Source organism: Pleurodeles waltl, chromosome 3_1 (assembly GCF_031143425.1).
Source record: "Pleurodeles waltl isolate 20211129_DDA chromosome 3_1, aPleWal1.hap1.20221129, whole genome shotgun sequence".
Classification (NCBI taxonomy): Eukaryota; Metazoa; Chordata; class Amphibia; order Caudata; family Salamandridae; genus Pleurodeles; species Pleurodeles waltl.
The window spans coordinates 1,345,211,247-1,345,283,335 of NC_090440.1; the positions used below are offsets into that span (position 1 = coordinate 1,345,211,247).

At 45.3% G+C, this 72,089-nt stretch overlaps 1 protein-coding gene across 1 annotated transcript; it reads left to right on the plus strand.

Annotated features, from left to right (window-relative positions):
- Window positions 1-17,327: 17,327 nt before the first annotated feature.
- On the plus strand, window positions 17,328-42,549 carry CXCR5 (C-X-C motif chemokine receptor 5). The gene is made up of 2 exons (XM_069224792.1): window positions 17,328-17,490; window positions 39,173-42,549. The coding sequence occupies exons 1-2, from the start codon at window positions 17,452-17,454 to the stop codon at window positions 40,301-40,303; spliced, it is 1,170 nt and encodes a 389-aa protein (XP_069080893.1). The 5' UTR covers window positions 17,328-17,451; the 3' UTR covers window positions 40,304-42,549.
- The last annotated feature ends 29,540 nt before the right edge of the window (window positions 42,550-72,089 follow it).

Below are 72,089 nucleotides of genomic sequence, written 5' to 3' on the forward strand. Positions count from 1 at the left end.
TCACACTCACCTGAATAATCTAGAAACTAAAGTTAAAAGTCTTGAATTTAAACCAAATCATATCTCAGGATCAACTACATTCATGGAACTAAAAAATCTCAGATATCAATACAACACAAATCTCAGTGAAAGAACGGAAAAATGGGTTTCAATTAGAAAAGCAGAGAAGACCATTCACAAAAATTAAGCTGGCTATTTTATTGCTACTTATCTAAAGTACAATAACAATAGAATAAGCATTTTCTCAACCGTAACTTCCTCAACAGCCTCAATTGTAACTTCCTCAAAAGAAATTCTGGAACTTTTCACGAATTCCATGAAAACGTACACAACCCTATAAAATCAACTTTACCACCTCTGAAGGTTACTTAAACTTTCCATGCTATCTTCGGAAACTAAAAATAAAGAAGAATTAAATAAGCCCATTTCAAAGTCAGCAATTCTTAATACGATTTTTAAACTAAAATTTATTAAGGCACCTGGCCCTGATGGCCTACATGCCAGACTATACAGACATTTTGCACAACCCCTCTTAAACACATTTCACAATGTTTTCCTTCATTTCGCAGAAATGGGTGCAATTCAGGGCTCGGCTGCTAAAGCTACTATAGTTGTAATCCCCCAAAAAGGTAAAGATTCCCTATACACAAGAATCAGTTTCCCAGTATCTCTCATCAAACTGGACTGCAAATGATATGCTAAGGTACTGGACAACATACTAGAAAAAATGAGCCCCACTTTATACACCCATTGTAGTCTGTTTTTCTCAAAGGTAGACTGGCCTATGATAATATTAGAACATTCTGTTGTGTTATAGAAAGATACAAATTACTAAAATACCGTGCAGCAGCAATAGTCTTAGACATAGTCTTTTGAGAGAGTTTCTTGGACATTTTGTAAAGCAGTTCTAAACAAGTTTGAATTGGAAGATAGTTTCATTAGAATGTCTCTTACCCTATACTGTGTGCAGTCCAGAAGCTACAAAAAGAATAAGTCTTCTATCGAAATTGTTTAATCTGAAACAGGAAACATAACAAGGGTGTCCCCCTTTTCTTTTTGTTTTAACCATTGAACCCATTTTTGTTTGGATAAGATCCAACAAGGACATAAAAGACACACCATTCCCATACGGTCAAATAAAGGTAGGTGCTTATGCGGACAATGTCCTTTTATTTACAGAGGAAGCCAATAGACCAGTGATATGCAGGAGATCAATGACTATTCGGAAGTCTCGTATTACTCACTAAACAAAGAAAAAACAGAGGTATTTCCACTAAATATACACTGTTCTCCCGAGTTAACATTCCACTCGGGGCTGAAGTGGCAACTGAAAACTCTAAAATACTTTTGTATCTGATTTGGGAGATATCTGATTGACAGAAATTCTATTAACGAGACCAAAACTATAAATAAGGTCAAGGAACTACTATCAGAATGACCCTCAAGGTTTATATCAGAATGGGGAATGTTAGAATCCCTGAAGATGATGATCGCTTCCATAATCAACTTCCCAACTAGTATGCTCCCATTAAGATTCTCTGAAACCCTCTTTAAAATAAGTGATAAACTGATATCTGCTTTGTTCTGGAGCAATAAAAGAACAACATTTTCCCTGAGAAAACCTAGATTAGATAGCAATTCTGGGGGTAGGTGGTGGTCAAATTACTTGGCTATAGACGATACCAGTCAGCCTTTCTGGCAAGACAAGGTGCTTGCTGGTTCATTTCAGCCATACAAAGGACTCAAGTCTAGCTCCCCATTGAATCAGAACTGCCTCGACCTTTATTTTTCTTTACAAACTCTTATCATCATAAAAGCTTCACACTCCTAAATGTAGAACACTCAAACACCATCATTAACTGCACTCTGGAAACTCTGTACTAACTAGATAAAACAATTCCTCCTGCAAATACTGAAACCTTCTCTAGCTTCCTTGCAGCATAACAAAAATGTCAAGGTTGAAGCGTCTAATGTCTCCTAGGAAAACGCTGCCTCCAAAGGCATCATCTAAATGTAAGGACTTAAAAACCATTGTAAACCCATTATCCTTTGCTACACTACAACATACTTAGAATCTCCATAACATGGACTTCTACAAGATTTTAAAACTCAAAGCTGCAGTAAGGAAGCTAGGTAAAACGTATACACCAGACCTTCCATCAAGTACTAGGCAGATTTACAAAATCAGCCCATGTGGTGTCAAAAATTTACTCCCTCCTATCTGTGAAACAATCTCTACATGGAATAGAGCACACAACTCTACTTCTGGCCACTGTATCACCACTGCTGCTTGTGGAAAAATATGTTTTCCCCTTTAATTCACAATGCAGGTATCGGATAATACATAATGCCATTTGGACACCAAGCAGACTTCACAAACTTGGTCTCATAAACTCACAACACTTGTGGTACTGCAAGATAGCACCTGGGGACCTGGCATACTTGCGAATTGACTGTTCACTGTTTGCACCCCTTTGGTCCCAAATACAAAACCTAATTAAAAAATTCTTAAAGATCCAGCTAACCATCCACGCTACTAAATCCCCACTGGGCATTTTACATCCACAGATATCCCTCCTCTCAAATTCGAAGACCTTCTACTTATTGATCTCATGCTTGATATACGCTCAAACCTATTTTTTCAGAATGGAAAAGTGCAAATAACATCTTCTACCACAAATGGTGGGCTTGTCTGTGTTTCATTTAGAATGCAGACAGCGAATGTTTTCAGTAATGTCATAACCTAACATCCTCAAGGTAACTCTGGGAATCCCTGGATATTTATCTACAAAAAACAACCCTCTGTGATAATATGTATCTACAGAAAAACAAATTCCCATGATAAAATATAGTTTTTCTCCTACGGCCTACATATGCATACCCATCTGGTCCATCAACCATCCTTGACTAACACTGCGTCGCATGGTGTGGTACAGATCCCTTCTTCCCATCTTACTTTCCCTTCTTGATTTTCTCTTTTTTCTCTCTTTTGTCTCCTCGCTCACATCTCTCACTAGTTCTTCTTTTCTTAGGTATAAAGGGGTTCCTGAGATTGTTAATTAGAATTCAGGTACACTTAAGATCTGGGTTTTAATGAATAGCTGTCTTTATTCACAGTTATACGACGTTCTTCCTCATCTGTAATTTTACCTAATGACTATCGAATTGTTATAACACGTTGTGGTTCCTTTTTTCTTCCTGGTACCTTTCTCACTATTGCTTGAGTCTGCTAATGAAATGTTTTGAAATTAAAAAAAGGCCCCTAGCTTCTTCGAATTCAGACAACAACCGGAAACGTCACGTGTCTACCAGATGATAGCAACACAATGTGCTGAATACTGACAACATTGTTGGTGTGGCATTTGGAGCTATTTCATAACTAAGAATGTCTCAACAAAAATATTTTTACAGAAAATCTCTACAACAAACTGTTTTCAATGAATATTCTAATTGTCATCTGCTACAACAGAATCTGGTGCACAGAAATGCTCTTTTACAACCCTTTTATCCAAAGTCACACTTAATCAAACCATAACTTTGCCCTTAATTAACCCTAACACTCACAACCCTAATGCTAAACTAAACTGGAACACAGCGATCTGACTGCTAAACTGTTTTACCATACCAGGAGAAGCCTTACCAACCGATTTTGGTATTCCCAGCTTTTTTGGTGGTGATCATCTGCTTCATTGACGTGCACGAGGAACTTTTGGCGAAAAATAAAAGATTGATGGTTAGCCTGAATGTCATGGGTTCCTGGTAGATGTGTCCACACTTCTCTCTAGAATGCCAAAGCGGAGGCAGAGCATTATTTTTGAGTTGGCAAAAGCAGCATCCCTGAGGTTTTTCTGCTCCGTGATGGGTAAAACAGCAAGCTTTGAAAAGGCTGACCTTGGGAAGGATGACGGGACATCAGAAGATTTTGGGAAAAGTCCCAATAACGCCATCCTCTAAATGTGGCCTTTTTACCATGAACAAAAACCTTACCGTCGCCATAAGCCTAACCATAAGTGTAACTGAATACCTTACTATGAGCAGCAAAAGCCATAGCCTATGTTAAATACTAATCCAAAACTTTACTCTAAATCTAACCATGAACCCTGGTAACAAATTTAGGCGGAATCCTAAACCTAACTCAGAACCTAACCCTTACTCTGACCCTGAACCCTAGTACTAAATTTAGGCCCAACCCTAACTCTAATCCTAACTTTTACACAAACCCTATTCCTTTCCTACCTGTATGAATTGATCATGCATTTACTGCTGCCCAAATGATAACTCAAACTCTGGTAGCAGCACTAAACTTATCCAACCATAATTATAACTCATTATATATGCAATGTTTGTACGTGTGTGGTGTTACGCATTTAAAAGCCTTGAAGGCTTACAATTTTTGGAAATAGAGTGGAGGGGGAATTGACATTTAGGAAGTGCAAACATTATAGCAGAACACTATAATTAGCAAGTGTAAGAACTGAATGCCCTCTTACCAGCTTACCAGTAAGTCCAAGCAAGTCATGTGCACATTGGCCTGCAGGGATTGGAAACCATTGAGATCCCTGTGTGACCAGGCACGGGTGGCAGGAGGCAGTGGGTGCTGGCTATTGCTAGGAAGTGGAGCACACAGCGCATAGAGATGCATAGTGCAAGAGCGACGCATGTGGTGAGGCTGTTGAGTGGTTTCTATCTAGAAGGCCGGGCATGGCAAAAGTGAAGAAGTACAGGCCACAAGACAGTGATTTATTGAGCGGAGAAATATTACAAAGAAAAGGTTTCAAAAGAGACAGGTTTGTGAAGAAAGCCAAACTAATGTCAGAACTAGAAGACCCTGGCAGTGAGGCTACGTAAGATGAGGTAATCAAACTGACAATTCATAGGATGGTAGTAGACTGCTTTCCAAGGGAGTGAGAGAGGTGAAGCTTCCAATAATGAATTTGGTTACTTTCTGCAGACGAGCAGCTAGCAAGTGTAGTAAGAAAACTAAGCATGTGAGGAAGAAAGTGACCTAGAAGCCATTAATAAGGTAGATGTCCTGAGAACCACAAAGGAGACCAAGACTTTCCGTAGGATGAAAGAAGAGGTGAAGGCTATCATCACCTTGTTTATCATATTGATGTATGTAGAAGAAAAGAAGATAAAACATACCGGAGAAGTGGAGAATAGACTAGGAAATCACTGGAAAGAAAGGCAAGAGTAATTGGGAGAGCTGAGTGCATGTGGCCAGTAACTGAATAAAAACTGTGCACAACACCAACGTTGGACCCTGAAATAATTAGCTTTCTTTTTTTAAGTTAGGATAACATCCAAGAAAAGGTTTGGTAACGTAGTTAAAGCAATATGACTAAAAGCTGTTAGATATGGTGGATTGACTAGCAAGAATACTTGATATGGCAAGGGAGCACAACAAAATGGAATAAAAGTTAATATATGTTTTACTCAAATATTGGAGCCAGAGGGTGATTTGTTTTTTAGGTCTGCCAACAGAGTCTTTTATCTGGAAGGCATAAAAGGCATGTGATGCACATCAAACATCTAAATGCTTTCTCTTGCGGGACGAAATTGTAAAATCATTAAATAAATAAATGCATATCAACGTTTACAACTTGGGTAAGGCTCAGAATGATACGCACAGTGTCCTTTTGAGGTGGCAGTGTTTTCGAAAGTCCACGGGATGGTGACATTTTCTGAGCTGAATCTTTCGAAGATCCCATTATCAATCACAAGGAACATATTTTTTTTTAGAATATCAACCACAACTGGTTTTCCTTCACATAGAGGGATATGATCCATGGAAGGGACGCCAGAAGAAGAACACAAGTGCAAAACAATGTCAACAAGCGCAAGACCTCCGGCGGCAGATCCTCCTCCTTCCTCGCCGCCAAAACCTGGAACTCTCTCCCCACCTCACTATGCCAGACCCAGGACCTCCTCACCTTCAGGAGACTCCTCAAGACCTGGCTTTTCGACCGCTAACAGCTCCCCCCCCCCCCAGCGCCTCGAAACCCTGACGGGTACATAGTGCGCTATATAAATGAAATGATTGATTGATTGATTGAACAATCAGTATGGTGATGTTTTCCCACTAATAATGGGAGTCAGATGGAAAGTTTTACTAGACTTGGCAAAGTATAATGCCAGACCCTTGGGTATTGGATACCCTTTTAGAATGACAGGAAGTGAATGTAGATGCTAGAAAAGTGGTAAGTCCCAAAGGAGTTACCTTGTTTGATGCACAGACCCATCTGGTGACTCTGTAAGGGCAGCTGATGCTGAGGAAAGGTGCAGTAAATAGGATATCAGAGTACGGGGAGTGTCTGGGAGTGTAATAATTGCAGTTGAAAAGGATGAAGAATGGAGACCCTTGATAATTTAAAGGAATTTAAGCAAGTATGGGATTTACATGCATTTCAAGATAGACGGAATCCATCTTTTGCAGGATATTTCATAGGAAGAGGAATGGTTGTTGAAATTGGATCTAATAGGGGGATATTTGTCTGTTCAGGTAGCAGCGGAGAGCAGTGCTAGCTCTAGGGAGGTGAGACCAGTGCCACTGCACTGGGTGCTGACTTTGTGAGGGAGGGCCGTGTTTGCAAGTATATTATAGTTTAAAAGCCCCCACTGCAGCATTCCTTGCCTCTAGCAATTTTCAGGCAACAATAAAAATGTCAAGATAACTCTTTGATTAATGTTCTCCCTGGAGAGAGTTCCAGTTTTCTCCAGTGGAAGTTTTAAGGTAGCACAGGGGGTTAATATGCCTGCCTCCTGCAAAGAACATGTACCATGCAGAATACAAATTGCATATAATGCACATAGGTCAGTGGGTTACTGCTTTTGTCAGAGAGGAGCTTTTACTACTGACAGTTTCTGAGTTACAATCCTAAAATAGAACAGTAAACTATTAACTGTTGTCAAAGAACTGCATACATTCCGCAATGTATAGATTAGAGCGTTATAATTATTTCCCCAGTTTTCATTATCCTATTGTTGCAAAAAGGGTTTAATTGGATATAAATCAATTATTATTATTAAAGAGAACCCCCATCCATGGTGTTACATTTTAAATTCTGAGTTTGTGCTCCTGCAGACCAAGCACTCTTAAACTATACAACCTACCAGTATGGATGACATGTGACTCCTACATCTTGTAGTGTTCTGTCTTATGTAACATTTCTTATACACAGATTTACACACCAATGATTTATTGTCTGCATGTAATGTGTGTGCAATATAAAGTGCTCCAACACCCTACACTGGAATGAGTGGCGCTACAAAATGAATTAAATGCATCTGAGAGAGAGGGGTTATGGAGAATTGAAGGGCACTGCTAAAGAGCTGTAGTGAGGGAATCTGTGGTGGAGATGGTCATGGTGGGGGCGCCTACAAACATTGTCCCACAGAACGCCGCAAGCGCTAAGGTTGGCCCTGGAGGAAAGTCATCACTAACTTCAGTTCATATATGGACAACCTACTTTATCCATTTGTGGGCGTACCATTTGGGCTGTCTGTGGTCCATGGCTGTGTCACAAAGAATTTGAGGCCAGTTATGGCTTATTTGAGATACAGAGAGAGTTTTGAGAATGATAGCTTATTAGGACAACATATTGATTCCAATTGAGCCTTTAAAATTCTTCTGTAGGACTTAGATTTTATTGTGAATTGTGAGAAATCAATTTTGATACTGAATAAGAATGTAGGATTTTTGTGTTTTCAAACAGATACAGTGGAAGCCATTTTGAAGTTAACGACAGAAGAGGTATGGATGATAAAGTCAGAGATTTGAAGCTAGCTGAACAAAGAAAATGAATATTGTGAATATTGGCTTAGGTCGTAGGCCTACTATCATCATCAAATCAATCAATTCATGCTATGTTTCCTAAGGTCATTACATTACAGAGCATTACTGGGCTTGAAGGGAAAAGGGATACATGTGGGATTATGGTATGGAAATAAAGCTGAAACTACACTAGAGGCAAAAGAGGAGCCCCAGCGGTGTTCAGGCAATTTAGAGGTATGGAATTGGTGATTCATTTTTAGAATGAACCCAGAATAGGTTGTGCACCCCGATTGGATATGGTTAGTGGGTCGATTAAGTCAAGAAGATTCAAGAGGCAGATCGAGTTTGGAGAAGCAGGACATTCATATTGATGGTTTGGAGAACAGAGCAGCTCTTGATGAGTTTTCAGTCTCAAATTGGGAATTACTCAATGTTTTTTAGGATGGGCAGTATTTCAGGTGTACAGTACATAAATTGATTAGAAGAATCCATATCTAGGCAGTTATCCGAATTGATGAAACAATGTGGTCGTTCTGACTACAGCACAAGATAGAGCAGAAAATGGAAAACTTGCCATGTTAAGAAAATCAAGACCAGATTGAAATTCAGGGTATCTGAGAAATTTAATTTTTTCACTTTTGGGACTGAAAAAGATGAAATTTGGATTTTTTCACTTTTTGGATGAAAAAAGTTGAAATTCTTTTAAGTGCCCTCTCTGAATGAGACTTTTTTCACTTTTTTTGAAAAAAAAATTGAAATTAGATTTTTTCACTTTTGGGACTAAAAAAGATGAAATTTGGATTTTTTGGATGAAAAAAGTTAAAATTTGTTCTAAGTGCCCACTCAGAATGGGACTTTGTCACTTTTTTGAAGAAAAGTATTGAAATTTGTTTTTTCACTTTTGGGACTAAAAAGATGAAATTTGGATTTTGAGAAGTAACAGTAATTGGAGATTGAATCCATAATATTCACAGAAGATTCAGGAAAATATGGGCCCATTGGAGGTAGATCTGTTTCCATTATGATAAACAGCACAACTTCAAAAGTATAATAGTTGGAGTCCCGATTCAATGTTGTTAGATGCATTTCAACAGAATTGGAAGGGGCTGAGGTGGTTGCTTTCCCACTGTTTATGCTGATAAAGAGGGCGCTGCTCTTGGATGGCAGACAGAAGTAGCAGATAGTATTAGTGACTTCCACCCTCTCATCACAATATTGCCTTTCAAGGGTATTATAACTAGCAATAGAGACATGTCTTTTAATTCCTTCAACAACAGACTTTTTTGTTTGGGTCTGAAGGAGAAGAACATCCTTCTGTAGAGAATGCATTTCTGACCCTTCTTATCTGGAGGATAACAAGTGATCTAGAGTGTTTGAAAACTTTTGCTGAAGGTGTCAGGCTTGCATAGAGAATGTTTGGCTCCAGGAGCAAGGAGAAGGTATAGAGGTAAATAAAAAGGATCATGATGCTGAGACCATGGAGGGCAAGATATAATTTCACAAGGGATACAGCGAAAATTGTTTAGTAGTTTAAGGCTTGGCTTGTACATACACTTTAAGCACGAAGCAGATAAGTTGGACATTGGCAGCAATGTGATCAATTTCATTCAAGAGACTTTCAGATGTACATGCTCTGGAGATAAGCGGTAGGTTTAATGTGCCTGAAATACATTTCTTTGAAGTGACAAGGAGGACAAGGACAATGAGCAAATCTGTATTTCACCCATGTTTTGAGAGCAACCAACTAGGCCTGTGGTGTGTACAGCATGTAACAGTATGACAGGCGGATGTAGGATTTTAGACAGGCTGGCAAAGAGCAGTTGTTGATTTTATATGAAGCCTTTGCAGGAGGTTTCACCAGCAACAATGGTGAGATGGGTGAAGAAAGTGAAGGAAGAGTCGAGAGAGGTTATATATTGGCACAATGAACATGATGTGCTATAGCAAGTAACGGGAATTTATCTGGCGAATGACTGGAGGAGATTTTGAGTGCATCAGGTGGTTGAATGGAGGTAAATTGGCAAAATGTACTTGGAAATAGGGCAGCACATTGCTAATGTAGCATTCAGCGGCTTTGGGCATGCATTAGGAAGTTAAGGAATTTGTTAATTATTTTATTTTTTTCCCACAGGAGATGGACAATAAAGATAAAGGAGAAACAAGTCTCTGAAGAGAATTCTAGGAAGACATGTGGACACAGAAAACAAATTAAAATATGGTGTTTTCAAGGTACATTCAAAATGGCATAGAATTGAAAGAGATGGGAGTTAGGGCAGAGAACTTTATAGTTCTAGAAGTCAATTTTGGTTTTTCATTGTTTATTGCACATGAACATTGCTGTGAGGTATGTCTTTAAAGGGATTAATGCATAATATTATCCTCTGTTCTTCAACTACTTTTAGATTCTTCTGCCAAACTTGGAAACTCATCATTCTCTGTAACGTTTTCTCTGTGATGGTTTTGCCACCATATCACAGTCCTGGACAGCCGAAGGAGCATCTACAGGAATTGTTTTTGCAAAAAATCTAAATACTATAGTGAGGTAGAATGGATTTACTTAACACATGAAAACAGTCCTTGCAGCTAGGGGAAGCTCTGCATGTTTCAGCAAGATTTTCTACATTTTAGACAGAATAACATAAGGTTATTGATGCTGTGCAGAGGTGTGAAAGCTCAGTGTGAAGGACTCAATGCTTCCAAAGTCTATACTTCCAAGAGACATTCAAATCTCTAAAAGGGCTGAAGGAATGCCTTGTAGACATGGCCATGCCAGATCCACAGTGGTCTGGTTTCACCCAGTTCATAACAGAAATATCGTATATATTTATTTTAACCGTTGTGAAAAAGAACTTAGGTTAAGGAAAAGCACCCAGAAAGACATACTGGAATTTCAGCAAAAGTTTGATAGTGTTTCTGAAAGCAGAGGCAGGATTGGAGTTTACGTCTCTGTCACATGGTCACAATATGTATGAGGAACTTACTAAGCCTACTTAAATTCCAAACATTAAGCATACATTATACATGAGGTGATTTTTAACAAGGTCCTCAGTTACGGCTGAACCGCCCCACACTGCATCCTAGGAAGAAATCTCTGATTAGTAAAAAAACACATAATCTGCCTGAGAAATTCACACAGCAAAGACATTAGAACAGGTCGCTGACAGTTTGCGAAGCTAGGCCGTAGGTCCCTCAGAACACAAGGAGCCATACTGCACTGAAGGAACACAGGGGGCGTGTGGCAGAATACTAGGACTACAGGGAGCCCCAGGTCGAGCAGAAGGAACACAGGGGGCCATTCTCAGGAATGTCCTACCACTCAGTGTTATCCACGTGTTTGTGAACATCATTCTCAAAAGAGGAGCTTTACCCCGGCATACTGCTTCCGTGTCAGAGGGTCAGGGTGACAGTGGGCTGCTGCTAACCTTTACTGGAATGAAGAATTAATTTTACTTTAGGGGCACTGCTAAAATGAATACTCCTACATTTTTCTTAAGGATACTTTCGGCGCCCACTCCCAGGAGCTACAGACCCTCCTCCAATGTCTCCAATGTAAAATAGAATTTTAAATACCTGAGGTTGTGGTTATAGCTGAGGAGGGAGATGAGAGAGGGACATTCATATACAAGTCCTAGAATCCACTGAGCTTCTAGTGTGTTGCAGTGATTGTATGTAATACATTTCCAATAAAAGATTTAGACCTATAGAAGTTGTGACAAACTGTTCCGATTTACATTTATTTCACTTAGAAATATTAAAATGTAAAGGTAAAAACAACATATAGTCCTAATATGCCCCTTGAACCAACTTTAACCTTTCCCTTAACCCTTAACCCATCACGTACTATTACCCTAACTCATTCTTCATACCGCTGACCTCAACCACATCCCTAAACCTTATCTAACCCTAATTCTAATCACCCTAACCCACACCCGGGGCCACTGGAATTATTTGAGAATGGAGGAACTAATTATGTGAGAGGGTTGGAAAAGTTAGGTAGAATGAAAAGAAAGACCAATTATGTAGCAAAAGGTAGTGCATTCTTGTTAGACCTGCCATCCTTCGGGTGGTCTTACCTCAGACTTTTTGCATTTACCTCCTGTTTTGTTGCTGTAACATTTTGTTGGCCTTAGTATTCTGAGAGTTTTTTCCAGTGCGAACCAGCGCTAAAGTGCATGTGCTTCTCCCCTAAAACATGGTAAGGGTGGTGTATCCACAATTGGCATATTTAATTTACATGTAAGTTTTTTGTAAAGTGGTATGTCATATACCCAGAGTCTGTAACCTAAATTCTACTAGTGGGCCTGCAGCACTGGTTGTGTCACCCACTAGGTAGCCCTGTAAACGTGTCAGGCCTGCCACTGCAAAGCCTTTGTGTGCAGTCTCACTGCTACTCCGGCAGGGCATGTACATTTAAGTCTTTCATGTCCTGGTAATGAAAAACTCCCAAAGTCGTTTTTCATTATTGTAAGGCCTGCCCCACCATAGGCCAGCATTGGAAATTCCTTAAAATACCTTTAGGCTGTAACTCTTGATATGAGAGGCATAGCTGTATCATGTTTAGTATCATTGGAATGATCATGATAAATCCTCTTTATTGGTAAAGCCAGATTTATCATTACTATATTTAAAATGCCACTTTTAGAAAGTGGACATTTCTCTGCTCTCACTGCCCTTTATGTCAACAGCTTATCTCCAATATATGTCTGGCCTGGGTTAGGTGACAGCTACAATTGTGCATTCCCTTCAGACACCCACAACACAGGATATTCGGCTGCATCTGCATTCACCTTCATAGTGATGGGTCTACCTGGGGAGGAGGTTGCAAAAGGTCTCCCACTCACATCTCAAAGGATAGTGGCCAGACCCCTCACAAAGGGGCTGATTACCCCCCACTGATAGTCTGGAGCTAGGGTTGAACTGGAAGGGAGACCTGTGCACTTCACAGTCATCCCAACATCAAAGGCACTTTTTAGTATAAATACTGGGCCTCTGACCCACTAAAGGCAGTACACTTCTGGACTCAAGGGAACTTTACTGGAGTAAAGACTGCTGTGCTGAAGGATCACTGTTTTGCTGTGTCTGACAGTTTCAAGGAACTGCTGCCCTTTCTTGCTGAGCTGTCTTGCTGCCTGCTGATCTCTGCCCTGCAACTCAAGCCTCAACCATCACCCAAGGGCATGTTGACTTGCCCCCGTTTCTACACCTATTCTGCAGGATATCAAAGACCTCCAGCAGGGCTTTGTCGCAGTTTGCCGCTCATCCACTCAAGATTTCAGCGCAGCTTCGCTGTAACTCGCCACTCCCTTTTGCTCAAGAGTTCCGCGTGGCCCCATTGCAGCATACTACTCACTCAACCAAGATTTCAGTGTGACTTCATTGCGACTTGCCCCATCCAGACATCAGAGTGGCCTCGCGGCGCCCCCCTGCCCATCACACCAGGACTTCGGAGAAGCTTCAGTGTGGGCCACCGCTGCTAAGTGATGAAGACTCATGCTGGCCTTCCCCAGCTGGTGAGTTGAATTTGTGTGCAACCCTGCTTCTTGCCCTCACGCCGGACCAACTCAGTTCACTTAGCCCCCACCTGTGGCAGCGAGGTGCCTTCCTGGACTCATAGGCCCAAACATTCTTCAAGCTTCTGCTGCGCTCTCTGTATACCAAGGACATAACACCTACTACTCTTCCCCCGGGCCGTGCCTGAATGGCAACGATCAACCCACTCTGCACTCCTCGCAGAGGGACACTGGTATTCTATCACAATATGGTAAAGACTCTAAATAAGCATCATACACAGTGCGCTTAATGTAGTATCTTTTGAAAGTGAATATTCATTGGAGTTTTGTCATTTTTGGTCTTGATCTAATCATATAAATAACTTCTATTTTTAATACACCTTTGTGGAGTCCTTTTTGTGGTGTGTTATTGTGATTACTGATCGTGTGTTGCACAAATACTTTACATAATACTTCTAAGTTAAGCTTGCCTGCTCTTTGCCAAGCTACCAGAGAGGTTTAGGTTGTGTACTTGTCTTGCCCTGACTAAGATTGTGGTCCCTACTTGGACAGGGTGTATACCTCTGCCAACTATAGACTCAATTTCTAACACTGATGGTCAGGGGTGAATATAGGACTTGTGTTTGTGCAATACCATACAGTGATTCAGTGTCCACCACAGCTCTATACTTAGACCAATTCAAATCTAGTCCTCCTGATTGGCGAAATTTTTGTCTGACCTGTGCCAATTGGCAATTTTGATTTTTCAATGTTCCCGAATTGCCCATTTTGAATTTTCCTGCTAACTTATCTCTCGCTCTGGAGAAGCTGCACCTCCAGTAATTGACTTTGAGCTGACCAGGTTAGGGTCTTACACTGTGAAACAGCTGAAGGATATCTGCAAGGACTTGCAAATGTCTACAAGGGGTTTCAGCAGGAAGGTGGAACTGCAGAAGGCTTTGAGGGCCTGGGCGGGGGCACAGGTTGCAGGGGAAGACATTCCAGAGGAGGAGCCAGAAATTCCACAGAAGATTACTTGATTCTAGATTCCAATGAGTAGGGGGAAACACATGTGGAAAGGGCCAACAGTTTACCAGGAGCAAGAGTGGTTTCCAGACCAAGGAGCAGTGTCTGTTCCAGGAACTTGTCACTGGAGGAGCTGACAGACAAGAGGGAGGAAAGAAAACTCAGGCTGGAGCTGGTATGATTAGAACAGGCTTGCAGAGAACGAAAACTGGTGCTTGAGGAGAAGTTGGCCCATGAGCTCAGTTTGAGAGAGCTGGACATAAGAGCCCTGAAAGTAGCACCCAGCAAGTAAATGGTGGCAGCATTCCTGCAGTGTCTTCAAGTGAGTCTAAAATCCACATCCCCAAAAATGTGGTACCCAGTTTCAGTGTGGGGATGACATGGGTAGGTAGTTTTCAGCTTATGAAATGGCTCCTGTTTTGTTGCTGTAACGTTTTGTTGTCCTTAGGACTCTGAGCACTTCACCACTGCTAACAGTGCTAATATACATGTGTATCTACCCTAAAACATGGTAACATTGATGTAGCCACAATTGGCTTATTTAATTTAATTTAATTTACATCTAAGCCCCTTGTATAGTGGTATAGCATATATCTAGGGCCTGTGAATTGAATGCTACCAGCATGTCTCAGGCCTGCCACTGCAGAGCCTGTCTGTGCAGTCTCACTGCTACCCTGACTTGACTTTCAAAATCTCTTGCCAAGCCTGAAACCCCTCTTTTCTTGCATACAAGTCACCCTAGGTAGCCCACAGGCCGGAGCACCATGTAAGTAAAAAGCAGGACCTGTACTTTTAAGTCTTTCATGTTCTGGTAATGAAAAACTCCCAAAGTTGTTTTTCATCACTGTGTGGCCTGCCCCTCTAATAGGCCAGCACTGGAAATTCCTTTCAATACCTTTAAGCTGTAATTCTTGAACCGAGAGAAGTAGCAGCATCATGGGTAGTATCATTTGAATGCTCTCCCTGCCCTGTATGTCTACAGCCTATCTCCAATATACATCTGGTCTGGATTAGGTGACAGCAACACTTGTGCAATCCCTTCAGACACCCACAACACAGGATACTCAGCTACATCCGCATTCATCTGCATACTGATGCGTCTTCCTGGGGAGGAGGTTGGGAAGGGCTCCCACTCACATCTCAAAGGGTAGTGGCCAGGGCCCTCACAAAGGGGCTAACTACCCCCCACTGATAGTCTGGAGATGGGGCTGAACTGAAAGGGTGACTTGTGCACTTCACAGAAACCTTTTGAAGTCATCCCATATCAAAGGTACTTTTTAGTATAAGAATTGGGCCTCTGACCCACTAAAGGCAGTGCACTTCTGGACTCAAGGAAACTCTACTTGTGTAAAGACTGTAGTGCTGAAGGATTGCAACTTTGCTGTGTTTGACAGCTTCAAGGAACTGCTGCCCTGCCTTGCTGAGCTGCCCCTATGCCTGCTAATCTCTGCCCTGCAAATCAAAGCTCACCCATCACCCCCAGAGGGACTCAAAGGGCTTGCCCACTTGCCCACGGTTCTACACCAGGTCTCAGGGACATCAAAGACCTTCAGCGTGCCTTAGTTGCAGTTTGCCGCCCATTTAAACAAGATTTCAGCATAGCTTCACTGTAACCCACCCCTCCCTTTTCCTCAAGAGTTCAGCATTGCTCCGTTGGAGTTTGCCGCTCACTCAACTAAGATTTAATTGAGACTTCATTGCGCCTGCCACTCGCCCCATCCGGACTTCCAAGTGGCCTTGCGGCAACCAGCTACCAGAGGGTGAGCAAAGTTAATTTAGGCTGTGTACTTGTCTTTCCCTGACTAGGATTGTGGTTCCTACTTGCAAAGGGTACAAACCTCTGTCAACTAGAGACCCAATTTCTAACAATTCTGTGTTAGCATTATTTCACTATTTTGTCTTTTAAACACTGTCTAAGAAAAGGTTTCACATCATCACTTACAGCTGAAATCCACCAACAGAATACAGACTCCAACAAAGAGGGGACTGATGCTTTCAGTGCCAATTCACGGCACCCGCATTTTGTGCTTTTTATTTAGGCAAATTTTGAGCAATTCGAGTTAGATTATATAGCAGAACGTAGAGTATGTGTCACATGTGGCAAAACCATAACTATGAGGAAAACACTGCAGCAGCAGAATTGTATAACTCCAGAAGCCTTGTCCAAACTGTTCAAAATTTTAACCCAGTTTTCCTAACTCTCAGCCCTAATTCCTAACCTCCCAGCCTAACATTTGCTGTAGTCCTTGCAATAAACAATAGTTTTAGGGCTATCCACACAATTCCGTTCCTTGCACTAACTCTACCCTCAACCTAACTCTTAACCTTAACTTTTCTTTAATACTAATCGTAACCATAATACTTAGTTCTCCTAACCCTAATTTAACTTGTAAAAATGTTCACATCCATTTTTCAATGTTTAGTAGATATTTATTAATACAGAAAGCTTTTTGGACGAACAGATATGTAAAATAACACATTCATACAGGTATTTAATTAGTATCAGAATAAAAATCACTAAAATCCTACAGTGCGTAGAGAACTTGGAAGGGACGTAACTATGAAAACTATCAATGTTCAGCAGAAGGCAGTATTGCCCTAGTATATAATAAAATACATGTCGTAAGCAAGTACATAGTTGTTATAATCTATTCACCACCATAGTCAGCCAAGGAATCAGGAACATTTACTACTGTGAACAATGCTGACATATTAATAAAGTGTGCATCAACAACTGTGCAAAAGCAAACTAATAGTGAACCACATTTATGTCTCAAGTTTTGTATTGCTACATTTCTACTACCCACTGTTCGAACAGTTAGAAACATGGGCAGACATTGTCCTGATGACCACCCAACCCCAAGAAATATGCGTGAGTACCCAAATATAACGTACAGGCGCAAAGAGCACAACACTATCCATTGTCTGGGGTCTACCATCAGCCTTCATTGTGAATCCCACTGGGACCACTTTCTATCACCAAGCATAGGCGTGGCTGAAGGTTGGCTTTCTGCACCAGCGAGCAGCACAGAGTTCAGTTCCTCATTTACCCTCTGTGAGTGGGGCTGGTAGGAAGAGTATCTCAGACCTGAGGACCAGACACCCTCAGAATCAGTGCCATCAGAGACAGAGCAACCCCTAAGGACACCTGCCGCCATCGTCATGGAGGTCCTCAACGAGAGCCAGGATTTCACTGACTTTGTGAGTATTATGCATGCGTCTGGGGGAGCGTGAGTACCAGATATCTCTGAAGAGTACCAAACATGCATCTCTGATTGTGAGTACTAGGCATCTCTGACTCTATATGCATGTCAGACCGATGACATACAGAACATCTCTATCTGTGTGAGTACCAATACATCCTTGACTGTGGGAATAACAAACATGCATCTCTGACTGAGAGTACAAAAATTTGCCTCAGAAATGTTGATGTACAAAACATATCTGACTTTAGGAGTAACAAACATGCATATTTGACTGTGAGTACTACACATCTCTGACTGTGAGTAACAAATATACGTCAGACTGTTGATGTACAAATCACCTCTGACTTTGTGAGTACCAAGAATGCTTCCGACTGAGGAGCAGACATCTCTGACTCTCGGAGTGTCAAGAATCTCTCACTATGTGAGTGCCAGGCATCTCTAACTAGGACCTGAACTGATTCCTTGACAACGCAATTATCAGATGTCTCTGAGCATGTGTGTCTGACTGTGCTAATACCAGGTATCTCTGACTGTCTGAGTGTGTGAGTACCAAGCATCTCTGACTACCTGCGTGTGTGAGTACCAAGCATCTGTGACTGAGTCTCTGATAGTTAGTCCTGGGCAGACATCTAACATTTTGTGAGGAAGATATACATGGTTGTGCCTTTGGAAGCACCAGACATGCATCTCAGTTATTACTAGACGAGCATTCGTGACTCTGCACGTCATAGGACAGGACGTCTCTGGCTCGGAGTAGGAGGCAGCGACCTCTCAGTGTGGGTTTTAGAGAGGCATCGCTGAATTCGTTAGTAGAGTAGCAGTCAGACACTTCTTATTATGAGTACCAGGCAGACATCCCTGACGTTCTACATACCAGGCAGACCTCTCTGATTTTATAACGACCAAACATAAATCTCTGACTTTAAGCAGCAGTTACACGTGCTTGACATACATCTTATTGTGTGAGAACCAAGCAGATATTTATGACTTTCCTGATATCAGGTCAATTTCTCTGACCATGTCACCATACAGACTGATGGGCATATTTACTAACATTTCAGGAAACACAGGGCAGCAAGCAAAGTTGCAACGCCGCGTTGCATGAAAGGAAGTCAGCAGAAATTCACCATCTCTACAAATATATGGCACATTTCTTCTGTCTCCTAGTACTGGCTCACTGTGTGCTGTCTAGCGCTAACGCAGGCACCTTGCATCATGAGGCAAGGGTGGTTCTGTTACAGGCAGGTTTGTTTTTCTGCATGAAGGGATACCTTCCTGCACTAAAACAATCCTGAGCAGCAATTTCCTATTTCTATGCGCTGCAGAATGTAGCGCTCACAGAAAGAGGAAGTAACAAGGGGGAAAGGTATTTCTCCTTGTTACGCTTGCTTCAGGAAGGTGTAGCTTTTTGATGCAATCCAAGGTTTTCTTGCCTTAGTAACTCCGGGATTCCATCGAAATCCATGGTGGATGCATGGTAACGCCCATGATCTACTGATGGAGCGCCTTCCCAACACAATGTACCATGAGGCAGCGCTATGTGCTGCCTTGTGTTACTTAGTTTTTACTAAACTATGGAAAACCATGCAAAGTGGCTTTGCGTGGGTTAGAAAATGCCAAATTATATTTTGTGTCGGTGCTGCACCCTAAAAGTGACAACAGAATACAGAATTCCATATTCTGCATCATAAAAGTGATACAACCCAACGATAAATCTTTGAAAATAGAGGTCTTAATAAGTACCTGACAGAGAAATGTGGCTTGAAGTACCTAATAGCCATTGCTGATGGTGAGCAATGGAAACAACTATTTTAAACTGTGGGTGCAAGGCATACAGTTCTGGGAGGACTGTGGAGTGGTGTACTGGTACTGCGGGAGACAGCATGGGAGAAGTGCAGATCCCCAGAAGGGCAGTGACCTCATGGAGGGTAAACTGGAAGGTATTGCTAAGAGAGTGGTGCAGATTGACAGAAAGTAAGATACAACGTCAAGATAGCTGCTATACTGGGGTCACTGGGGACACGTCCTCTGTGGTGTGAAAGGGACAGCGCCTTTGATGGACTCGAAGACTGGATAATTTGTTGTGAGAGACCCGCCTCAGAGTGCTGGGGTTACCTGCGTGGATCCCATCTGGGGATCTTCAGGAGGAACTGCGTGCCGTGTCAAGGGGACCCCTTGAGGGGATTTCGGAGCTAGTATACTCATCGGTGAGGGAAATCCGCAGGCTGCTGCGGAAAAATCAGGGAAACAATGCAGTCAAAGGAGCATTGTGATGGTCACCCTGGCAGAAGATAAGCTTAGAAAATAGCTCCAACGTGCTGCAAATAAAAGGGCACAGCCAGTGCCTGAACTGGACATATAGAAGTCAGGTGCTCCTTGTCACAGAGTACCTACTTGTTGCTGAGATAACTCTGGAGCAGTATTGAGAAGTCCGGCACTACCCCTTCCAAATGAACGAAGTACTGCTACTGAGTACCTGATAGTACCTGCCCATTTAAAGCACCGGGAATAGTTCTTGTGGGTCTGGACTGCTTTGCTTCCCACAACACAGACTGAGATGCTGACCTGTAGGAAAGCCCTCCTGGCAGTAAACAGAACAATGGCAGCGAGGTGTGTGGTGGCAGCAGTTAGATACCTAGAGCGACGAGTGTGGACTATGTTGGGGGCAGTACCCGGTGGTCTCTGTCAGACGTTTTGCAGACAATGTACTAGCAAACGAAGCTGGGTGAAGAGGCCCTGGCATACAATGTTTTCTTTAGTGTGCTGCTGTCCTTTGGTTCGGGCTGAGGCCGCAAAGCCAGCAATACTCCCAAGTATGAGAGACTCTGGGAAAGGGCACTATTGAGTAACTAGCAGTTTGGTTAACTATTGTATTTTCTCCTTTACGCTGTCCCCGTCCCACTTGAGAGCCAATTAGGCCTGATTAGACTAATCTCTTTAGTTAGCCGTTGCATCGTTTCAACTTGTTTTGGATGATGTATTGTTATTTTTTATATAACTGTGTGATTATTACTAGTAACCAGATTGAAACTAAAACTTAAAGCAAAGAAGTCGATTTTAAAGAAAGTAGCCGTAAAAAAGTTGTGGTTAACATCTAAACCTAGGAAAAACACTAAAATGTAACAGTAAAAAGTTGTATTTTTACCTCTGCGTTTGTGAAGGGTGTATGCATATGTAGTAAACCTTAACCCAACAACTGTTACTCCCTCCTTATCATTAACCTTTTTCCCTTACACATTGCTGTCACTGCCATGTTCAAGGGGCGGAGAAGTTAAGGGAGCACTCCGTCCCTCCACTCAAGATACTTTCTCCCACACCTTCTTCTTACCCAGTGCTTAATTTGTAAATAAAAAGGTGCCGGTGCCCAAAGCCCTCCTCTTAAACACGCGGCTGCTGCAACTAAATGTGTGAACATGGAATACTGAGGCTGAATAATCTTGAAGTCACCTCGGGCTTCTTCAATCCATTAACAGCCACTCACCGCCCCTTCAGCTCACTCTTGCAGCTTCCTGCTTTTCCTCTTTCTGACTCTTCTTCTTTTTTCTCTTCTTCTGACTTTCCCATGTGTCTTTTGCTCACAGTAAATGCTTGAGACACAAAACTAAGCGCCGGCCCTCAGAAATAAGTGCCGGTGCTCAGCACCGGAAACAACAAGAACAAATTAAGCACTGTTCTTACCCCATTACTGCTGCCAATAGTTACTCTTTTAATTACTATAGCGCTATCCCAGCCTCTAAACCGGACTTTCCTTTAACCCCTCCCTCACTTCAATCATAACTCTAGACCGGAGCCACTGGAAGTATGTGATTATGCTGTATTTTCCACACAATTAACGATATGCCGCTGTTGCCACATAATCCATCATAATCTGCAACTTTTAACAAAAAAATTGTTTCTAGCTCAAACTGATAAAAAAATACTAAAAACGGGATAACATGTTCCCGTGAAGTGGAAATCCCTTCCCGACAGTTGACTGGTTGTATTTCTGTTGCATAAAACTATTACAATACAATACAATATTGCTGCATTTGGTTGTTAAAGAAGAACTGATGAGGTAAATATTTTGGCCAGACAGTTTTACCATAAGTGAAAAAAGACAAAACAACTAAGCAATACTATCATAAAATGTGCTGCATTATTTCGCCTAATGTGTCTTTTCTTGCTGCATAATATGGCCAACCCTGCCGCATAATTCGGGCCTTCCCTGCCGGATAATTCCTGTGACCCTGCACTAACCCTTTCTCCAGCTGCAGCCACAGCACCTTGCCTCAACTGTTATCCAGTTTATATCGAGGGAGGAGAGAAAGTGCTGATAAGAGATAGGTTAGAAACACAGCTGAGGGAGGGGTGGGGAGAAAGATAGGACAGGTATGCTGAGTTGACATTGAGACAGTCAGGTAAGAAAGAGGCAGACTGGGGAGCAAGAGGGGTGGGGGACAGGTGAAAGAGACGAAAATAGGAACAGCACATTTGAAAAAGTTAGATGAGTGTGGGAAAGACGTGCAAGGTTTTATAAGGAGATCAATGACTATGACAGTTTAGATAGAGGGTAGGAGGATGCATAAGGGATGAGAATGTGACAGCAATAGGTGAGGAAAAGATGACAGAAAATAAAAAGACTGACAGTTAAGAAGCAGACAGATGAATAGAGTGTGACAACAGGCCAAAGGCAATTGGGGGTCAAATGACTTGGGATGTCACTTTGGCTACCCCTGGGATTTTGGTGCCTTGTCCTTGCTCAGACCTACATATTTTTAAATTCAATTTCTGCCTTTGCCGACTACAGCGTCTGGGTGTGGCTGTTCTATGCACTCATTATGTGTTCAATGTGAAAGGCAATAGGTCTTCCCTGAGCCACACGCTTGGGATGGATGGGACACAACACACACACACAAATATTGTCTAGTTTACAGCTCATGTATTAATAGAGGTGTCCCTTGGGCTCAGCACCAGTAAGCGATCAAACTTTATTAATTGTAGGTTTATTTTCCCTTATATGAAGGGGATTCGTGTACAAGAAAGGCATACATGGCACGATTTAAGCCTACATAGTTACATACAAACACAAAACGATGCTCAGTAACTTTTCTGAAGGGGAGGTTCATAATGGGAAAGGTTTGATAAGGTAATGTTATGTAATGTTTGGAAGAGGATTAACAAGTGACACGTTGAGGCAGCAGTATTAATTGAAGTCAGAGAGGATTCCTCTGGCTAATTGTGTATGACATCGTTTTTAATTGGCCTGTGCAATTACAGAATTTGGACCAACTATAAGCAAATCAGTCTTGGCCCTGTGCCAAAAGCAGCAGCAGTCGGATTCATAGTGCTGGGTCACTTCCCAAATGAATGGGATCACATGAAACTCCAGGTGACCTTGTTAGGTTTAAAAAATGGGGGCCATATTGAATCTTTATGGTGCAGGAAGCAAGGGGCCCAGGCCTGGAAAACAAACTTAGCAGGTAAAAAAGTGATTGCTGGAGATACATGAACTAATTTTGTTGTTTTAGCTCATTTCTGCCATTGTAGAGGGAAACAAATCAGAATCACATGTATTTTGACCCTGGCTCAAAAGACGCAGTTCAGGTGCTCAAAATGCTAGGCCAGCCCCCTCTGAATGGGAACGCAATTAATAATGTTCACTGTTCAGCCACGCTAGGAAAGGGACCAGCACAGTCTTTCTGTGCTGGGCACAAATAGAAAGCATGTCGCGGATGGTTCCCATGTGTACTGAAGTTAGCATCTGGGAAATATAGACACCTTCCAACGCAGGTAACCCTGTTACCTTGGAATTTGACAGCATAACTCCCTTTGTTTGTAGATGGTCAGAAGAAGGCACCTTCCATTGGCCATTTCCCACGTAATGTACATGACGTTTGGAAGGAAATGCCTCTTTTTGCATGATCACACCCAAAGTTTTGGATTCATGCTGCTGTTTTTTTCGACTCTGAGATTGCACCGAGGCCTTCTAACCAGACCTCAGTGACAGTGCTCCAACCCAAAAAGTCTATGTGTGATTGGTTTATACCCATTTGGTGTAGCTTTACTTACTTATAAGTCCCTAGTTTATGGTACTGGGGTACCCAGGGCCTGATCGTTAAAGTGTCCCACCAGGCCTGCAGCACTTATTTGGCCATCCTGGATGTGACAATGTGAAAACATGGCTCCCAGCTCCCACTACAGACTAGTAGAGCAGTTTTAAAGTGCTAACCCGTCTTTGCCATTTAAACTATGGAAAAAAGCCAAACCTCCTTTTTCAATATATATGTCTGCCCTTTAGCAGATCTATCGATTCCTAAGGCAGGGTGCTATATACTAAAAAGTAGGTTTGTATGTTTATATGTCCTAACAGTAAAACCCCCAAATTGTCGCTTTTAACGAGGAAAGGATACTAACCCTGTTGGTGAGTACAGGCTTACACACTGACAACACAGCTGTGCTAACTTCTGAATGGGACTATTAAAGTTGGTTCTTTAAGTTATCAAAATAATTTTACATGTATCCCAACTTGATGCCCAAAACACACGTAATGTAACTTTTAAAGAAAAGCAGCTTGAACAATCATACCCAAATGTTCCCAAGACCCTTGTGGAACGGGACAGGAAGCAAAGGAGCACTACAGATCTTTATGCTTTTATACGAATTGATGCATTCAACTCAAGGATTTACAAAACAACCATCTTATTCATATATGACCATCAGTTCACAGCTCTAACCAACAGTTTGGTGGCGTTCTCACATGAATGTCCTTTATGAGCATTTATAATTATTTGTATTCAGATACTCTCAGGAGAAGCAAGCTTATGGCCCCTCAAAATGACATCAGCTTCATAGGACAACTCATCCTTGACTTTCCAAAAAAAAACCTGAAGATCGGGAAAAAATACCATTCTGTAGGGCACTTATCCACGACACGTTTTCCAACTGTGTTCAATGCTTTCACTTTCTTTATGGCTAATTTCCAATCATTCTTACTCAGTCCTAAAACCTAAAGCATCATTTACCGATGGCAAAACACAGTTCTCAACACCACAACATTCTTCAACACTCTTCTTCACCTAAACCCACAACGGGTATGCTGGAAAGATAATCGGACCTGCAGTTCTCTTACCTGTGACGTATTCAATGCAAAATTTACATTTACATCACTTGTCTTATAATCTTATCAACCTAGAAAGTGCCATTTGCAGTGCCTTTAACTAACATTAGAAAAAAAGTCAAATCAAAGTTTGTGATCAGTTTTAACACTCTGCCTTCAATTACCCACATGCATTCCAATGCTTCTATCTTAATGGTAGAATAACTTTGTTCAAATACCTTTGTTCGGTAGCAGTTAAATCTCAGAGGCAAACACCAGTGTTTTTATTGCCCTTGCCACCTTTGCCCTTTTAGTTGAGGACTTCTCCTAAACCTACACCACTGGCATTCCCAGTGTGCATTCTCTGTCTTTCACAAAACGTTTTAAAGAGGGCGATTTAAGTTAGAAATCTATGCTCATCTCTCCAGTCCATTCAAACTTAGCATTTTCTTTTCAATAAGTTCCTCACAGAGACAGTTAAGGAGGAGTTTAACTGAGACATATCAATAAGGAATAGGGCCGCAGTTGCATACGTGAACTTCACAAATAAACAACACGATCTCCATTTTGGAAGCAGCCTACTGATCACATGACAGAGGCACAGTGCACCACTACCCACCTCGTGGATCCGCCCCAGGTCTCAGGCTGCTGTAGTACTTTCATAGGTCTGGATTTTGTCCTCCAGAGAAAGTAGTGGGTGCCATTCGAGAAAAGTCCCTCTGGAATGGCACCACTAGGCCCATATTTCGTAATGTTTCTGCAGAGAGCCTCTGGGCTTGTAGGTGGGAACTTCCAGGCTCATGCATCAATCCAATCCTTTTTTCCATCTCTCCAGGGCAGAAGGGTCTGCACTTTTCCATGCTTTAGCAATGCCCCTTTTGGCCACCACCAGTTCCAACTACATCATGACTGCAGAATATCTATCACTGTCAATATCTGTTGTAACATGGAGCAAAAATATTTGGGGGGAATGATTAGGATACGTGACAGATGACGGGCATGGAATTCTTCATAATTGATAAAGTATACCTTTTGAAATTGATTGTGGCAATCGGTTTGGAATAGAGAGGAGTGTATGTGTTATCCCATCCCCATTACAGAGGTGAGCGATCGGATAAGGTTTTCCTTACTCTGCCAAGTGTTGGACTGAATTTAGTATAGAATTTTTGATTTGTTCTTCTGTCTCCCCTGGTATAGGGAATATGTGATTTATTCGGCTGAGGTGATAGATGCACACCAGTTCTACCAGTTTTACCTTTGTCTCACCATATGATGAAATATTTTAGGTGAGTGGGGAAGTAATTATTTGTATAGTTTAGCACAAATGACAATTTTAAGGAATGCTGTATTAAGGTTGGATATTTTGTGTCCTTTTTCTTGACAGGTTACTCCTTTATTGTGAGTCCTGATGAAGACCTGCATTTGAGGCTAGAATTAGCCCTATTCCTTTTGCTGGGTCGAAATGTCGATGATCATATTAGACCTGGGTTGGTTCATGGAGACCACCAAAGGGCAATTGTGATTAGGACACTTTACCCTTAGGGAATGTAGCACATATTCTGTTTATTGTAGAATGGTTAACCAACAGGCTCCTGTGTACATAGTCTTTGTAGAGTATTTAAGATAGATTTTTTCACTTTTTCCTTCTTTTCTTTTTATTCACAAGCACTTTTCTCGTACACGTCCTTTATCCTTTTTTGCACTTTTGTCAGAGGGCAACAATATTTTAAAGTGTGATTAATTAAACTGTGTGATGATATAATAGTTAAATTTCATATTTGTATTTGAATTGGGCTATGGACATTTTTTAGCTAATTAATGCTATTTTGTGCTGCATGTATATGATTTCATTTACATTGTAGCTGATTTTTAAACTATAATTATTTTCCGTTTGGACCACTGTAGTTATGTATTGTAACATTGAGGACAGCAGGTTTGGGATCCTTCGGTAACCTTCATCCTTGCACCCGCCCCATGCATGCAAGCATCCCCCTTCCAAAATGGAAGCAATCATTCACATGCCCAGACTTTGTGTAACAGATTCCCTCGCTAAGTCCAACAGCTCAAAAAGTTCAGTGAGGTAATTGACTCTATTCTCCAGAGTCTGTCCTGCGTATAGTGGACCATGTGCAAATATTTAGGTTGGATGAGTCTAAATTGTAAGGCTATTGTTGACTCTCAGGGTTATGCTTGTACCTTCCTCCAGTCGTTGTCTGATAGCAATCCTAGGTCCTCAGCCCATGCTGCCCTTATTGGTCAAATGTGTCATTCGAATTAACCACCAGTGAATGATACATGTAGGAAATCTTATGTACAATCAGTTTATGGAGTAGAATCTAGGACCCCAATGGACTACAGTTCAGTAAATCTAACTGATCTGCTATGTATGGCCTAAGAGTATGCCAGACCTGTTGATCGTGAAAGAACTGCCAATGTTGCAGATCATATTCAGCCTGCAACTCTGCAAAGGATTTTAACATCAGGTCTGACATGAAATATCCCAGCTTGGAGGTTCTAATTGTATCCCAAGTCTTGAAGCCCTTGAGCTCTGAGACCTGTTGCAATGTGGTCCCAAACCACAGAGGAGACTCTCTAGTCTGATGCCCCAACCACTGAAGTGCCCCATGGGTATCTCTCCATGCTTCGAGTACCATCATTGTGGTCGGAAGGAGGGATCTGAGAGGAATCCACTGTAAAGCAAATGTAGAAGCGGTGTTTCATTCATTGCTCATCTACCTGGTGTGAATGCTGGGTCATCTGTGTTATCTAACCACCACTCATTAATAATTATTAGGTGAGACTCCGTGTAGTAAGAGGCAATGTCTGGGATAGCAATGCCCCATCATATGTATATTTATAGCATTTTAATAGTGCTATTTTCTGATTTTGGTGGATCCACAGGAAATCCTGTAGGAGTGAGTCCATTTTCCAAAAGAAAAAAACGCAGCAAGGGGGAAGGATAATTCTGTAGTTGATATAAAAGACGTGGCAGAACAATCATTTTGTATATGGAGTAGTGTCCCAATATGGACAAGGAGAGTGTTGTCCAGAACCCATGGTCAGGTGACCCAACTGAGGTGGTCCCATGATCTTTGCAATTCTCCTGTCATGTTTCTTAGGATTTGTAGGTCAGGCTCCCATTGTGAAGCCGGAGGGAAGCAATCTATGGGGCACACTCAGTATCTGGCCCTGTTGATGGTGAGTCCTGAGAATCTATTGAAGATTTGGAGAATCAGGATTCTCTTCATACTGGGAGCACATCAGAGAGGGAGCCTCCTTCTCTTACCTGATGGCTATTGTGACTGGTGGCCTGGTGGGGCATAAAACCTGACCGGTCTTCGTTGGGCCAGGGAGGGTATCATCTACATCAAATGACTGGCAAGTGCCTTGGTCCAGATTTAAATCTTAATATTCAAGAGGGAGATGGGGTGGTATGAAGAGCAGGTTTAGGTATACCCAATATTTCGGTCAACTGGAACTCAGGGGGCTTATACCCATCCTGTGGGCTGGGCTACAGATCTCAAACAGTGGATTGAGGAGTTGGGATTTATACATTTAAAAAAACTCCACCGGGTATCCATTGGGGCCCATGGTCTTACTAGACCGAAGTTAGGGGGTGAGTACGGAGGTCTGCTACAAATTCTCGAAGGGCAGATGAGTCTGCAGCTGGGAGTATAAGTCTGCATAATAGAAGTCAAAGCATCAAGAGATATCTGTGTCACCTGTCCTTCTATTACCCTCTAATAAAGGCAACAGGCTTGCAACGGGTAGTGTTAGTGCAAAACGTGTCTAGTTTTTGCTCACCTTATCTCCCCAGTGGTATAATCAGCACTGGGTAGCCAACCATGTAATTCTTGCCGTGTTTAGGAGGGTCTGCCAGAGGACTGTCTGTCTTTGTAAAGAAGTCCTAAGGGTGGAGGGTGGGGGGGACACCTAAAACTCCAATTGTAGGAAACGAGTCTTGGAGTAAGTCATCTTCTTCTGCTGTTGTCTATATTCCCCCATCAGATGTCTAATGAATTTCCCTCTTATAGTGGCATTGAGTGTCTTCCAGAGTGTCTCTGAGGCTTTAACCGAGCCCTTGTTTGCTACATGATATTGTTCAATGGCATTCAGGATATACCTCTTTGTCTCCACCTCTTGCAGTCACAAGGCACTCAGGAGCCATCCTGGACAAGACCCTAGTAGGCCTGAGTCTCAACTGCAATTCTACCGGGAAATGGTTGGAGAAACCTCTGGTAAGAATATGCATCCTCTCCACCCTGTGGGATTCAAAGCATGTCAAGAGAAAGTAGTCTAATAGAGAGAACACTTTGTGTGCCTCAGAATAAAAGGTGTAGCAGCGGTTTCAGGAATATAGGGCCCTCCAAGTGTCTGACACGCCCAGTGCTTTCAGAAATCTGGCCAGAGGTGGCAGGCCATGGGGCTTTCCTCTCACCTTACTGGCTATGTCTAGTCTCCACTCGACTACCCATTAGGATCTTCACCCAGTATCCCATCTGGAATTGTGCCACCAGTGCCCCAGTGACTCTAAGAAAGTCCATTGTGAGAGGTAGAGGGGGCATAAGCACTGAGGGCAGCAATAGGTTGGTCGAAGAGGAGCCTCTATATCACCATATACTGGCCCTAAATATAGTACCACACATGGTGACCTTAAGTGGCAGACGGCTATGAATCAATAAGGCCACCCGTGACTCCTGCATAAAGCCTATGTGCAGCACCTTTGAGTAGCTCATATGAGCCAAAAAGGGATATCTGGTGCCCACCAAATGTGTCTCCGGCAGGATATAAATGTCAGTGGAAAAGTACTTGGCCGCTCTCAGTATCGCACCTCTTTTACCTGGATTTAAGAGACCGTTAATATTCCAAGTCAACAGGCAAATATGGCCCCCTAGCCTTGTATCTTTGTGGCCAGTCATGTGAGAGAGTGGACGGTGGTCAGTGCTGGTTGTGAGCCTGTGTGAACATGTCTATTTTTAACAAGCTGTTATGTTCTTCTAAAGGCTTAACAAAAACTAGAATATCATCTTGAAAGAATGTAACTCTTTCTCTGTTTCCAAATAGATTTCCATTAACTTTTGAAAGATGTAAACCTGCCAGTCCAAAAAAGAATGCACAAATATCGAAAGGCGCCATGAAGTGTTAGAAATATGATCAAATTTTGAAAATTCAGAGCCAAGTCAATTTGATAGTATGCCAAACGCAAATACAAAGTTGAAAAGTATTTTATTTCTCTGTTTCAGAAAACAAATCTCAAATGTTTGGAAAGGGATGACAGTCAATTAAAATTTGTTTATTTAAAGACCTTAAATCAGAGCACAACCAGACTTAGCCTGTTTTTCAAACCGTCATAATGGGAGAGACCTACTCTAATGACTCCATGGGGTAAATTACTCTTTCCACATTCCTTTTCGCATTCCTTCCAACTATCTTTTAAGATAACTTTTTCCCTACACTTATTGGAACGTTTCTCAACTTGTCTTTCCCTGGTCTGGCCAATGACTTTATTTTGATCTCATGTGACAATCCTTCAACACAGTTAGGTTCTTTCATGAAAACTTCTTTCAATATTTCTAAAACATAAAACACATCATTACTTTCAGAAGATACCATAGAATGGGGGTGAGTATGTAATCCAGCCGGCAACCAGCCTGCATTCTCCATGCTTTTGCATTCTCGTCTTCAAGTAGTCATGCTGCTGCCCAGCTGTGGCCAAGTAAATCCACTCCACAACCCAAGGCCAGTTTTAGCTCTGGTGGCGCCCAGTGTGACATTGATTGTAGGCCCCCCCATGACAACCTCTGCCATGGATTCCCTCACTAACACCCTGGAACAGGGCCACTCAAGTCTCCATAACCACTCTCTCTCAGATGCAATTTTCATAGCCACTCTCTCTCAGATGCATTGAATTAGTTTTATAGCATCACTCATACCAGTGTAGGGTAGGGTGTCAGAGTACCGAGACAATCAATCCTGTGTGTGTAAATCAGAGTCTAGAAAATGTTTTGTAAGACAGGGGACTACAAGGTGTAGAAGTCACAGGTCATCCATACTGGTAGCTGTACACCGTATAATATCTTAAACACGTTTATTGTAGATACATCTGTCCCCCACAGGAGAACGTACATAGGACAACTCTCGCCGCAGTACTACCTTCCCTCAAACTCTTCAAAATGTTCTTAACCCCTTCAATAAAAATACATTCTGGAGGGACATCCTAATACATAACATCACAACACAAGGCAGTATAGTTTAAGAGTGCTTGTTCTGGAGAAGCACAAACTCAGAATTTAAAATGTAACAGCATGCCTGCGGGTTCTCTTTAATAATAAGAATTGACCTCTTAGCAAATCTATCTCCAGAAAGAATATTAATCACGGAGTTATCTTGACATATTTATTATTGCCTATAAATAGCTGGAGGCGAGGAACGCCGGCAGCAGTTGCTTTAAAAATTATAATACAGTAGCAAACACAACGCCCCCACCCGAAGTCAGTAACTGGTGCGGCCCTGCCACAACCACTGTGAATGCTCAAGAGGGGCTTATTCGCCTCCTGTGCTGGTAAAGTTTCAAGCACCACTGATTATTTGTAAGGGCATGCGCCCCCTCTAGTTCAGATGAAGCAGCTAGCCCGCCATGAGCATTGGAACACCCGTCAAAGCATAGATCATCATCAGGGTTTGCTAAGCATGAGCGCATTAAGGCCCATATTTATACTTTTTTTGCGCCGCATTTGGGCTGCTTTTTGATGCAAAAACTGCACAAACATACAAAATACTATTGTATTTTACAAGTTTGCGCCGTTTTTGCATAAAAAAATGACGCAAATGGGGCGCTAAAAAAGTATAAATATGGGCCTAAGTGCCACACTTCGACACAAGCTGCATCGTTTGAAATGATTCAGGCGGTCCATAAAACAAGCCAAAAGACCTATTGAAACAGGACCAAATGTTTATTAAGATCTTCCTGTTCGCAGTATTCCACACTTGAGTAAGCCTGCAATAGCAATTCGACTGCTTCAGTGGTTCTAAGTCTTTAACTACAGCATACCACCCCTATTCATCTGCTTCTGCATTACTTATGTCCATGGCTATCGTAAAATGCAAAGTTGCCATTAACCACGATTATTTTTTAAGCATCCTAGTGACTCTACCATAAAAAAGGGAACATGGTACAAACTTTTTAAATATATGCTAGCTATAAACATCAAGTCTTTTGATATTGAGTAAATTAAGCACTTTTAGTGAACTAATTAGTGAGAGAAGTTCAACATGATTTCGAGCCCTTGCCCAAATATAATCCGCCACAAAATACTGGAGCTGGAGATTATTATGAATTTGTTGAGGCTGTAGATTACCTTAAATTGCACTTCATTGATGAGCCAGACATCATAATGGAGAAACATAAATTCTACACACATGATCAGTTACCACAGGACCTATTGAATCTTACAAAGAAGCACTTATATTAGAGGTGAAATTGTGGTTGAATGCTAGGAAATACAAGAGCGGGGATTACGTCCCAAGAAGTCTATCTTCAAAATAAATCATTGTCAAAAGTGTGGAGAGATGTATTTGTTCAGTTAAAGAGTTTCCATAAGACAAATATTCTAGTGCAGATATTTGAGCTGGCAAGAGCGAATCTTCAATGGAGAGGAAAGAAGATAAATTCAAGTATCATGGCATCATATATAAATGATCCAGGTAAAACAAATATTTCCTGTTGAACAATAAGAACTGTCCGGCTTGTGGCCATGCATTGATGCAAGGGGCCCTGATATGCTGAAAATATCAATGTATTTAGAACCACTCTGGACTGCATCTAACTGACATGGGACACACATACAATAGAAGGAACAAAAACAAGGAATACAGACATCATCACATAACACGGGCATGCATGAGGGGCAGCGAAAAGCAGGTGCCTTCTGAGACACAAGTAAAACAGCAAGAAATATCAATAACACATGCAACCTAACACAACATGACATAATATAACATGTCTGACTCTCTTTAACATGGTAAGCATACATGCACTAAAAATATAAATGTGTAATGTATATCGACTACTAATCACAACAATGAATTTTCTAAATTGCTTAATAGCATATCTGCTTCCCCTAATCATACTGTAAGTTAGAAGTGAATGTGATCAACAATCATAAAATGTGCTAATTCACAAAGACAATTAAATAACTACAATGACGTTTAACTAAAATAGTGTCAAATAACCTTAATAGGATGTTTTCCTCTCCTTAATATATTGTAAGCTAAATTGCAATAAAGATGGCCTAATTCATAATTACTACTAAATCACCACAGTGGATTTTAATTAGGACATTGTTAAGTAGCTTGGGGCCAGATGTAGCAAGCAGTTTTGCCCATTATGTGTCTATGGGAAAATGTGTTTGTACAAATGGCCCTTAATAACAGATCTACCTCATCGCATGGTAGTGAAAATAAAAATAAATATGCAATATGGCTATAAGGGTGTCACCATGATCCGTACTCTTGTGATTTCGCAAAGTCTACAACCAAATACAACTGAGAGAGCATCAATGTAATCAGGGACTTGCTGTGTTGCCTAAGCAGGGTGCTTCTATGTATACTCACTAGATACACTGACCATAGAAATATAAAACCAGAGACCAAGGGGAATAACCACCAGTCTTCTGCGCCATTGCTTCAATGACATCCTTAGAACATGGAGTGTTTATATGAAACAAATAATTATGTAATAAAAATAAAATCTCAACAAAGCTTCCTCATAAAGCAATCATGTCAAGTTAGGGAAGAACATTTGGCTCTATCATGCCTTTCCTCACTTGGTATAAAAAAGCTCATGAACATGGTCAACGTGCTGTCCATATTTCTTGCCACTACTCAGTGGTTCATCATCAGACACCCTGTTGTCTGAAGAATCGATAATCCTTACTATATGCAGCATGCTTGAGGAGGTGGGTCCTGGGCAGGAGCATACTTTGAACCTGGAACACAGCCAGCAACATCTGTCTCCAGCCTACATGGTGCATTCCACAGCCCAGGCCGTTTCATCAGTGCCATTTTACCTTGGTGGACCATAACCAGATCGGTCTCTACGTAGGCTGAATTGAGGCATATCTAAAATCACCCTTGACCTCTGTGTTTGCATTATGATGTCACAGCAGACCTCCAACATGACTCATTAGGCTTCAGTGATGCAGTTTAGTGTTGTACGTGACTGAGTCTAGCCTCTACTACTTTTCTTAGTGGGTGGCAGCAGGAACACCGCAAAAAAATAATAATCTGCAAGCATTGCAGGATCCGTGGCATGATAATAACATTTATGTTTTTTGTTTAGAATGTTCTTTTTCCCGTATTTTCTTACCTAGGTTCTTAATGGGTTTTTTGAAAATCAGAATTCTGAGTATGAAAGTGGATTTTCCTAAACTATATCTCAGATCTATTTTGCTATTTTTTTAAAAACAAATCTTGGATTTTGCTGTTTTTTTTTTTAAATGATCTTCTTTGTGGTTTGAAATCTCAACACTTTTAGCCAGTAAAGACATGGTTTCTCCTTAATCCTTCATAATTTGGGGATGAGCCATGGAGCCTCTAAATTTCAGGTGGGGTTCTAGGTGAAAAGGTTACTTTTTGTAAATACACTATGACTATTCAGTAGGATTCTATTTCTCTACTCCATTTTGGAAATCTGCAATCCAAAAATGAATTCCATATTAACTGTTCTCAATTTGTATTAATAACTGTGGTTCTTTGCCTATTGCTATCTCTTGGGGCACCCATCAGGGTTTCCGCCATCCACCCATTCTTTTTGCAATTGCCCTAGAGACCCTGGCTGACAAGCTTTGGCAGCACTATTCTGGACATGGCCACTGTTGTATAGCCAGATTAACACTGTATCTAAGGAAACAAAGTGAATATCTAAATTCAACAATGTTAGAATTCCTGCTATTTGTAGCTCTTTCTCGAGTGAGTATCAACTGGTGTAAATCCCTCTTTTATCCCCTTCCAGGTAGCACAATCAGATTCACTCCAGATTCTCTGCTTTTGTGGTGTGAGGGCTCTCAAAAGCACCTTGGAAATTAAGTCAATTGCAATTCGAACTTAGGGCCTGATTTAGAACTAGGTGGACGGATTGCTCCGTCACAAGGATCACAGATATCCTGTCTGCCGAAATATAAATCCTATAGTATATAATTGGATTTAGATTCTGGCAGATGGGATATCTGTCACTGTTGTGACAGAGTAACCCGTCTGCTGAGTTCTAAATCAGGCCCTTAATCATTACGGAGAACTACTTGGTTGCCAAGCTATATGAACAGACACCCCTCTGGTCATCTCTCCTGCTGTCTATTGTGGGATGGATCACTTTAATGAAAATTATTTTCCTCCCAAAGCTGCTCAATTTTTGGTGAATATCCCCATTTCTCTGAACAAATCCTCCTTATGCACTCTTATATTTAAGATGATTGAAATAGAGTGGGCTGGTGGACAGCCAGAACTAAGTGAGAGACATTGACACTACCCTTCCATTATAGCAGATTTGAAGCCCCTGATGTTTTTGTGTGCCAAGGCTCACTTTGCATGCTATTGGTTAAACTCATATACTTACCTTCCTCATACTGCTGCTGAACTAGAGAATGTAGCCCCTGTACCAATCTGATCACTCTTGCAATACTGCTGGCTGCACTGAATTGTGCGATGTGACAAAATATACTCTCCTGATCTTCCTATGGCGTTTGGCATGCTGCTTCCAGTCACACGTGAAGTAAGAGTGATTTCCCAAATGCACTCCCTTGAACTCTTGACATGGGGTACTCTGTACGGAAAAGGCAGCTTGAAGACCCTGGTAGATATGAGGGAAACCTCTTTGCTCCCCTTTTGACATTTTCTTCTACTGCCGTTTCCTTAATGCCTGTGGCTCCGCTTTTCAGTCCTCCTCTTTGGAGCCAGCTAAATTTAAAACCCCTAACAAACTTACAGCAAGGTCATCTAGAAGGCAGCTTGTCTCTCTCTTATTTCATTCTATACTAGATTAGGCCCTAGCACTGCCTCCCTGGCCAGGGTGGGTGGGTGACTGAGATGGTGAGACACTATCCAGTCACATTTAGAGGTTCTGTCGCACTCACACTATCTGCTCTCTCAGACCTCTAGGCTTTGTATTATTAATTTCAATTCCTTCATAGAGGATATAACACCTGTTTGAAACTTTGGAAATGTAGCCTTTGAACTTCTTCAAATTATGCTACATGTGGTGTGCCAGAGGTGGATTTTCTGCACCTGGATGGTAATGTGACCTTGTTTGGGCTTTTTGAAGTTAGGTTGTGAGTGCCCTAGATATCATGGTGGGGTGTGCAATTCCTTTGTACCTGACGATTATTGTCTTGTGCTGGGTGGTCGGGGGGCTTCCCTCTCTACATAAAAATGTGTGGTTCTTTCATTTTCGATGGCTAAAAGATTGGTAGCATGCAACTGAGGCAAACACAGAGCTCCCAAATTCAAATCATGGCTCCAATTGCTTATTGTCTGTTATGTTCCATATGAACTATATTCTGACCTTCTCGCCCCTACATCCAGTCCCAGAGATATATGGTCACCTCTGAAGTCTCATCTAATTAATGTCCATGTGTGATCTAGCTAGCTGGCTTGCTTTCTTTTGAGACAAACTATTGCCCCCACAAAGTTTGTTGCAGATACTTTCTTAACTACAGGTGCTATCCTTGGCGTTATGATTGATGGGCTACAATGTTGTTGTGTGTGACTACTTAGTGGTGTGCATATCGCTATATTATTGTATTTCAGATAACTACTAATTGGTTTACTGTCATTTAATAGAATAGAAGAGTTTTTCTTTGACCTGTACTACAATTGTACTACCAGTTCCTGCAGTTATCCAACTCCAATATTTCACAGACTCCGTATATACCACTCCCCCTCTAATCCACAAACTCAGGAAGTTTCAGTGACCAACCAAATTCTGTGTTGCAACAAACAAGAAGGGGTGGCTTTGCAGAAATTAAGGGCCTGATGTATATATTGGCAGAGATGGTAGTCTGTCACAACAGCAGTGGAGTACTCTCCCCAACAATATAGTAGTCTGCCCACTGTGTTTATATGCCAGCAGACCTTAGGGTCAATCACAGCCAAGACTACTCTATCTCTGCCGTGATGTATCCCCTTCGACAGCCCTAGACAATCAGGGCTGTCGAAGAAATGGTTACATGTCGGCCCAGCGAATTTAGATGGGCAGATATGTAGTCATTTTTAACTAACTGTTCATTATAATGCTCCCCGTGCGATAGGAAAAGCCTCCAATGGCGAGGGGAGCATTACTTTTGTGCGTTTCAAATAAGAAATCCTGAAACTGGATTTTCTTTTTGATAAAAAGAAAATAAAACTTTTTGCTATAGGGCTGCGTACTTCTGATGCAGCCTAGTAGCAAACAATAAAATGCATTGACAGGAATCGCCATGACAGCGATTCCTGCCAATGCCTTTATAAATGGCTGTCAGGTAGGCGCCATTTATAAATCTGGCAGGGAGAGTAAGCTCAGTCTAGCGAACGTAAAGTCCTCCTCTAGGCAAAGGGAGAATACTCCGTCCGGCAGAATGTAAATCGGGCTTTAATTATGTTATCAATATAGGTATACTATGTACTCCCACTTGCATGTGTTATAAAATAGCAGGAGGCATGTACTGATATTTGTAGGGTTTTATTGACAAGCACAACCCAAGCTTGGTCATCCCTGGGCAGCCAGGAAGTAACTGACAAGCCACTGTACTGTCACGCTCAAGTATCAACAAAGAATCACACTAACATTCTAATATGACAGGAAGCATTGAGGGTGCACCTAAGTCATAGGTCATAATGGTATGTCAGCGGTACCTTAATTTGGGCATACTTTCCTGCAGCTTTGGGAATTTTATCAACTGTGTTGATTTACTGTCTGATTATAGGAGATTTATTAAATGTCTAGTTAAATAATAGTTCATGTTGGTTTAAAGTCAAAGTAAAAAGAATTAGATCCTGCTTGAGAACATTGTAGTGTACTATATATACAGATGTGTATTCCTTTGCCGTTTTTCGTTGAGCTGGGAACTTTGGCTAGCCGGAGCACAGCCTACACAGATGTATTCTAGGTAGCAGCATTAACCTGGTAAGATAGCTTTGATGCAATGTTGTGCGTGTGACTGTGTTGTATGTTTTAGACCGTCATTCTTTGTGTGGTTCTAAGGTGTGTTCTTGTGGTGTCGGTGGAATACTGCTTTATTGTCATCTACATGGTTTTGGTGCCATGCGGTGTGCCTGGGTTGCAAGAGGTTCTATCTAGCTTGTTCTATTTTAGAAAGGCAAATTGTATGTGTAATTGAGACAATGCTGAGCAGTGAATATTCTTGGGTGGAAGGGGCTTTGGGGTGTCAAACGGCTACCAATTAAGGCCTTAGGCATGGTGTTGGGTGTGTGTGTTGAGGTCTCTCTAATGTTAATCCATGGTCCAAGAGAGCTGCACGCCTGTGAGGTATTTGTGTACATGGAGGAGAGAAAACAGAGCAGGGAAGAGAGGCAGAGTTACAGAGAAACATACAGACAGGGATTAAATATTGGGAATCCATTATCCTTCCACCTTGTGATCATGAAATGATCCCCTCAGGACCAGTCTCTTCATGAATGTCCAAGAGAAACCGTGCACTTTGTTTTGGTGAGGCCCTGGGGGGCTGAAGACCTGTCTATGACCCCAGTAGAGGTGAGTGGTGGTGACAGATTTGACAAGTAGATAAAAAACATACTGGCTTCTGGGATATGGTGGCTGTTGCCAGTAATATGTCTGCTGTAGAGGTAGGCAGGAGCCAACGGGCAGATGAAGAGTGTGAGCAGAAAGAATCCTCTACTGGGAACCGAAATAACATGTGTACGTGATCCAAGAATCCTGATGCTCTGATGAAAAAAAACAATTCCAAGTGTTGGCAGCATTGGCATGCTTCTTTGAACAAGGGGATATTCATGGAACCGCAGTCTCCAAAGCTAGGGGTACTCTGAAATAGCAGCAGGCATGATATATTACGGGCTAAGTGGGGGAAATAAGTACCTTGACTCCTAACTTATGTCCAGGGACACACAATATTGAAATTCCAAATGCATAACTTAAGAAAGATAGAATATTTTTTGTTTTACTTTGACACTGTTATCTGGTGTATTTTTGTACTGTGTGTAAAAGTGCAAAGTCTGTATTGTAAATCACTCTACCAAGGCGTACAAAGTCTGGTACAATCAGTTATTGTACATAGATGAAATGACTAGTTAAGATCTACCACAGCGGAGAGTCAACAGAGGCAGACTGGTCCAAAAGGAATTCTGTAGAACTAGTTTTTGGACAGGTCAGTGTCTCCTAAAGGCCCAAATACCTGTGGCCAGAGTGAATACCTTATCCAGATTTACAGGCCACAAACTCACAAAATGGTGGGATTGGTGGGGTGCAGTTTGTTGCGATCTCTAAAACCTTCCAATAGGCCAGATTATCTCTGATTAAGAAACACTCTTCCTTCAGGAAACACATAGTAGTGTCAGTATCATTTATTCATATATCTTATTTCTTTATCTACAGACTGATCTGGATATATCCTATGAGATGAACTATAGCAGCAACAACTTCACATATTATGGCTATGTCTGCCCTGCTTTGGAATCCACCACTCTGGAAAGCAGCTCCAATTTTCTCTCCTTCCAGACGCACTTCATCCTCTGCGGCTACTTACTGGTCTTCATCCTGGGTGTGGCAGGGAATGGGCTAATGCTGGCTATCCTCATGCGCTACAAGCATGCACGCCGATTGACTGAGAACTACCTGCTGCACTTGGCCATAGCCGACCTTCTGCTGCTTCTCACCTTCCCCTTCGCCATGGTTGAGGTCCTTTCTGGGTGGATCTTCGGTGAGTTCCTCTGCAGGACAGTGTACTCCATCCACAAGGTCAACTTTTACAGCAGTAGCCTGCTCTTGGGCTGTATCAGCGTGGACCGCTATCTGGCTGTGGTACACGCTGTGCACACCTATAATAAGAGGAATCCTGCCTCTATCCATCTGACCTGCTTGGTGGTGTGGCTTCTGTGCCTTCTGCTAGCAGTACCATCACTCATCATGCTGGAGGTGTCCCATGTTAATGTCGGGGTCAACATCAATGGCAGAATCAATACCAATGGTAGCAGCAACCCAAGCTACAACTACAGTAGGTGTGTCTACTCACAGTTCTCATACAGCAGCAGATGGTGGCATGCCAACCGCTTTGTACATCACTTGGTGGGCTTTATGGTGCCGCTGTTGGTGATGAGTGTCTGCTATGCAGCCATTGTGCGGGCACTCTGCAGATCACAAGGCTTTGGGAAGCAGAAGGCGGTGCGAGTGGCTCTGGTCATCACTGGGGTCTTCTTCCTCTGCTGGACCCCATACAACATTGTTATCTTCCTGGACACCTTGCTGGAGCTGGAAGCATTGCAGGGCTGCAGCCTGAGCCTATACCTTCCCAGTGCCATCATTGTGACAGAAGCACTGGGCTTCCTGCACTGCTGCCTCAACCCCATCCTCTACGCCTTTATTAGTGTCAAATTCCGTCAGGAGCTCCTGAGGGTCTTGGGACAGATGGGCTGCCTGGGTCAAAGGGGACTACAGAAGGTGCTTCAGATAAAAAGAAGAAGCAGTGGTACTGACTCAGACAATGCCACCTCAGTCTCCACCTACTGAGGTTGATCCATCGGGGAGGTCATCCTTCGGTCAGACAGACAACAACCACTGCTTTGCCAGGAATAATATCTATGGATTCATGGGAAGGGAGTCCTGGAGTTTCTGCCAGTACTAAAATCATGTGTGTATAACTTGAGCGGAGACAAGACTGAGGCAGAGGGAGACTGAGGCACAACTTCATAGCCCTCGCCATTACACTGAGGAGGTTCTTGGCACTTATCAGGCACCTAAAAGCAGGTTCCACACAAACACAGCACCTTACAACTATGCAGATGGAGCTATAATCCTATTGTGTGATCTTCAAGCTCCTGAGTTGGGGGGTTAACTCTACAATGTATTAGAGGCCCATTAGTTATGATGTAGCCTCACTTTTTATGCCGAATGCCAAACTGTATGTGTTTATGGATGGCTCAATATATTCAGTTCACGCATCTGTCTTTTTACTTAAAACATTTCTGCTAACAAACAGGCCGGACAAATTTGGGGGAAATAACGGCCACCCAGTTATATTACCTGGTTGTCAATGGAGGCTCACCTTCTATTGCTCAAAACAGATGCTAATTTTCAAAAGTGAATCTAACAGAGAAAGATGGTAATATAGGAATTAGCAGATCTAAAGACAGTCATGCTTCTGTCAAAAAGTAGGCATAGGTATAAGAGTCTGTTTAAGTCAGAGTATATGTGTTTGAGGAGGGAGTAAAGGGCAAAACCTTTACTTTGTCTTTAAATCTGGCAACATTGTGGATGAGAGACTAATGGGTGGTCAGCTTTCTCCAAAGTTCCCAATTTAATCTTCTAAGGAGCTGGGAATTACCGAGATGCCAAACCTTAAGTTCCTTATCTCTGTTATTTTTTCAATCAGCCAAGAGGGCAGTCTTAAATGCCGGTTAGAATACAGGGGTGTAGTGTAGAGGGATAGGGCCCCCAGTAATGTTAGGAGCAATTGAATTGAGAGGAAGATCTCCATGGACAGAGTGAAAACTAACACTGCAGTCACTTGACTGGCTGCACTCCACATTATAGCAGGTGGAAGGCATGGCCAGACACATACACTGATTCCCTAAACAGGGGGTTTCTTCAGGCGTGTGTAGTGAATTATACAAGGTTAGGGTAGCTAGGACGTTGCCGCGATGTTGTTAGGACACGCATTCCAGCCCTGCAGCATGAGGTTGTCTGTAAGGAAAAGGAGAAGATTTATATATATTATTTTTAAGTAGGTACTTGCGTAGAGAATTATAGGATGTGAAGGTACCTAAGATGTTGCAACCCTATATTTTCGCCACTGGACACCTTTTCCTGCCCTTAGCATGGGAAAATGTCAGAAGGAAAAAATAAAAAGTAGGACAGTGCCAGTAAAGCAAGAAGGCAGATAAGCTCTCTCAGACATGGAGCAAGAAGTGTTAATGAGAGTATATCTTGAATATAAAATACTACAATAGTACACCGATTTCTTTAAGCTTCATTTGAATAGAACCAAGAAATCAACACTGGTAATCACTTAGTAAAAGTATGAGACATGCATGTATGTAGAATACAGCTAGCTTGCAAATTACTTGGACTGTATCTAGCCTAGAAGTGCATATCATTTTTCACACGTTATTAATCATTCAGTTGCTTCTTCAGAGGTCCCACAAAATTCAGACACTGTCCACTCCCTACCAAAATATCTAAATTTATAATGTCCTTTTAAAACGATATCGCAGCCTTGCTATAAACTACTGTTGACTTCCTCCACTGCTCTTGGGTGTGCTTTATACCTGTCCAGGAAGGTAAAATTTGAGGCCGTGGGAAACACCATAACCATACAAACCATGGCCACACTGTCTGAGACTGCGAGCACGTGACGTACGTGTTCTGTTATATGTATGTTTCTAATCGTACTGAAATGTTTCCTGAACGAACTGCTCCCTTCAGATAAATAAGTGTATCAACCCACTTACACATACATATCCCTCCTAGATAGATACAATAGAGTGCTTAGAAGGTCTTGTTTTTGTTTGGTGAATTTATTTCAACATGAATGCAGTTCATTTAACTACTCTGTTTCACTAAACGCTTTTCCAGGTCAAAAGGTCGTCGGTGGTGGTTGGGGATTGGTGGGTTGGGGGGACATCAACAGGGAGCTAGGGTTCTGCTTAAGTGTTAATTTTTCATTTCAGTGTTATATAAACCAAATGCTTAGCTTGTGTGATGAGAAGTATGTGTGTGATTTGTTTTTATTAATAAACAATCGTTTGCCTCGTTTTAAAAAATCCTGGTCTTTTTGTTTTTTAAGCTGGAAAAGGTGGTGGGTATCTGCATTTCCCGCAGGGGCTCGCATCACGCTGATGACCAACCCACAGGTTTGTCTTTAGAGCCTGGTGCATGGGACAGATGAGTGATGCAGGAGGAAACGCAATGAGCTAACACAGGCAGGGACCAGGAGAAAGCAGAGGCTCTCACAGACAGACGGGTTGTCACCTGGTGTTGGCTGGTTTACAAGAGGACGCACTAACAGGATCATTGGGGATGGTGGAATGATGGGATGATGGGCTGTATTCAGTGTATTTTAACGCTCACACATGCAAAGTGGAAGTTAACTCTCTTGAGCAATTGTTATTGTTTACCTACCAGGATGTTTTTAGCTTAAATGGGCAAAGTGAAAGTAAACTCTCTTTAGCAATTCTTATTGTTTATCTATTATGATGTGTGGGTTAAATGTCTACTACATATACCTGGTACTGTTATTTAGTAAATGCTAAAGGAAAATGGGCATAGCTTTGATATGCATGAGGGATAACGGGTGTTCCATTGCCATGGAATATATTTAGGAAAGTATTAGCATTGTTCCAGGTCAGAAATGGGAATAGGGCTATTCTACATAGGGATGATGGGCATTAAATGGCCATCACATATACCTCATACTGTTATTTCATAAATGTTGAAGGAAAATGGGCATAGCTGTATCCTGCATGAGGGGATTATGTGAGTCACATGGCCTTTGAATATATCTGGAAACGTACTAAGGGCCAGATTTATACTTTTTGTCGCAAAACTGCACTAACGCAGTTTTGTTTCAAAATGTTTAGTGCTGGCTAGCGCCATTTCTTAATGCCACATGTGGGCCATATTTATACTTTGACGCTGGGTGGCGCTAGGAATAGGTTAGAGTCACTTTTCCTGACGCTAACCATTGCGCCTTGTCGTAAGGCAAAATGACGTTACTCAGGAAAAATGATTCTAATTCGGTTTACGATATGGAAACAGGTCGCAAAACAGATATGTGCAATTTTTCACTGCAACAGTGTCAAAAAGCGATGCAAACGAAGCAAACTGTGCTAAGGAGCCCCAAAATGGATCCCAGAAGCCAGGAGAGACCCCAGGGAGACCCCAGACAAACAGCAACCAGCCAGGAGGACACAGACAAGACCCAGGGAAGACAAGAAGAAGAGGAAGTGTTGTTTCAGCGCAGAGGAGCATGAAATACTGGTGAGAGAGGTGACAGAGCACCAGCATCAACTCTTCATCACCACTAAATTGCTAATTGGGAGGAGAGAGGCAATTTGGCAACAGATTGTGGACAAGCTTAAAAGTGTGGCAGAGGTCAGGAGAACTGTCACTGAGTGCAAGAAATGCTGGCATGACTGCAAGCGGAGGACAAAGGAAAAAATGGCAAGGCACAGGAAGGCCGCACTGCAGACCGGAGGTGGGAGTCAAGCACCGCAAGAGGACTTGGACGAGATGGAGGAGATGGTTGCAGCCGTCATGCCTGAGGAAATCATCACTGGTATCTCAGGACAGGACAGCACAGACTACCAGGAAACAACACAAATGCAGGGTAAGTTGCATGGGGGACCAAAATGCCTAAATGTCAAGTGCATGAAGGGGGAGGCACATACCTACTACACGATGCATGTCAGCCATGCAAATCAGGCAGTGGAAAGGGCAAAGGGGCACGGCACGAGACTCCCTGCACTGCCCATGCCAGGTGCACGGGCTGTGCAGGGGCATCCAGGGGACCAGCACAACACAAGACCAACTACCTTTGCATGGGGGTACACTGCCATACCAAGGCTGGTGGAAATGCTGAAGCAGACCAGGAGGGTAGGGTAGAATGTAAAACTGGTCTGGTGTCACAGGACAGCTGGTATTGTCATAATGGAAACTAGAGGACAATGCCCAGTCTCAGGCCATTGGCTCAAGCGGCATTCACCATTGACAATATTTGCCACCACTACCTGTGCTGTGTGCGCTGGTCAATTAGGAAATGGCAGTTAGGTGCCCACGGAACAAACACACTCGATATGAGGGTTCAGTATGACTACATGATCAATCCCCATCAATCCCTATCCAAGTGCTACTTCTGTCAACTGGTCATGTCCATAGACTTAATAACCATCAGGCACTGTCACATACATAAAGCAGTAATCTCTTACCCATGCTGCCCATCCCTGGGTTTACCTCTGTGCCTGTGTCACAATAGCTGCAATGCCACCATGCAACATCTCAGGTATCATAGTGCTAAGACAACTGCATTGAGGGGGAGGACATATGTGTGTAGGAAGGCAAACACACCTGCTCTCACAAGCGGAAATGGAACTCTGCCAGGTCTATCAGTGCAATGCAATGTAGCACACATCCGCAAACATCAACATGAGAAACTACCAATGGTAACACCTGTGTTGTCTCAAGGAAATGCCATGCATGGTGTGGTGCTAGGTCTCAGCACCGCATAAGTGTATGTGTAAAATGATAGACTGGGTCTGGGCCATATTGTTATGTCTGGTGCTGTGGCATCAGCACACGAACAATCATTGCAAGACCTCGCCAGGCAAATGGAAGCAGAAGGAGGGTTGATGGGGACAAGAAGGTGGCAAGCGACAATTTAGACAGAGCCCCCACCTAGAAGATGTGACGCAGACAATTGCCCAAACTGCCCACACTACATGTGACATGCAGGTGGGGCATAGGGCTGACCGACTGCAAACATTAATGACAGGAACAATGCATGGGAACCAAGATGACAATGTACCACCAAAAGGAAGTCAGTGACATCACATTACAACTGACACAACACAGGCACACTAATTGTACAATATCTCATTGCAGAGGATGGTGGTTCTCCTGTGGATCAGCCTGTCCTGGACCACCCTGATGACCTGTGCTTGACAACATGCCAATGTTGCTACAGTTGGTGACATGCACTCTTCCCCGACACACTGTTAAACTTTCCACTATGGACTGCAATTGTCTCTCACTATTCAATTGGCAATTCATGTTCATCTGCACTGAACGACACTGCACCTCAGCATGTCCAATGACAAGTCCCTCAACCTTGCACTTTTGTTGCGTCACAATAGAATGCTTTACACTAATGGGGTCACAGACCTGGACTATGTAAATATTGCACTACAGCACTTTAAAATAAACAGCACCTACACACTCATTTTGACTCTGTGTAATGTGACACATCTACTTTGCTGGAGATGTGTGATGCGTGTAACATGTCTATGGTTACAGAGTGTGAATACCAGAGTGCAGAAATAATGTGGGCAGATATATACGCACAAGGTATCTACAAGATGAACGTCAATGCTGGCCACATCCCCTACAAACAAGTCACTGTGTATGTGACATTTGCTTTAAAACATACATGCCTCACCCACAACATACAGCAGGAATGGCTGTGTACGAGTGCTCGGACAATAACGTCAGCTGGGAGTACAAGTAAAACACATTGGCGTGAAATTTGTATACTTGACCTCATCTGAAATTGGCACTACTCAGTTGAGCAGTGTTCACATGAACTTCAGGCTGCAGGCAGATGTCTCACAGTGTCCAGCATCACGACACTGGATGAAAACAATTATAAACTAAAAAGCACAATTACCTGTCCAAAACATGGGAACCATAGTCACGTTGAGTGGTGGGTACAATGGATGGCAGATGCATTGAGATTTAGATTTGTTGTAGCTGCCAATGTGACAGTTCAGTTGGAAGTGGGAATTAACATGTCAAGAGAGGGATGTGGATGCAGGACGGAATTCACAGGCCAACAAACAATTGGCAATGTACACTCATGCAAAGACCCTGAGCCCCAAGCATATGACACATGCAGTAAGGGAGTACCTACATTTTTAATAAATATGTACGGAACAGAACTTAAAATTATGTAACACACCTACTACTGACCTAATCTATCCTAACTATACATTACCCACAACTGGCACTAACTACCCTATGCTAAGCTTACTTTCCACATTTAACAACACCCTCTAAACATCTGTCCCCTCACCCCACCTTATATGACGGGACACATGCAGGACAACATATACTAACCTTAACATATACTACCTAATGCTAAACAAATATATAAAAAAAAATTGTATTTAAAAAACAAAAATCATTTTTTTTAAATACACAAAAGTTCCAACATTAACCGCCACCCACCCACCCACCCACAAACTAACATGTAATAATATGAAAAACCCCAAACCCACTTATCCTATCTAAACAACTACCCTACTCTAACCTAACCTATCACTAAACCCCAGAAACCCACTACAAAACTGGATGAAGAATGAGGAGGGATGGGACTCAATTAGAGGTGAGGGGAGGCAAGAGTTCACAGGTTGGCCCTCCTCAGTGTCTTTTTAATTGTCTTCAGTCTCCGTGTATTTTTGTCCACCTCCTTCTGAATGGTGTCAAGCTTTTTTAACACATCATTCGTGTCCCTCTGGAGCTCGGCAATTGCGGCCATGTCCATTGCAGCAGGTGTGGTGGTTTGTGGTGCAGAGGTTGACGGTGCAGCAGGTGGGGCAGGTGTGACGGAGGCCTCTGTGGTACTGTGTGTAGTTGTGGTGGTGGCTACAACCTTTGTGGCCAATGCCAGTCCCCCTTGGCTGAAAGCCCGCCATTCCCCTGTGGCTTGCTCTCTTTGATAGTGTCTTGCCATCTTTCGGTACCCAGACTACACATCCAAAATGTGTCAGTATATCACTGCCCGCTTCTGGAAAGCCCAGATTTCTGCTACATCCATGTTGGCAGCTGTAAAAATTAGACAGGCAACCATCATTCTCATCATTGTGTGATGCATGTGTAGATGATAATCTAACACTCGGCCTCAATTTGCACATGCAGTCCAAATCATAGTCCAGATAATACAATGTCCCTGATGAATGGAATGGCAACACTGCCTACTCATCATGTCTTTTACACCACAGCAAAGCACAAACAGAGTTGGACCAAATAAAGTGATCTGTGCATTGATGTAGTGCAATGTGTCACAATGCAAAGGCAGCAACTACTTCACATGGGCTAGGCCGACTAATCTTTATCATCTGAGTCAACTTCAAAGCACATAAGACCAGTGACTTGTAGATGTAATTGGCAGGATGGTATGCAGTTGCTAATCATAAGGAGTCAGTGTTTGGGACACATGCATGCTTGAATGAGATGACTGTCATCTACACTGTGACCATCACATCTACCTAAATATACGTTGTTCCCCTATCCCTGGGCCTCATCGGGGATGGGCATGCAATACATCATCACAACTGTCGAGGACAACCATGAAGACATGTCCACTTCTACATGGGTTTAATGAGTGGAACATATGTGAGGAGGGCTGCCACCTAGGGATAAGGTATCTATAGGTCATTCACATCTACATTCATGTGTCTAGTTGTGGACAACCATTCACACCTGATCTGCCAACACAATTCATGAAACACCCACATTGATGCCAGCACACGTCTGGCCTTGACCCGCATGCACGTCTATTGCATACCACATAAGTGCCATGTAAAAGGAGTACAACATATGGGGCTAGATGCTGGGGGAGAGTTACCCATACAGTCCTACATGTACATTACAATACAGGGATGCACAATTTTATGTGGAAAACTGATGCATCACTGTGTTGTGAGAATTAGGGTATGTCCCAGTGCCAATATACTGACACTGGAGGACTTCCAAGTCACATGTGAGCCTACATATGGCTAGTAATAACCTTATTCACACGCTGCTGCCTAATGCGCAGCACAAGACTCCCAAGATATGACTCTCTGCCTGTGAATGTCTAACCCTTGCACGGAACACTATGTCAACCTCCAGTCAAGCAATATATCAGATCACATGCCAGCTCATCATATCTTGCAATAAGTGCAACACACAGGAGTCACTCACACAACAGCTGCAATAACTAAATAGGACAGGCATTATCACACCTAGTTAATACGTCAGGGTCCTGAAATCGAGCCACTTCCCCAATGGTATAGGGGGCAAGTCCACCTGTAAGACATGGAAAGGAAATATATGCTCAATGTCAGATCACTGTAAAAACGTGTGGACAACGTATCACAGTGTGTAACATTTTACATGAGTGAGCTGGTGATCCTGCATGTAGACAGTCCACTGCAATACAAGTGACTCAGGTATTGTGGCTTGTGTATCAAGGGACACTGAGTTACTGTGTGATGGATATGTGGCTCAATTTTCACTCTGCAATTATCATGCATTCAGTGGCCCATGACAGATGTGGCACAGTTGTATGTGGGTAACAGATGCCCCATTGGCAGTGTCCCCTCCGCGCCGTGTATGCCCCCTTTGCCAACATAATGGCAGGGATCATGTGTGTGTGTAATGATGACAATGTAGTGCTAAACATGGATTGCCCACTTTCCTGTCCTGATACAGTGAAATGTGGTATGCTGACAGTGTCTTACCTGATCATCATTGACAGAATGCATGGGCACAGGTGTTGCCATTGCACATGAAATGTGTGACTAAGGGTCACATGTACGAAGATCAGGTTTTGTGAGTCACACATTGCAAGACTTAGCAACTCACAATTTGCGAGTAGGATAATCTGATGTACAACATAGTCAATGACACTGTTTGAATATCACAAATGGGGTAGCAAATGACCTACCTCGTGAATTTTAATGAGGTAGGTCTCATTGTGCAAACCCCTTGGGAATGGCGGCACTCACAGAGATGCTGGCCTGCTGGGCTCAGCAGACCACCATGTCTGTGACTGCTTTCAAATAAAGATGTATTTTATTTTTGCAGCCTTATTTCATTAAGTGTAAATAGAAAGCATGTCAAAAACAAATATAATAACTTTAATATTTTTCTTTAAAGCAGACAGTGGTCCGTGGGACCAATGCATGCTCTGAAACAATTTTTTGGCATGCATTCACAAAGGGGAAAGGATCCCATGGGGACCCCTCCCCTTTTGCGAATGGGTTAGCACCAACTTGAAACTGGTGGTAACTGCAATTGTTTTGTGACGGCATTCGCGGTCACCAAACAATCAATCAGCGGACCGCGACTCGCAAATAGGAAGGGAACGCCCATTCCTAAATGCCACTATCAAACCCTGTTTTGTGATTCCTCAATGTGATTGCAGAATGGCAAAATTGGGTATGTGCATTGGACTAAACATTTTTCATTGATGTAAACACACAAATTCTGAAAAGTAGGCCGCTTGTGACAATTAAAAATAGCTTGGTACATGTGGCCCTAAGTGATAGTCGTACATGACTCAACAAACCTCAGGACTGCATTGTTAACTTGTATAGACATGTGGACTCCATCTCAGTACTGGGACACTAACACTTTGTTCTGCTTGCATTCAACATGGCCACAAACATTGCATGCAGCACTTCAAGACATCTGCTACTGTCACTCAGGAGCATTGTACTGTACACATTTGTCAATGTGATACTCACCAACAGGGCCACCGATCACCACACCAAGGTGGTCCAGCAGATCCTGCTCTCTGGCCATCAGGTCAGCCCACCGATGCTTCATCTGGTGCTCATTCCTGCTCGAATGGTAGACCCTTTTGAGGTGGTAGAGCAACTTCCTTCACTGCAGTCACATTGCTTCTGTGTGATACCCCTGTATCACACGCCCACCCTTCTCCAGCATCAAGGGAAGGAAGTGGCACACCAGCCACACAAAGCCCCCAAGCTCCTCCTCCCCCATGCGGGTCAGCCTCGCCCTTCCTGACATGTCCTTGCACAACAAATCAAAACTGAAAAAGTGTAAAAAAGAAGGAAAATAAATGTAAAAAAGGAAACTTACAGCCCAAACCTAAGAACCCCAACTAACCCAACTAATCTAATCCCCAGACAGACACCCAACAGTACAAATACAATCTGAAAGACACTAAACTACACAAAAGCACATACACAGGGACAATAAACAAACAGAATTCACAACAGACACAAGAGAGACACTACAAGATACAACAAACGCAATCGAGACACCAGCAACACCGAGACACAGCCACAGAGTCAAGAAAAAGCACAGACTGTAAAGTGAAAGTACACCCTCTGAACCATGCCTGTAAACAGGATTTCCTTTCACATCACTTCCGGGACATTACATTTCACACGACAAACAAAACTCAGTGATGATTGAGGATGGCTGATGAGTGCTGTGTAGGATATGTTACCCCTCATATGTCATTAATTGTTGGGTATGACTTCATGGTGACTTGTGTGTGAACTACACAAATGCCGGACATGTGTGCATGTTTGGTACGTACTGTCTTTGAGACACTGTGCCTTAATTCCACCCATAAAATGTTTGGTACACGTCAGTTTGACTCATAACAATTACCTATTTTACTTATGTTGCTGTGGTGGACCTGCTGCCCTGGCTACATGTGTTCACATATTTTCAGATGTGCATTCCACAGAATAGTCCAGTTCAAGTGCGTGGGCATATGTATCCTGTGTCAGGACTGGGCTCCATGGTATTACGGTTTTGGGAGGGTCTAGTCAGGACTCTGTTTGGGGCACCCCTTGAGTTCACAGAGTATCTCACAAGGAAGTAGGGTACCAAAGCAGAAGAGCAGCTAAAGGCATACAAGGGAAAAGGCCAGCTATGGTAAGGCAGAGAAAACAGAAATGTGAAGGCAGAGCAACCTTAGTGGCAACAAATATGGAACGGGTCAGTAATGGACAAACACACTGGGGGTACTGTTGTACACAGAGTAGGGCTCAGAACTTTCCACAGCAACAGGGAACGTAAGTGCCTCTGTGCAGATTAATCTTACAGCTAGTCACCAAGCAAGCACCATAGAAAGGAGGCAGCAGAAGTTAACCTATGTCTGGACCATAGGGCACAAACAAGGATTGTACTTACATACACAAGACTAGCCCTTGTGGGTTCGGCTGGAGACACAGTGGCAATTCCTGGAATACAGCCATAGCACACTGTCACTGTTAGGCACTAAAGACTACATGCAACACAAGACAAATGATGGGGGCTGGATTTACCTCCTGGAAACCAGGTGCCAACCCAAGTACAAAGGAAAACACTTCTACACAGGTGAGGACTGATAGGAAACTTACCAGACACAATAACCCAAGAGGAAACAGAAAGCGAAGGAACTAACTAGGAGGCAAAGCCAGGCACAGGGAACAGGCTCAGGCTGACACAAAGACTGGAATAGGTCTGGGAAACAGAAAGTAGGCTCTGGCAGAAACAAACATAAACAAGGCTGAGAAACAGGGAGCAGACTCTGACTGGAACAAGCAGGAACAGGACTGGGTAAACAGAGAGCAGGTTCAGGCTAAATTAGGACTGTAGCACAGTCCAACAAGGGGTCTGGAACACAAAGGAATCGTACTTCAATTCACGACGAGGCGCTTCAGGGAATGGCATCTTATAAGCAGTTCCAGGCAGCAGCTAGACCAGGGCAGAGTCACATGGCTGGGCTGCACAAGAGAGGTCACAGGCGTATGCAGCTTTAGTCTCTCACAGGTCCTGGAGGAGAGAATCCAGTGTAAAGGGACAACAGACTTTTCCCATAGGAAGCAATGGACTGAAGATTACAGGTCTTACCAACTACCAGGCAGTGCATTATGGGACCTGAAGTCCATGCAAGCTAATGTAGTTCTTCTAAAGCATGTCATATGGAAAAGGGAAGCAAACAGGAGTCAGAAAGGGACTCTGGGTGAGTGTTAATGATGATTTGCAGGGTATAGATAGTCCATTTACAGCACCCCCTAGAGATGGGAGGGCAGAGACGTAACACATGGCAGGACTTATTTCCAGGGATGGACTGCGCAGGGCATGTGTTGTGAACATTGCTTGTCATACCTGGGACACTCATGCTATCCATTTTCACAAATGATGCCCCCCCTTGTCACACAAGCTCCTTCCAGAGATTGCAAATGTCACACTTACCAATGTCAGGGGTCTGTTCATACATTCCTGTTTCCATTGATATTTCACTTTCACTGCCTCATGTATGGGGCACTTATTTATCTTATGATTGGAGATGTCATAGTTATGTGCCATGTGCTACAGTAGACCATGTTGGCAACGTGGATGTGAGACATATGCTGTGGTCCATTGCGTTTGTCCTTCATATGTGAAATTCAAAAGATGAGTATTTTTTATATGTGTGTGATGTTTGTTGTACAATCATATGCATCACAAGTGATGTTGCATCAGAAGTATTCAGATTTGTCTTTCTAACATGCTCCCGGAGGTAATACTCACATTCCTAAGAAACATGTGATGGAGAAAGAAGAAATCAGAGCAGGATTGTGTGATCAAGTAAGGTGTTTATTTACATATCTCAACAATGTGTGTAGAGTGGCTATTGGCTAAAAAAGTTTTGTACAATTAGCTGTCTGTGGCGCATTCCTGCAGCTGTGTTTTTCTGTTCCCCCTCATATTCCCTGGCACCATCCTCCTCCTCCTCCTCAGGTAGTTCTTGGTCTGGCTCGTAAAAAGGGATATTCCTCCTCACACAAATGTTGTGTAGGATAGCACAGGTAATAATAATTTTGCACATAATATATGGGGCATATAAGAGGCTGCCTCCTGTGATGTCCAGGCACCTGAATCTGGACTTCAGGATGCCAAAGGTCCTTTCCACAATGGTGTGTGTCCTCCGATGTGCCTCATTACAGGCACGCTCTGCTGCTATGCTTGGGGAATGGGGTCATGATCCATGGCTGGATCCCGTAACCCTGATCCACTGCAAAAGATAATAGGAGTGAGTATTTTGTTCGTGCTTGCAACAGGAATGTCATGTAGCATGGCGGTCGATATCTTGTGTCGTCTGTGACTCATATGTATTTGTGGTATTGTGTGAGATCCTGGGCTTCTGTGAGATGTTTATGCAGTGGGTTATTTGACTTGACAACTTGTGTTTGGCTCATTGACCTGGGATCTATGGTTTTGTTTCCAAACTGTTGGTCAGTATGTGTGTACCATGCTTTGTGTAGTGTCCAACATGTTTTAGTGTGCTTTCACTGGAGGGGACATGATACTTCCACACACACAATAGATTCTGATGTGGTGGTAACTTTGTTGCACTACATGGCATGGACATCCCATCCATTTAGACGTATGTCATTGCAGATGAAATGCAACAGTGAGGCCCTTTGATTTGGCTAGGTGACAATGCACAACAGATCTCCATAAGTTGGCAGCACTGAGGTATTCAGTATTGACAATGCACAATTGCCCCATGTGTGACTTGGTTCCAGGCAAACCTTTGTTGTTCCCTCTGACATTGGCTCATGTGCACCCACTCTACCAAACTTGCTCCAGGTAACCTGGCTAACTGCCTTGTGGAGGTGGATGTATCTGTGCATGAAGAGTCATCTCCATGTACATATGCTATGTTGTTGGACAAGTGGCTCTTTCAGTGTGTGCAGCAGTGTGCAGTTTGCATTAGTGCCACATCAATATGTGTTCATAGCACAGTCCACTTCCTTATTGCTACCTGGCAGTGGCACCCCAGGACTGATGTATGATGTTGGGACTGCCTGAGTGTCACTTACATGTGAGTCAGCATCATCATGCTATGGGGGTCATTATGACCCTGGCGGAAGGCGGAGAAGCGGCGGTAAGACCGCCAACAGGCTGGCGGTCTTTTTTTTAAAATTATGACCATGGCGGTTACCGCCATGGTCATCCGCCGGTTCTCCGTTCCACCCGCCAGAGCGGAGACGACCGCCAGGCTTGAGACCAGGGTCTCCAGCCCGGTGGCCGTCACTATACCGCCAGCGGTATTTGGACCCGGCTGACCGCCATGGATTTCATGCGGTTTGAAACCGCCATGAAATCCATGGCGGTAAGCACTATCACTGCCAGGGAATTCCTTCCCTGGCACTGATAGGGGTCTCCCCCACCCCGACTCCCTCCACTACACCCCCCACCACCCCTGTCACCCCCTAAAGGTGGCAGGACCCCACTCCCCGACACCCAACATCACAGCACTCATGCACACACGACACGCACACAGGCACCACCAACACACATGCACGCACACACACCGACATACATGCCAACATCCACACACACAGTCAGACACGCACACCCACATTCAAACATACACGCACACATCCATACAGACATACCTACAGTCATACACGCACTCATTCCCAAACACACAACACCCCCGCAAGCATACACGCACTCACACACCCCCTCTACATACACACACACACCCCCATGCACGCACACAACACCCCCCCTCCCCCCTCCCCTCACGGACGATCGACTTTCCTGGTCCGACGATCCTCCAGGAGGGGACGGGAGCCATGGGTGCTGCTCCGCCGACACCACACCGTCAACAGAACACTGCCACTCCGAATCACAGGACGTGATTCGCTGGGCGGTGTTCTGTTGGTGTGGCGGTGGAGGTGGAGCAACCTCCACTTCCCCGCCGCCCGCCAGTATGGCTGTTGGCGGCTCTCTATCCGAAAAAGGACGGAGAGCTGCCAACGGTCATAATAGGCCGAGTGGCAAACCGCCAACACTGGCGGTCTTCCGCACGGCGGTCTCGGCAAAAGACCGCCGAGGTCAAAATGACCCCCTGTGTGTCTTGTGGTGTTAGACCTGCTGAAACACATTGCACACCCCTTCCATGCTACATACTGCTTGGGAGGGTGTTGGATTGACTATGTGGCCTATTGTAATTGTAAATGGTTCATCTTCAAAGTTGTACTTCCAGTGCAGGCCATGTCATTGTCACTGAGGCTTTGACATTGGTCCCTTGTTGCTCAAGAATGGCAGCTAATGTTTGTGGCAGCCGTCATTTGTCCAGAGGTGTGTATCCCATTTTGTCAGGGTGTACAGAATAACTACCAGTGTCACACCTCAGTGTCATTCTGCCCACATGTCAATGTAGTGGTGTATGTTTTGTGTGTCCTACAGGGTTGTTGTGCTGTGTGTATATTGCTAGGTTTATGGACTTACCGACATGAAGGCCATTGCCATATTGTCCGTCCTGGAAGTGCTGATTGATCGTGCTGTGGCGGAATATGAATGAATCATGGACACTCCCAGGATACTTGACCAAGATGTTAGTGAACAATCCCTGGTGGTCAACTATGGCCTGCACATTGATAGAATGCCTGTGCTTTCTGTTCCGGAATAGGTGCTCTGTTGTTGTAGGTGATACGATCCGGACATGGGTGCAGTCAATTGCACCCAGCACATGCGTGAAGCCATGGATTTGGTAGAAGCACTGTTTTATCTCCTGCTGCTTCTGCTGGGTGTTGGGGAAGCTAATGTGGCGGGTGTGAGCTAGATTACGGCATCTAAGACCCTGGGCAGGAAGGCTGAGAATGAGGGCTGTGATACCCCAGTGAGCCACTTGCCAACATATGCAGGACAGCTAGCAGCTTGGTCACCGGTGGTATGTTGTGTGGTGTCTGCAGGTTAGTTGTTAGTTGTGGCTCAATTCGGCACAGCAGCTGCTGTATGGCTTCCCTGTTCAGTCGATACCTCCGGATGATGTCCTGTTCCCTGAGGCCACAGAAAGTTGTCCTGTTCCTGAAGACCTTCTCCTGTCTTCTGAGTTGCCTTTGTGGGCCACGTTGGGGTTGTGGTGGCTGCTGCTGTTGGTCTTGTGCTCGGTGTTATTGTGCAAGCTGCATCAGTAGCACCTCTATGTTGTCCTGTTGGTGGCCTGTGATGTTGCTTGTGTGTATTTTCCTTAAGTAGTAGTATGTGTTGCCTCATTTTAACTCCTGCCCTGACCCAAGCATTACATTTTGACGCAAATGAGTTTAGCGTCATTTTTTGGGTCTGCCTCCCAGTTGTGCATCATTTTTGCCCTGTTCGATAAATATGGCGCTAAGGTGTTTGAGTCATTTTTTGGATGGGAACGCCAACCTTGCATCTCATTGACGCAAGGCGGTTTCACGCATCCTTAAAATGACGTTAACTCCATATTTTTGATGCTAGACTGGTCTAGCGTCAAAATAGATATCTGGAGTTAAGTTTGCGCTGGATTTGCGTTAAAAAAAATGATGCAAATCCAGCGCAAACAGAGTATAAATATGGGCCTAAGATTGTTCAAGGTAGGAAACAGGGATTTTTTACATCGGGGATGATGTACGTTAAATGGCTTTGACATATAACTACCACTGTATTTTAATGATTATTCTAAGGAAATTGAAATAGCTTCTTTTCTCAAAGGGGATTTTGGGAGTTAGACAGCTGTTGAACACATTTTCCCCCATATTATAATGGTCCTGTTAGAAAAATTTAAATATATAGGCCCTCATTACAACCCTGGCGGTCGGTGTTAAAGCGGCTGTAATACCGCCAACAGGCTGGCGGAAAAAAAATGGGATTATGACCGTGGCGGAAACCGCCAACATAGACAGCTACTTCACCACTCTGACCGCCACGGCGGTACAAACAAACAGCGCGGCGGACACTGCCAACAGATAGGCGGGAGGCAATGTACCGCCCACCCTATCACAACACAGCTATCCGCCACCTTTTCCGGGGTGGAACCAACGCAAATAAAAACACAGCAGAAACAGTACACATAAGGAAGAATACTCACCTCTCCACACCCCACGAGGAAACAGGACGCCATGGAGCCCGAATTGCAGATACTGCCGGCGATGGTCTTCCTGCTTCTATATCAGGAGCTCCAACGATGGCAGCGATGACCACGGTGAGTAATGCACCTACAACACAGGGGAGGGGGGAGGGAAAAGAGAGTGACACACACACGCAACACGCAACACCCCCACCCCCACCCACAACACCATACACACCAATACATGCTGTAACATTACATAAACACCCCCTACCCCCACTTGAATAACGCAAGGACAAAAGAAAATGATTGTCACGATTGTAATCAATAAAAATCCAATAGTCAAAAGTCAAAATCCAGTATATACAAATATGTACACCAACTACACAAATCTGGATAGTGCACCAATCATTGTCCGTGGACCACTGGGCCCAAAATGCATGGGCGAGGCCCACACATGATACCTGACTCCAAACGGAGAGAACACTGGAGGGGCATCACATAGAAAATATACAGGCACCTCAGGGGGAGGGTGTGGGGGGCACCTCAGCCTGATGAACGCACAACGCCACTGCTCCACTAGGGGGCTCCATGCCCTTTGATGTATCCTGGGGAGTGCAAAGCCACAGTCTCTCAAGTCTCTCCAGTGTGTGGTTTGCCCACTGCTTTATCCTGGGGAGTGCAAAGCCACAGTCTCGCAAGTCCTTTCAGTGGGTGGTTTGCCCACTGCTTTATCCTGGGGAGTGCAAAGCCACAGTCTCTCAAGTCTTTTCAGTGGGTGGCTTGCCCACTGCTTTATCCTGAGGAGTGTAAAGGCACAGTCTCTCAAGTCTTTTCAGTGGGTGGTTTGCCCACTGCTTTATCCTGGGGAGTGCAAAGCCACAGTCTCTCAAGTCTTTTCAGTGGGTGGTTTGCCCACTGCTTATCCTGGGGAGTGCAAAGCCATAGTCTCTCAAGTGGATAACAGTCTCCACTGGTTCTGGAGGGGGCTTTGTGCCCAGAGTGCTTCATCCTGCCAAGGACTGAAGTAGTGGTTGCCTTTCTCCACTGGCTCTGGAGGGGGCTGTGTGCCCAGAGTGCTTCATCCTGCCAAGGACTGAGGTAGTGGATGTCAATCTCCACTGGTTCTGGAGGGGGCCTGGTGCCCAGAGTGCTACACATGCAGTGTGGCCGGTACAATTCCCTCACCTGGGTGTGTGAGCCACGAGATTGCCGAGGTACAGGTAGCATGATACGCCATGGAGGCAGCGACATACCCCACACTGCTGCAGCTTCCCATTCCATATGCAGGTGACAACTGTGATGACAGTGATGCTTCATGGAAGCTGTCCAGGGTCCTGGAACTCACCACCAGCCTTGGACGACTGACCACTGGGGATGGTAGCCATGTCTGCAGTGTTGCCACTGGCTGAGGATGTCGCGGCAGTGCTTGCGGCGGTGTCAGTCATGGCGGTGCTTGCGGTGGTGTCAGTCGCGACGGTGTCTGTGGCGGCGGTGCTGGCGGTGGGGTCTGTGGCGTCGGTGCTGGCTGCGGGGTCTGTGGCGGCGGTGCTGGCGGGGGGTTTGTGGCGGCGGTGCTGGCTGTGGGGCCTGTTGCGGCGGTGCTGGCTGTGGAGTCTGTGGTGGTGGTGCTGGCTGCGGGGTCTGTGGCAGCGGTGCTGGCGGCAGGGTCTGTGGCGGTGCAGGTGGCGGTGTTCTCCGCCTTACAGGTTGCCGGCGACGTGGGCAGAAGGTGTGACACTGGTCCCTCAGTCGGTGGCACCATACCCTCTCCTGACCTGCCCTTCAGTTTTTGGCCCTTCCCCACCTTTGATGGTGGCACAGCTGTCTTGCCACTTTCCCCTTTCGTTTTCCCTGACCCCTTGGTGGCAGGTGTTTTCGGCTTCTCCCTCAGGGATGTGGGCACCTTTTTCACCTTGGCATGTGGCTGAATGTCCTTGCCTTCGCTCCGTGGCACACTGGCAGCCCTGTTGGTTGGCGCACTCTATGACCCCGCAGTTGCTGGCACCACTGTGCCTGGGGATGTGGTGGCTGACGTGCTGGGCTGGGACCTGGAAAGACTGGCCCTAGGGGAAGGACGGGGGGGGAGGTGTAGGGAAGAGGTCAATATTAGCCGGGAAAGGTTTTTTAGACACACTGGGACGGGTAGATGGAGGGGGTTTGGGAGTGGAGGTAGAGGCAGTGGTTGTAGGAGGTGTACGTCTGCTGAATTTGGGTGAAGGTGCATGGGCTCGAGGTTGTTGTGAGGTGGATGGCTGTTGGGTGGGTGTGTGCCTGCGTTTGTGTAGTGTGGGAGGAGGGCTCACAGACACACTGGGAGAGGACACAGGGGATGTGTGAATGGTAGTGGGGGTGGTGAGTGCACGTGAGCGGTGTGTGGTGATGGGCGTGCTGGTGATGGAGGTAGTGGCTGAGGATGTGGTGAATGCAGGTGTGAGTGGAGACGAGACTGGGAGGGAGGATGGAGACGTGGAGGAGGGGGACACAGTGGAGGCAGTGGATGTTGGTATGTGTGCATGGGTATGATGCTTGTGTGAGTGCCTGTGGGATGTGGGGTGCTTATGTTTGCCTGAGCCACCCTTGTGTGTTGAGGTGTGTGCATGCTGGTCTGATGGTGTGCTTGGGATAGCCTGAGGTACAGGGTATTGGGTCTGGGTGGAGGAAGTTGGAGGGGGGAGGCTGGACACAGGGACAATGGCTGCCATCAGTGCTGAGGCCAGAGCCTGAAATACTCTCTGTTGGGCTGCCTGGCCAGAATGAATGCCTCCAGGTATGCATTTGTTTGTTGCAAATGCCTCTCAACACCCTGGATGGCATTCAGAATGGTAGACTGCCCAACAGTGAGGGATCTCAGGAGGTCAATAGCCTCCTCACTGAGGGCAGCAGGACTGACTGGGGCAGGGCCTGAGGTGCCTGGGGCGAAGGAGATGCCCACTCTCTTGGGTGAGCGGGCACAGGACACACTCTGAGGGGCTGCTGGGAGGACTGTGCTGGTAGGGGGGGGTGGCGGCTGTACCTGTTGATGCGAGGGCACAGAGCGGCCCGCCCCTGCAAGGGAGCTCCCACCAGAGGAGGAGTCGCTGTCACTGCTGTCCGCTCCTGTCCCCGCCGTGGAGCTCCCCTCGCCCTCCGTCCCACTGCTGGCTTCAGACTCCGTTGTTTCGCCCTCCAGGGCCAAGTGGGATGCAGCTTCCTCCTGCTCCGGTGCCAATGCTCCTCTGCCTGATTATGCTATTGCACACAAGAACAGGGAGACCACAAAAAGGGGGGGGAGACAGAAGAAAGACATGTTCAGTGCATGCAACACCACTACCGTTGGCGGACACTACAGACACAGCAGCCCTCTGCACTACGCCATGCACTTATAGTTCCTAGATTAATCACATGCCCATGGGGTACAAGGCCTAAGCCTGATTGCTGCACACATGGAAGTCACAGGAGCCTGCCTAGGTGTAGATGGCACTAACCACTAGTGGGGTTGGGGTGCCACTGAGCCTGCCTCACAAGTTACCTTGCCTTCCAAGATCGCCCTGGCCAAGGGGAACCCACTGCCCACCTCCCCCACCCAGACACCTCGTAATGCGCGCAGAGTCAGCTGAATGAGAGTGTACTCACTCCCTTGTGGCTGCTGTGATGCCCTCAAGCACCCATCCAACTCCGGATACGCCACTGCCAGGATCCGGAACATCAGGGGGGTCATGGTGCAATGGGCACCACTCCCACGTTGGGAGGCCATCCCCAGCTGGGCCTCCGCTGTCTTCTTGCTCCAGCGGCAAAGGTCCTCCCATCTTTTCCGGCAGTGGGTGCTCCGTCTGTGGTGGACCCCCAGGGTCTGGACGTCCTTGGCGATGGCACGCCAAATAGCCTTCTTCTGGTGGGCGCTGACCTAGAGGAATAGTACAGGGGAAAAGGAAAATCTTTACCTGTCCGGACCATCATACTCATTGCCCCCCGTTCCCACCCTTGCCCTGACGCACATACACTCACCGTCCGCACATGCAGGCCTCAGCCCCCGACCCAATCTATCTTCCATCCACACCACTCCAAACAGGCATCGCCCATGCATCATGCCTACAGTGTACTCACTTATTTGTCTGGAGGACCGTACAGTTATGTGTACTGGGGGAGGACCCCATCCACTAGTTTCTCCAACTCCTCCGAAGTGAAGGCAGGGGCCCTTTCCCCAGACACATGAGCCATCGTCACTTCCAGACTGAGGTCACAGCAGCACTTGCAGTGCAGGTCCTCTCCTGTTGAAGGTCAGGTATCAAGTGAGTGAACAGACAGAAAATGGCGGTCACATCCGCGGCGGAGCGTACCGTCACTGCCAGCGTACATCGTCATTGGCACCTCGGACCCATAGGGTACAAGGTTAACCAATGCAGGATTGCGCCGCGGTCTTCGACCGCCTACCGCAACGGTGTACAACGCCAGCGCAGTTACCTCATATCCCCTTGTCCCACCTTACAGGTCAGGCAGCCGCCATTTCAGGGGGCCACATGGCATTAATATTAACTGCGTCACAATAATGTAGGCCTTGAATACACACAGTAACAGGCACATTGCGGATTAATAAATGTGTGCAAATGACATGTTGTGATACCTCAGTGTTGGCTGACTCTCTGCTCGCTGTTCTCGTCCACAGGGCATGTCTGCTGGGGCAGGTGAAGAGATGGCGGCATCCTCCGGTGTACAGACCGCTGGTGTACCTGTCGACAATGGAAGACAGACACGTAATAGTCACCTACAGACTTGATCGTGCAACAATCCATGAACTGTGTGCCCAGTTGGAGCCAGACCTGATGTCAGCTATCCGGCATCCCACAGGAATCCCCCCTCTAGTGCAGGTTCTGTCTGTACTCCATTTCCTGGCAAGGGGTCCCTTTCAAACAACAGTGGCCATTGCATTAGGGATGTCCCAGACAATGTTCTCTAACGTGTTGTCCAGAGTGTTGTCTGCCCTGCTGAAACACATGTGCAGCTACATCGTGCTCCCTCAGGTGGAGGATTTGCCCACAGTGAAAGGTGACTTCTATGCCCTGGGACATATCCCCAACATCATAGGTGCCATTGATGGGACACATGTGGCCTTGTTACCCCCCGCAGGAGTGAACAGGTGTACAGAAACTGGAAGAGCTACCATTCTATGAATGTGCAGATGGTGTGTTTGGCTGACCAGTACATCTCCCATGTGAATGCCAAATTTACTGGCTCAGTGCATGACGCTTACATTCTGAGGAATAGCAGCATTCCTTATGTGATGGGGCAACTCCAGAGGCACCGTGCGTGGCTAATAGGTGAGGACAAGGACCCTATACAGTGTGAATAGTTGTCTGGGTATGGGGTTGTCCCTACGGGTTAGTGTGTGTCTGACAGTTGTCCCTCGACATTTGCAGGTGACTCTGGTTACCCCAACCTGTCATGGCTACTGACCCCAGTGAGAAATCCCAGGACAAGGGCAGAGGAACGCTACAATGAGGAACAGGGGCGAACTAGGAGAGTGATTGAACGCACCTTCGGCCTCCTGAAGGCCAGGTTCCGGTGCCTCCATATGACAGGCGGTTCTCTCTACTACTCAGCAAAGAAGGTGTGCCAGATCATCGTGGCCTGCTGTATGCTGCACAACCGGGCTTTGCACCAGCAGGTGCCTTTTCTGCAGGAGGATGGGCCAGCTGTGGAGCCTGTGGACAGTGAAGAAGAGGAGACAGAAGAAGAGGATATCGACAACAGAAACAACATCATCATGCAATACTTCCAGTGAGACACAGGTAAGAAAATGTCACTGCCTCCCACATCTCATGCTATTGTTGGAGCTAGCATAAGTCTGTCATTTTCACTCAGTGTATGGACCCTGACTTGTCACTTTCCCTTTCCATTTCACAGATGCGGGTTCCACTTTGTGCCCTCTGCTATATTTCCTCCAGCCCTCCAGCTGTGTTACATCGGTATGTGAACAATTAAATTGACATTGCTATATTCCATGGTTATTGCAATTACACGTTTGTGAAAGCACAGACTGACTCCAGATTGTTTTGTGATTGAAGTGTGTTTATTTCTGCGCAAATAAGTGGAGGGGGTTGTAAAATGGGCAGGCGTGATGATGGAGGAATGTCTATGGCAGAGTCCAGTCTATTTGTTTCACAGGTGCATTGTCCAAAGGGGCATAGGAAGTGGAGCAATGGCAGTTTAAGGATGGACAGGGTGACAAAGTGGGACAGAAGGGTGACATTCAGGGGGGTTTCATTTCCTGGTGGGGGGTCATGGCAATGTTCTCTGTCTTGTTCCTGGATCTCAGGGACCGTTTGCGGGGTGGTTCTCCATCTGCAGGGGGTGGGGTGCTGGTGTTATTTTTATGATTACTGTAAGGAAATGATAATAGCTACTTTACTCACAGAGGATTATGGGTGTTAAATTGCTGTTGAACACCTTTCCCCTACATTATAATAGTTGTGTTAGGAAAATGGAAATAGATAATGTTTAAATGCGTGATTATGGAGGGTAAATGGCTGCTACATTCCCTGAGCATGGCATTTTTGTAGCCCTCTTGGGATAATAGCCATAATGAATTGTTCATGGGGAATGATGGGTGTTAAAAGGCTGTTGTCACATGTGTCGCAATTTCAGCTTCATGTCCCTATCTGCTCTCTGCTGGGGCAGGCCGGGAGAAAATGTCCTTCGGACCAGGCTGACAGGACGCTGAGGACGCGGGCCTGGTAGTCTGGAGTACCTGTCCCTAATAATCTAGGGAAAGGCTACCCCACCCTTTTTTGGCATCTGTGCACACTGAACGGAAGGGGGGACAATGGGCACAAACTCACCCAACCTTATGGAGCCCTAAATGGGCTTGAAAAAGCAAATGGGCTCTTATAGGAATTTTCAGGGCAGTCTGGCCATCTGTATGTGCTATAGAAACACACAATGGACGACCAAATGCCAGAGTGTTTAGATCAACCAGATGGCCGGGCTTGAAGGACAGCCATCTGGTACCAGCATTCCTTAACAAAAAGGCTTCCACTCACCGATGAGGGGACAAGGCTTAAGAGGCTGGGTTCCCTGAGCCCCAGCTGGGCATCAGGTGAGGGGGGCTTGACAGAACTCTGTCTCTGGGCCGGGAGGCACCTTTATGTGGCAGCGAAGCAGGCAAGACCCTCCTGTGGCCCGCGGATTCCCATTTTGGGTGCTTTGCCAGTCAGTGAGTCAGAGAAGGGAGCCCTGGGGTTGTGACCTGAGGCCTGGTCAGAGCATTTCCACCCAGATAACAAGGGGAGGGCTCCATAGGTCTGAACAATCCTGTCCTGGGCACTTTGCCACATGGTGAGCCGGAGAACGAAGCCCAGGAAGGGCTCTCCCAATCCAGTGCCTTCCAGAGCCCTGACCTGGGGCCCAGTCAGAGCATCTGAACCCAGTCAGAGGTCCTGAACCTGGCTGAGCAGGGTAAGTCTCTTGAGGCCTGTGGGACCCCGTCCCAGGCCCTTTGTGACATGCCATGCTGGGATCTGGAGCCCAGGACAAAGAGGTTGCCCACCCCAGCGCCAAGCTCTCGCCCGGGCTCAGCAAAGGAAACCTCACCAGGGCCACGTTACCCTCAGCTGGGCGCTTTGTGACCCAGCAGACTGGGCTAGGCAGCCCAGTGTGAGGCTTCCACTGATGGCCACCCAGAGCTCTGACACGATGCATGGTCACAGCTTCTCTTCCCCCATCCTGGGCACTGTGCAACATGGAAGGCCAGAGAAGGGAGCCCAGGGCCCTGGTGGGTTTGCAGACCAAGGTCTTCTGGTTCAGTGGGCTTGCAGGCCTAGGCCTACTAGTTCCCTGACCCTCCGGAACCCTGTCCAGTACGCTTTGTGGCTTGGAAGTCCTGACCGTAGGGGCATGATTAGGTGTCGTCAAAGAGTCCCCAAGCAGGCTGCCCTGTCTAGAGCCGGGGAGCTCTTCCACCACGATTTGTGGCAGAGAGGGCCAGCAAATGGAGCTTGGGCCCTGTCAGAGCTCTGACCAAGGGCATGACCAAGGCTTCCATCCATGCCTGAGGAGGGTAAAAAGGACTTCCTGAGCCTGGCACTTCCCCACTGCCAGGCCTTGCTTGACAGAGAGTGGTTGGAGAGTGCATGACAGAGAATGGTAAGCTTTGTGCTGGGCCTGCCGATGGGAACTCCTAGGTTGTAAGGGACATCAGCAGTCACTGCCTTCAAGACCAGGTCTGGGCATCTGCTGAGGGCTTCTCAGTGATCCAAATCAGTGCCCCCAGGGATGCTGGGCCTTGAGGCAGGGCTGGTCTCTGCTCTAGGCTCAAACCCAATCGAGGAGCAACAGAGTGCTCCCCAGTCTGCAGCCACCCTGCTGTGCGTAGTGACTGCCACCACCATATCGTGAGCTGAGGGTGCTGCCTTGAGTGAGTGCCTTCCACCTTCTTGAGCTCCGGGACTGTAGAGCCAAGGAGAATTAATCCCAGTCCACCCCAAACCCTCTCCCATTGGGCCTGCCCAGGAAGCTGATTTTCCTTGATTATTAACTTCCCACGAAGTGTGGGCTTACAGAACCCCTGGGGGTGACAAAAGCCAGAGGTCGCCCACAGGCCGGCCCATAAGGCATCTGGTCAGCCCAGGCCCACCCAGTGACCAGATGGTCTGGGCTGACCAGATGGTCTGGGCTGACCAGAGCGACCCAGACCTCAGGCACATGCAGTCCAACTATGACAAGCGTGGCTGTGCATTGAGGCAAGCACTCAGGAGACTACTTGCCATCTGATTACACCTGCGGGGAGGAGGGGAGGAGGGGATTCTGCTCAGGCCATCTGGTCGCCCTGCTGACCTGCAAGGGATCATGCCCCCGTCCCTTCACCCTGCGGTATAGGGTGGGAAGGGCAGGCCCCAGTGCTGTCTGGCATGTTCTGGAGGCAGCTTCCCGTGGGCCTACTTCCCCCTTGTCCCTCCTGGGTGGCAGAGGGACCCCTAGGTGTGGGCAGGTGTAAGAGCCAACAGAAAGAGACAAAAACTTGGCTCAGAGGATGATTTTCAATAGATCACACAGGGATACCTGCTCTGCTTCTTACAAAACCCTGACCCAGAATCAGGTCGTCTACAAATTATTTAGCGCCGGGTGCCCCTTGAACATTGTGGTGCACTAAGGACGATGGATGTGGCCCCCACCTTATGTCCGCGCTCTGGTCCCCGAGCGGGTGGCTCTGTGCACAGGCCTAGAGGCCAGCTATCCAGGCCAGCTGAGGCTCAACGGCACTCCTTACTGTTTAGGTGGGATTATGATTTAGAGGTGTTCAGTCATAATCCCACAGCTGGTAGCTTTGCTGCATTGGCCCCTCAGCCAAGCACATACATCAAATGTCTTAATCCCCCGAAGCGGCTAAATAGAGAGCCCGCCAAAGATGGAACCTGTTCACACTGAGCATGACCTGGGGGTAAACTGAATCGCAGTGCCTCCATGGGCTACAACCACCCCCTAAGGCCCTGTTGCCTAGGCCTTCAGTTGCTCGTGTTTAGGGAAAATGAGGGTGGCAGGGCAGCCTGGATGAGAAGGAGCTAGGACTGTGAGGGAACCTTGGCTCATCTTGGCATAGGTGTCTGCCCCCTAATCGAAACCAGTGGAAACTGCTTCTGGGAGGGGGTGTGCAGGAGGGGGAAGCCTCACAGCTCTTCCCTTTCAGTGCCCCCCAACAGGGCACAAGTGGACTCCCAACACCATGGCTGCCGCCTAAGGTGGGTACTCTCAAAGTGCAGGGGTTGAGCCCAGTGGCAGAGGCCCCATGTACAGGTGGGGCGACCTTTCCTCATTGCCAGATACCTGGTTTGTCCTGGTCCCATGGTGCTGGGCTAAGTGTTTGAAGACTCATGAGGTCCCCCATGGGCTTCTGAGAGGGGCAAGTGGTGGCAGGGCTGCCTCCCTGCCTCTGCCACTCCAAGAGCCCCTCACCCATGGGGATGGGGCTCCCAAGGCAAACGCCTGGAAACTCTCTTTGAATCATGGAGGCTGACTCCCACAGGGGAAGCCAATGAGACGTTGGGCCATCTCTTACCACGCAGGTGGTGGGTGCAGCGCCACCTTCATCCCACCTCTCCTGTGCCTGCAGGTGGGTGAACATTGCACAAAGTTGCCTGTGGCTTTTTGCTGTGGATCACTCAGCTCGTGTATCGATGAAGAATGCAGCTAACTGTGAGAGTTTGTGTGAACACTTCGAACACACCTTTCAGCCCGGGGGTTACTCTCGGGCTACGTCTGTCTCAGGGTCGCTTGATCATCATCACAACAGGTCTTTCCCAGGGCAAGGCTGAAGCCATTACGGGGTAGCTCCACTCCTTTCATCCCCTAAAGTCAGACCTGTGATCAACTACCACAGGATTCCACCCCCTGTCCTGCTGCAGAGGTACGCCACCGGCTCCCCTGGACTTTCACCCTCAGTGGGCTACAGGCGGTCAACTGGTCTGCCACTGGCACATCTAGTGCCTGACTGTGTACCACGTGTGGCTGTCTGTGGTATCCCAAGGCTGCCTGTGTGCACCGCCTCTGACACCCACTTCTGTGGTAGGAAGGGGAGAAGAGATTCTGTCTCAGATCCGAAAGAGGGTGTGCTGTTATGACCTTAGCCTTTGCAGCCCAGGGGCCCATTTCGGCACCCCCATGCTTTGGTGTCTGATTATGACCTCAAATCAGATGTAGTCACCCATTGAATTTAAGCATATTACTAAGAGGAGGAAAGAAACTAGCCAGGATTCCTACAGTAACCATGAGTGAAGAGCCCAGCACTGAATACCCACCCAGCAGTGGGCACAGGAAATGTGGTGTACAGAAGACCGACTTCCCAGCATCACTTAGAGGACCTAAATCCTTCTGATCCAGGCTCACCCCTAGGATGGTGGTAAACCAGTAGCGGCCCCCAGAACACCGGGATTGGGTCTTCTCGGGGTCAGGTTGCTTGGAATGCAGCCCAAAGCGGGTGGTACAGTCCATCTAAGACTAAATACGGGTACAAGAACAATAACCAACAAGTACTGTGAGGGAAAGTTGAAAAACACTTTGAAGAGTGAGTTCAAGAGTGTGTGATACTGTCAAGAGGTAAAAGAGTCGGGACCTTGCAGTCTGCCCAGAGGATTCAACAAGGCTGGTAGGTCAGTCACTCAGGAGGATGGATCCCCTCTGCGGGACCACTATGTGGGTGCACCCAGCCCTCACGGGGTGCATTTTCTCCATGGTGATGCATTGCTACTGGCTCTGTGTCAGCTGGGAAGGCTTTGAGTGGCAGGTGGTTCTCCGCTCTGGCAAAGAGTGTTACAGCCCCTCTGTTAGCAACTTCGCTGTGCCTGGAGGGCAAAGGAAGATTCAGCTGCCCTCCCCCAGCAACTGTCCCAGCCCATCTTGGGGTGTGCTGGAGCAGGGGAGGGGCATGGGGCCCTCCTGCTCCCCGTGCGACTGTTGGCTGAAGGCGGACTGTGCTGAGTGCACCCTGACCATGTTACACTGCAGGAAGGAGAGGACCACGCCGGGTGCAAGGGATCTGCGGTTCTATCGGTTACCCACCGAATCTGTCTTGAAACACGTACCAAGGAGTCAAACACCTGCACCAGTCAGAGGGATGCATGGAGCCCTCTGGTGCAATGAATGTGAGGGCTGCCATGCGCTGGCTGAGTTGGAACCCCACAATGCCCCAGTGTCAGGTGCACCACTGGCCCATTTTGCCTGGTCCATCAGGGAGGCTGGGAGCATGAGTATGTGTGATAGGACCCAAAAGATGTTGAACAATGACTGGGCAGGGCAAAGCCAGAGGAAACTCTTTTGGGGGTCCAAAGTGGTCCTGACTTGCAAATTGTCATCCGACTTGGGAACAGGGGCAAAATATTAATTGAACCATCTTTTTTCCTCCAAAGGTTCTCTCAGGATAGCTGGCACAATATAAAGTGAATGATTAGGGTCTTGGGGCAAAAACAATCTCAACCTACTCTGAGACTTTAAATGGGTAAGAAACCCAGGTTGCTGGTGGGGATCTGGGCATCAAATGCAAGTACCTAGTGGGCCTCTTTTGGTAAGCAGAACTTGTGCGGCGGGATGAACCAAATTCTGGGTTAAGGAGCCCGGTGCTGGCGCTCATCAGAACCCAAAAAATGATGGCTGTGGTAGTCAGAACCAGCTAAAGAGTGTAAAAACTCACCTACTAAATGAGCTATTCCTGAAAATGGATGGCACTGGAGCATTTGGCCCATATCCACCGGTGGCCAGTGCTGAGAGTCGTGGGGTCTAAGCTGCGATGAGTAGAAGGGACACTGCGATGCTCACTGAAGTCTGGGTCGTGGGCCCAGGTGGAGCGCCACAGGTGCAGATCTTGGTGGTAGTAGCAAATATTCAAATGAGAACTTTGAAGGCTGAAATGGAGAAGGGTTCCATGTGAACAGCAGTTGAACATTGGTCAGTCGGTCCTAAGAGATGGGTGAGTTCCGTTCGAAAGGGAAGGGCGATGGCATCCATTGCCCTCAGGCCAATCAAAAGGGGGTCGGGTCAGATCCCTGAGTTGTGGAGACAGATGCCCTCACTGTGTACAGTGCAGTAAGACAAACAATTGCAGAGAAGCTGTTGTGAGTCCCAGGTAGAGTTCTCTTTTCTTTGTGAAGAGCAGGGTGCCCTAGAATGGGTTCACCCCGAGCGAGGGGCCTGAGCCTTGGAAAGCATCACAGTTCCAGCAGCGTTAAGTGGGCTCTCGCTGGTCCTTGAAAATCCAGGGGAGACAGTGTAATATCTGCAGCAGGTCTCCAAGGTAAACGGCCTCTGGAATATTGGAACAATATGGGTAAGGGAAGTTGGCAAGTCAGATCTGTAACTTTGGGATAAGGATTGGCTCTAAGGGTTGGGTTTGTCGGGCTGGGGCATGAAGCGGGACAGGGTGCGTGCCACGACTGGACAAGGCACCGCCTTCCATGGTGACAGTGTCTCTGGACATGAGCTGTCTGTGGATCGCCCCTGCTGTGATAGTTTCCTCTCTCCGTTTTCCTGCCCGGGTCAAGGGGGCAACGTTCTGCCTCTGCCAGCACCTAGTAAATAACTTGGATCTTGTGCAGAGCAGGAGAATCCAAACGTTTAATTAAAAAAAACATCCCAAAGGCCTAAGGAAGGTGTTGACGCAATGTAATTTCTGCCTAGTGCTCAGAATGTCAAAGTGAAGAAATTCAATGAGGCACAGCTAAAGGGCAGGAGTAACTATGACTCTATCAAGGCAGCCAAATGTATTCTTATCTAATTAGTGACATGCATGAATAGATGAACGAGAATCCTACTGTCTCTACCTACTATCCAGCAAAACCACAGCCAAGTGAATGGGCTTGGCAGAATCAGTCGGAAAAGAAGTCCCGGTTGAGCTTGATTCTAGTTTGGCACTGTGAAGTGACATAAAAAGGGATAGGATACCACTGGGAAAATAACACTACTTTTATAGTTTTTTTCACGTCCCTGGTGAAGCAAGAGGGTGAGTCCCGCAGGCTCTTGCTTCTGGCTCCAAGTGCCCAGTGTCTGCCAGGTGTGGTAAACCTGTCAAATGATAACAGGGGGTCCTAAGGCGAGCTCAGTGATGACAGAAACCTTCTATAGAGCAGAAGGGAAAAAAGCTTGTTTGATCTCAGTTTTCAGTATGGATGCTGACCGTGAAAGCAGAGCCTGAGGATCCTTCTGACTTTTTGGGTTCAAGCAGGAGATTTTAGAAAAGTTACCACAGGATAACTGACTTGTGGCAGCCACGTGTTCATAGCGACGCCACTTGTTGATTCTTTGATGTCGGCACTTCCAATCATTGTGAAGCTGAATTCACCGAGCATTGGATTGTTCACCTATTAATAAGGAACATGAGCTGAGTTTAGACCGTTTTGAGACAGGTTAGTTTTACCCTTTTGATGTGTTTTCTAATTGTAATCCCGCTCAGTACAAGAGGAACCACAGGTTCAGAAATTTGGTGTATGTGCTTGACGGAGGAGCCAATGCGGCAAAGCTGCCATCTGTGGGATTATGACTGAACACCTCTAAGTCAGAATCCCCCCTAAACAATAATGAAACCACAGTGCTTTTGAGCCTACGTTGGCCTGCACAGCCAGACTCTGGGCCTGTGCATAGGGCCACTCGCTTGGGGACTGGAGTACAGGCAGAGGGGGCCACCTTCATCGCCTAAAGTGCACCACATGTTCATGGAGCAGCAGGTGCTAAATCATTTGTAAACTACCTGATTCTGGGTCAGGGTTCCATAAGTAGCACAGCAGCTATCACACTATGAATTATTGAAAGTCATCCTCTGAACCTAGCTTTTGCCTCTATCCGGGGGGTGCTTGTGTACCCCTACGCCCAGGGGTCCCTTTGACGCCAAGGAGGGATGGGAGGAAACGGGCATGTGGGAGGCCGCCTCTACGATGTGCCATCTGGCACTGAGGCCTCCTCCTCTCGCCCTGGACCACCAGGTGCTGGGATGGGGGTAAGATCCCATACAGGTCAGCATGGCAATTGGATGGTCAAAGCAGAATCTTTTACCCCTGCCCCCCGGAGGAGTCACAGAGAAGAAAGTAGCCCTCAGAATCCTTGTCCCAGAATGCACAGCCACTCTTTTTTATTTTTTTTATTTTTTTTTATTAACATTTTATTAATAAACAGTATCATGTTTACAGCACCATCTTGTTTGCTTCGTGTTAGTGCATAACAGTGTTGATATCACTACTGTCTACATTGTTTGAATGTTCTACTTCATTATTCGATAACCTTTATACTTTAAACTTATGCAAGAATAGAACATCAGTGGCGCTTCTTCTCGTATGGGTTGCCCAATTGGCCTGGTGTAGCAGAGTCATGTTTTTCTAGTTATTATACAACACATTTAACTCGTTTCAAACATTAATCAACTTAAACTTAAACACAATGGCAATGTAGGGGGTGGAGGCTGCTAATGCAGGGGGATGCCATTTCCTGGCTTTTCCAGTATATATGGTGTCACTACTCATAGACTTGTCTGGT

Bases quoted from the DNA above. Each gene is read 5' to 3' on its own strand.
- CXCR5 (XM_069224792.1), top strand. From the start codon at position 17,452: ATGGAGGTCCTCAACGAGAGCCAGGATTTCACTGACTTT. The intron at 17,491-39,172 runs GTGAGTATTATG...CTTTATCTACAG, and splicing joins GCCAGGATTTCACTGACTTT to ACTGATCTGGATATATCCTA.